At 38.3% G+C, this 53,350-nt stretch overlaps 1 protein-coding gene, 1 long non-coding RNA gene and 1 pseudogene across 3 annotated transcripts; 2 read left to right on the top strand and 1 right to left on the bottom strand.

Annotated features, from left to right (window-relative positions):
• Nucleotides 1-18,213: 18,213 nt before the first annotated feature.
• LOC147491078 (uncharacterized) lies at nt 18,214-19,254 on the bottom strand. The gene has a single exon (XM_086567179.1). It carries the CDS (start codon nt 19,252-19,254, stop codon nt 18,214-18,216), a length of 1,041 nt encoding a protein of 346 aa, XP_086423305.1.
• A 22,832-nt stretch (nt 19,255-42,086) lies between these two features.
• On the top strand, nt 42,087-43,052 carry LOC147491077 (uncharacterized). The gene is made up of 2 exons (XR_015198923.1): nt 42,087-42,199; nt 42,594-43,052. It is a non-coding gene; the product is annotated as an uncharacterized LOC147491077 (long non-coding RNA).
• Nucleotides 43,053-45,808: 2,756 nt separating this feature from the next.
• LOC147491076 (UDP-glycosyltransferase 91C1 pseudogene) lies at nt 45,809-47,603 on the top strand (annotated as a pseudogene). Its single transcript, XR_015199891.1, has one exon. The product of XR_015199891.1 is annotated as a UDP-glycosyltransferase 91C1 pseudogene (transcript).
• The last annotated feature ends 5,747 nt before the right edge of the window (nt 47,604-53,350 follow it).

The raw sequence follows: 53,350 nt of genomic DNA, 5'->3' as shown, positions 1-53,350 counted from the left end.
GTTTTCGCTGCTTGACAACTTGGCCAGTTCTAGGCCCTCAGTAGCTAAAAAGTGGAGATTAATTTTAGGGTCCCACTAACACTCCTATAATCAATTATTCCTAACTCACGTTTTTTGCCATTTTGTATTAACAAATGGGGAATTAGAGTATGTGCGGATACAGAACGTAACCGATTGGATACCTCGTTTAGCAAGTAACTGGATGCGCAACGACTGACGTGAGTATTCGTTATTTTATGTCTCGTACTTTATTTCAATAAACTGTGGCCTTGTGAATTGTGATTAACACAAGGAACTCTTTAGAAGGGCAGGGAGTCGAGTCGGGTATCACCCGAAACCAATGCCGGCCATGAGGCAAAGCCACACAAGCAAGTGTTTTGGGCTCCCATCATTTTGGCAAAGTAAGGGGCTACCACTAGAGTCTATAAAACAGTTTAACACACCTTGAAATATACACTTACTATCAAGAACAATATAATTGTAGGCTTAATTGAAGTTTATGGCTAATGAAAGTATTAAATCTATTTTTTATTTCACAGATTACCACATCAAAAGATGCATAGAATCTTATTTGTTACATAAAACAAAAAAAAATCGACGAAAAGAGGAGAAAACAAATAATAAGGTGAGACAAAAAAATGCGTCAATTTTTGTTTTTGACGTGTGAAAGGACACATACACATAGAGCCACATTTTAATCGTTGGCTTCGGGCCATAAGAAACTCAGGACCGGTACTGACCCGAACCCGAATAGGCCGGTTTTGAGTCCAATTCTATATCTGTTTATATATTCGGATTGGGTTTGGGTTCGATTTCGGATAAATTTTCAAAAAAAAATTCAATATTCAGTGTTACGCAATCGGGTTTTGGGTTTATATTTGGATTTGGGTGAAACATTTGGATTCAATTCAGGTCTGACTAGGATGAAAATAGGTCAGGTTCGGGGGTATGGCCATATCCGACCCATTCCCTACCTTAATGTTTAGTCTTTGACATCAGGTTTTGTATTAGGATTTACCTATAAAAGGCAGTTTTAGGTTTTTGGAAATGAGACTTTTTAATTTATCAATTTATTATCATTATTTATGGGGTTTCTTTTGATTGTTTGTGAGCTAACACACCTTAGTCCTACATTAGTATATCACTTGAGATTAAAATAAGATTCTCTACAGTGGTAAAAAAATTAGACATTAGATATATTTACATAGATATTTTTAGAAATAAAGATTGCAATTATATAAGTGCCTTTATCAGAAATAGAATATATTTATAAATTTCTTTGTTCATTTAATGGTGTATGTAACAAGAAGATAAGATTGAAAACAAAACTTGAGAAAAAAAGACCGTGTAAATGAAAAGAAGAGTTAGATATGTAATGAGAATGAGAGAACAATAGAACATAGAGCTCTAGACAACTCTACAAGACCAAAAAAAACCAAAGTTTGATCCTACGAAAAGAAAGAAGTAAGAAGTATTCAATTATTTTCCCATATCATAACGCCGTATAAATTGGACATAAAAACTCAATTCCATCGCTATTACGTGTTGTAAGGCTAAGATTCTCTACCTACGGTCAAGGTTAGAATTTTGGCTCTTAGAGCATTTGCAATGCAGGTGATAGAGAGGGGGTAGTGATAATTATCACCTACTTGGGTCCAAAACTGCTGTGCAATGCAGGGTGATAATGAAGGTGATAATTATCCCCAGGTTCAAAACGAGGTGAAACCAACCACCGAGTTTATCATCGACTTGTTAACCGGACGGGATGTTGGATTCCGTGCGGATTACAAAACTCACGGACGGAATCCAACATCCCGTCCGGAGTCCTAACGGCTACCAACGGTCAAAAAGTCGAACGGTCAAAAACGGGTCAAAATAAAAACTTTGGTATATATACAACATTTGTTTCATTTCAACTCACACTTCCAACAATCATATATCATATTTCTTCTTCTTTAAAATCAGTTCTTAAAAACCAAATATCAAATGGCATCAACTCAAGCATCTCAAACAAGTGGTAGCACTCAAGCAAAAGCGAGAGCTCACTTTAGCATGTCCGATGATCAAGCTCTATGTCTTGCTTGGATAAAAATTAGTGAAGACTCTATTGTTGGTGCTTTCCAAAATGCAAAAGGATTTTGGAATGGAAGTAACAAACGAAGTTCAATCAAGCATTAAGTTCGGATAGGTCTCGATTCAATTAGCGGAAGGTGGAAATATATTTCAAAAATGATGAACAAATTTGTTGCAATTGTGAATCACGGTGGAGGCTCGACATGCAAGTGGTACAACAATACAAAGCCGGGTAATTACAACGTTGTCAATTTGGAATTTATTGATTATCTTAGTCTTAGTCTAATTATTTCCGTCTTCGCCTAATTATCTTAGTGTATTTATTATTTCTATTTTAGTTTTAGTCTAATTATTATCTTAGTCTAATTATTATTGCAGTTTAATTATCTTAGTCCTAGTGATTATTTTAGTCTAATTACCACCATTTTTTTTTTAGTTGTCCGAGGCAAGGATGACGTACCAACTACAAGAAAAAATCGGCTTTTCACTTGATCATTGTTACGTTATACTCAAGGATAATCCAAAGTGGAGTAACGCTTTTTGAGGCAAGGTCAAGCCGCCCCACAAAGGGAAAAGGTCGCAAAAAATGATGGTGAAGATTCAACTTCTAATTCACCAAGTGTTGGTGGAGTTGAATTGGAGGGTTCTCAAGAAATAGAAGCCCAAAAGAAATGGAGCGTCCTCTTGGATCGAAGAAAGCCAAGTCCAAAAGGAACCAAGAAAAATCATTTGGTATGTTGGAGGGTTACTTTACACGCGTTTAGAGGATACATTTGCACGGGATGCAAATGAAACACAAAAAATGCTTAGAACTTAGGGAAAGGGAACTTGCATATGGTCAAAGAACTGTGATGGCAAGAGAAAAAAATCGGATTCAAGCAGAAAAAATCAGGTTCAATTGGAAAAAAATCGGCTTCAAAAGATGCAATATGAAGCTAAGATTTTAGCGACCGATACAAGTGTCCTCCATCCCGATACAGCTTTTATAATCGAGCAACAACAAGCTGAAATACGTCTTTGAATGGGGAAGGGCTAGAGGTGGTTCTAGCTCTAACTAAGCTTATGTATTTTAATTATCTAGTATTTTATTTTAATTAAAGCACTATGTATTTTAATTAATGCACTATGTATTTTAATTTCAATTGTCTTTTAATTAATGCACTATGTATTTTAATTTCATTGTATTTTTAATTAATGAACTATGTATTTTTATCTAACTGTTTTTTTTAATTAATGCACTATGTATGTTACGTCCAATATAATTATTTTCATAGAAATACAATTACCAATCAAATTAAAATACATTGTAATATAGTTCATTAAAATACAACTGATTAAATACGTTGGAACTACATAGGAAATACATTAGGAAATACATAGGAAATAATGCGTTGGAACTTAATAGTTCACGTTAGGAAATACATAGGAAATACATAGGAAATACGTTGGAACTTAATAGTTCACGTTAGGAAATACATAGGAAATACATTTTCATTTCCATTTTAATTTTAGCCTCCTTCTCCCTCATGCGGATCCGACCAATTTGGATCATAAATTGGTACGGATCTGCTTTGTTTCTTCAATGCCAGGTCCAATTAAAAACATGTTCAACTAAGTCCTTTTGAAGATTAGTATGTGTAACTTCATTTCGATCTTATTTCTTGCTTCAATCATCGATAGACAAAATGAAAACCATCATCTTCTGAAGAGCGCGTTATTGTTGTTTCTTTCCTCGACCTTTCCATAAAAGCTCTCTTGTCATCCCGTACCTTCGTCTAAACTTATGAGGAGGCCACCTACAAGGTGTTGTGAAGTAATCCCTCATTATCTTTTGTTTCTTGAAATCACCACCATCTCTAAACGTGTACTCTGCCGCACGCATCCATCCACGCGTTTATGATCCACATCTTCAATTTCAATGGCTGCTTGAGTCATTAATGCCCCAAAGAGTGGATAATAACGCAACCTCCTCCTCCTCCTTCAGCCTCATCATATCATTATGCTCATCTCTTACTCTTTCCATGTAGTCATCTTATTGAAGTACCCAGATGACGGTGAAACCAGAAGACGAACTATTACTACTAGATCCTCCCCATAACCTTTGGTTATATGTAATTCTTTCTTCTCTAGACATTTTTCCTATTTTTAGCTTGGTTGTGGGGAAGAAGATGGCTATGTTGTTTGTTTGATATAAAAGATAGAAGAGTAAAACGAAATATGAAAGGTAAGGTCACATATGATAAGGTCACATGTGATACTTTGATTTTGGTCCACTTACCAATTGACAACACATTTTATTAGATTTTTGTTCACTCTCCAAGTGACAACACATTGTATCCAAATGTCTATCCATGTACCCTCAATAATTCCAAATGGGCCACCATCCATAATTGCATTGTTTGGAATAGTAAAATGTGCAGTGAGGAGGGCTTAAAACCCGGGACGGGATGTTACATTCCGTCTCGGTCTAAAAAACCTGACGGGATGTTACATTCCGTCTCCGGTATCCCCATACACTATTCTGTCGAAACTGTCGAGAACCAAACCACACGCAAAATGAGTGATATTCCAAACTAAAAATTTCTTTGTTTCAACAATGATGAGGAAATGAGTGAAACAAATGTGAAAGCGAAGCCGAGAAGCGAATGTTCCATTTTTGGAAACATACTGACTTATAAGTTTTAATTTTTTTTTGGCCATAACCTCATTTGTTTTATTGACATATTCATATAAAAACTGCTAATATACTTTGAAAATAATAAAGAAGACAAACAACAATCATGAACAACACCCAAGTCCAACCGTAAACTTCGGTCAAAAAACTAACTTATAATTTCTTAAAAAAATTGGACATAACCTCCTTTGTTTAATGACATATTCATATCCAAAACTCATCAAAGAAAAACCTGCTAATCAAAAATTCATTACAAACAACAATCCCAAACGCCATAAGACAAGTAATGGCGCACAGTTATTACAAAAAGCATAGAAAATATCTACTGAGACCTCCTCCCCCTACGAGAAGGCCCGGTCGAAGAGCTCTCCCCCCTACGTCGTTGTCGCCTCTCTGGTTGAGCTTGAGCTTGAGGTACTCCACTTCCAGCATTCTCCAACTCTTGCACACGTCTCTGAAGCTCCAAAGTTCGATTACGTTCTTCTTGTAAGTACTCAAAACTGCGACGAGAGGACTCCATGAAGGACTCACGCGATGGCATAAGTGAGAGAGAGTAGTTAAGAGACTCGACCTTACTTCATCCCGCTTTTAACAAAACAAATGCAAGTTAGGGGTTATAGTGAATACTAATAATAACAAATCATAAATAAATTCAAATCATACTAACCTCGGCTAATCTTTCGGTATCAGACAAATCTCTGCTACCAACTGCATCTATCGGGTGGAATAGGTATTCTCGTATCTTGCCCCCGAGAAGTAATCATGCTCCAATGCCAAAGGTCATCATCATCAAATATCGTGGAGTTCTTTGCGGCATCTGAATATCATGAAACACCACGGGTCGACCGTGGCAACTCCTAATCTCACAGGGAAATGAATGTCGGCCTCAATGCTCCGAAGTAACCCCTTCAAAATTGGTGCCCCGGTATAACGCACCTAGCAAGAGACCTCGACCAACCCTCTTCCAATATAAGTCATAATTAAGCGTAAAGCCGAAAATGCGTCGTCGGCCACTCATTTGGGTTTGCTCTATAGTGTGAAAAACGGCGGGGAAGAATATCGAGGGTCATCATATCCATAGGTGGTGGGTAAGGTATAACAATCTCTCCGGATACTTGCCAACATCATTCCCCAAAGGTACCATCACGTTGGCCCGACCATATAAGTATCGTTCGCCCGAGAAAAGAAACCTTGCTCATGACACATATATGATAGTCTACGGTACTTCGGTTGTTCTCGGAACATCCGGAATATCCGCGTAAAGGGTCCGAAAGATGAAGGACTTCGGCCAGGGGTTGCCACTCAATTCGACTAGCTCCTAAAAGCTCAATCTGGCGGCGAGTGTTATGAATATTATGTGATAGGTCCCCATACCCCCTCCTCCCTTACGATGAAGCCCCCATGCTTGAATCGTGGAATCAGGTCATGAGTCTCATCCTCTTCCAACCTCTTCAACACGGGGATGCATCACCGCGAAAATGCTTTCGTACCACCAATACCGCTTGTCATCAATAGATAAAATACAATATCAATATATATATAAACATGTCAACATTAATAATTAGATAAATAAATGAAATGAAACAATAACTTAATAAATAAGACTTACGGGGTATAATCCAAACAAAGCCGCCTGAATTGCCTTTAAGCGGGGCTTTAAGTCTCAATACATGAGGTCTAGCCAGCGTAAAGGTATGCTAAGATGGATTGACCCGATCATAATCCCACATCCTCTCTACGTCGAGGCGAATGCCCATCCACCCGATAAATAAATAACTATCGGCATATCCAAATAATACCGCGCACCAACAAAGTAGAAGAGGAAGGCACGTACATACTAAGTGGATCGACTCCTCACAATATGATAGTCTTTTCGGCTTCTCCTTGAGTCTATTCAAATATCTGCGCCGTAAAACCAACTCATATTTATAGCTCCTCCCTTAAAGCTGCTTTCGGTAGATAATCTCAAAACTTCGTCTTGCTCATCATCTTCAACCAAATCAAAACATTCAAAGAAACTTCATCGCCGTAGTAAAACCTCTAAAGTTTCATCAAAGGAACGGCATCTCCATAACCAATTGGGATACCCGTGAGCATTGTGAAATCAAGAGGGTAATCCCAAGCTCACCCCATGGGAAATGAAATGTGTGGGTTGTTGGCCACCACTCAACTATCCCAAACAACAACGCTGATCATTTTGTCCCAAATTACAATTAAAAAACTCCCAAATGGTGTGGCGGATATAATATCGATAATCGTGACAAAATTAGGATCCGTTTTTGATTTCATACAACGCCACCCGCGACCGCAACATTTGAAAGTGCACAACGCTTTCCATAAGTGTACTTCCTACATTCAACAAACCGCAAATACGATAAAATTCAAACTAAAATAAACTAATATAAACTAATACAAATTCAAACTAAAATAATAACGACAAATTCAAACTAAAATAAACTAATATAAACTAATACAAATTCAAACTAAAATAATAATGACAAATTCAAACTAAAATAAACTAATATAAACTAATACAAATTCAAACTAAAATAATCGACAAATTCAAACTAAAATAAACTAATATAAACTAATACAAATTCAAACTAAAATAATCGACAAATTCAAACTAAAATAAACTAATATAAACTAATACAAATTCAAACTAAAATAATACGACAAATTCAAACAACAACAAACTTGATATAAACTAACATAAATAATAATAATTAACTTAAAAAAAAAAAAAACTTACTTGAGATTCCGCCACTTTCGATTTGCTCGTTAATCGGACCGATGTTGACAGCTAATGGTGGGTGGTCCTCGATTTCACAACGCGGTGGAAAATTAAACCCAAGTTCAATTTAGTCCTCCTCCCACATTCTGGCCGTTCTCGACGACGATCCTTTTTTGCCCTTTTTTGAAATTTTGACATTTCAAACCATCGGGAATGCTCTTGATGTGGTGAGGTTGGTGGGGATGGGTTGGGGGATGGAGAAGTCATTATGAATGGAAATTTGTGTTCAAAGGTTGTGAATGGAGGCTACAAAATCGAATTTTGGCTGGAAATGAAGTGAAAATGGAGCCCGCTTCGTCTGTTGGTATTGAGCCATCGGGCGGGGATGTTATCCGCCTCGTTATAAAATATCAGGCGGGATGTTACATTCCGTCTCGTATAAAAAACTCGGTGACGGAATCTAACATCCCGTCCGAGATGTTTTATCACCTTTGCATTGCCGCGAGCTTCACCTTGTTTATCACCGGGTTGGTGATAGAGGGGGTGAAAAGTGAGGAGGTGGCGGTGATAGAGGGGGTGAAAGTTATGACTTGCATTGCAAATGCTCTTACAATCTCTTCTTTTTACTTAATCACTTATTCACTCACCAAACAATAAATCAACATCATGAAAACCCAGAGAAGTACATATATAGTGCAAGTGAGAGAAGGAAACTTCAAACCAACTCTCTTTAATGATGTGGAAAGTTGGTACCGCTCCATTTCGCTTAGCACCTTCAACAAAAGATTCACCTCTGAAAGCACCAACGATTTTCTTCTTGTCTACAAGATTGTTTTTCACAAATCCACAGCTGAATTAACCTTCAACAAGTTGATCGAACTTCTCAAATCTTAAAGAGAAGTTGATTCTATTCTTCCAAACAAGATGCTTAAAGTTAATACAACTAAAACACATCTGTTTCTTGGCCTTACTGGTAAAATATGAAGACCGAGCCGTTAATTCAATATTTCATATTATAGTTCCAATATCATGACAAACAAAATTTTGAATTATACTACTAGTGAAGTGGTTGTTTTTTACTAGTAAATGGATCAACCCAGTTAAGTTCCAGAGAAAAGATAATGGACCAGCTAGTTTATTATTTGAAACCCATAACCTTCTTAAGGCGCCATTTATATCGAAGTTCTGCGGAATTTCCCTTGAAAAGTTGTTATCTGACAAATTTAGCGCTCTCTCTCTCCCCTTTATTTAGTTTAGTATAGTTTAAGTAATTGGGGTTTATAATTATAGCTTCTATAAAACCTCCATTAAAATACCTTCAAGTTATTATTATTATTCAATTCAATTACTTTTCTTTCTATTATGTCTTCGTCTCATTCTTTTATTCATGATAGTCCCATGAATCGAAACTAAACTCCTATTAGCTAGAGAGAGTTTGAATGAAGCTTTGAAAGGACTTGATTTGTTAGTATAGATTTGTTGTTTAGGGTTTCAAGTTTAGGTTTTTCTTGACTTAAGGATAATAAGAATTTAATCTAAACTAGATAATAGTGAGTTTGCCATGAGAATGGGAACAAACTTTCTCTCATACTAATAAGTTTATGACTAGAGATAGTATAAAGTAATTATGGATCATTAAAGGTCTAGATAGTCTTTATATTTTAACCTTGTGTGAGAATATCTAGACTAGGATTTTTGTATGAACATAAATCCTCACCTCTAAGATCCTAAGTCTCTCTCTCTCTCTCTCTCTCTCTCTCTCATTTTTTTTTTTTTCTTTACACTGTTCCTTTTTAATCACCACCCCACCCTTTTCAACCTTTGATCTCCCTCCTATCCTTCGGTCCACCCTTGCACACCTGTCCCGTTAGGGTTCTGCGGCCCCACTTCGGTACCCCCCGTTCCTTCCCCTTTAAGTTGCCTCTTCTTTGACTCTGACCACACTTTTTTCTCACTGCCTCAGATGCGACACTCTGACTGTCCCCTTTTCGAGGTGTCGGTCATGATCCGATTGGCGCGCCTCTCTACTTTCTTACTCTACTTCGGGCCAACTGGCATGCCACCTCAGTGGTCATAAAATAAAGCGTCTACGGATGCCCCTCTCGGGCTTGGCGGATATCACGCAGGTTAAGTGGGCGAGACTTCAACAGTTGGTAGCCTACCGAGTTGTCTTGTCACCAATCAACCATTCAAACCTTTCTGACAACCACGTTACCTCCTGCCTAGACCTTCGTGCCCTTGCCACGCGCCCTTAGGCACGTGCCCTGTGGTGCACGCCCAACTAGCCCTGTCTTTTCAATTCTTGTGATGCCACGTGTTTCCCCCTGAATGGTCCTTTTTGCCACGAGCGTGCTCCCCACGAGCTTTGCCCTTGACTTATCAAATCCCGCCCAAATGCCCTCATTATGCACCCTTCCATCTTCACAACTCTTCATTTTTCTTTTCACACCCTGCCTTCATTTTCTATCACTCCCTTTTTCTTTCGTCTCCTTCCTTGCGTGCACCTTGCTTCTGTCATGCTCCCACCGGTGAAGCTACCCTTGCATCCCGCTTCCGCTCCACTTGGCGACTACTCTCTTTATCCAGGTTTGCGTCTACACCCCTTAGTCTCCTTTTTAGTGTAAGTTCGCTGGTCAAGTTTACATTTCTCTATTTTTTTTGTTTTTTTGTTTTTATCGATCTCTCTTCTTTCGTCCTTCATTCATTCTCCCCTTCGTTAGGTACCCATCATCACTCTTATCCCCCTTCTTCTTTGTCCATTCCACTTTAGTACCATGTCTGGCTTCGATTATGGTGGCTCCTCCGCTTCCAGATCTACCAGATCTGCGTCCTCGACCTCCCGATCAGCCGGCTCTTCTGCCGAATCTGGATCTCCTGGCCCCTCCGCAGACCAACCAGAGTCCCTTTCCAATGACTCAACCCATGCGGCCACTGCCCCGTCAACCTCCGGCAGGTCCTCCACGCTACCTCCCCCTCCATCTCACTATCGCAGACCAAATCTGGCCGTTGTGCAGGCTGCATACGATATATCCCTGAGGACGTGGTCTTAGAACATGTGCCCGGGGTCACTCATTTTCCCCATCTAGTACCACCGCGGCTTGGGTTCTTGGTAGCAACCGTGGGGCAAATAGCGGTTGGTCTCCGCTTCCCCTTGTCTTTGTTAGATGTTGAAGTCTACAACCATTTTAACATTCCGCCGTGTCAAGGCATTGGTAACTTTTGGCGAATCATGTATGCCACCAACCATTACAATCTGGCGAATACCACAGTTAGTGCGGGACATTATTTCCCATTATTTTATCAAGAAAAGCACCAAGTTTGGGAGTGTGCAGTGGGGTATCAATCTTTCTGCATGCGTCCGCGTAAGAAGTCGTTTGTTATCCGCGTCACCACCTCTGACAAGGTTTGGCATCACTATCCCCTATATGTGTCGGGGAACTTCCTTTCCACTGATCTTCCCCCTAAACTGTCCCTGAGGCACTCCCATTTTCTCCGCCGCGGTGAGTGGAGTAGGTTGCTTTGTTTGTTTCATTTGTGGTCCTCACCTTGACATGTCTTTTCCTTTGCTTTTCAGGTTGGAACCCGGATTCTCACTCCCAGATATACACTGGTGTTTTTTCTGAGATTTTCGACAGACTCCGCAACCTAAGGGACAGCCAGTGTGACGTCCTCGGCATTGACCCCGACAAAGGGAGTCCGCTTCTCCGAGACCCTTCCCTAAAGGACATCGGCCCTCTATACCTTTTGCCCCCACCCAAAGAGAGGAAACCCAAACCATCTCCCCCCAAAAGACGGAGAGTAAAGTCCCTAGTCCATCGATCATTCGATTATACCACGAAGATCTCCCATAGCCAAGCCCTCGCCCGGAAGGCCGCTGCCTCTCAGACTTGTAAGCCCTCAGTTGGCTCTTCCTCAATCCCCCCCTGCTACAGTCCCCAGGACTTATTCTTCCATAGATATGATTGGGAAGACGATTTTGCCCCCCCCTGCAGGCACTCCCGACAATATGGATGTTACCAAGCTTAAGCTTTGGGAAAGTGATTCTGATGGTGAGGCGCCCAACAACACAGCGGCTAAGGGCCCTCCTACCAAGAAGGCCAATACCGCCACTCCTAGTGCTCCCGCTCTTACCTCCTCGCCGGCATCACGGCCATCCTCGTCGTCTTGGCAAAAAGAGGTCCCCGTTGGTCCCCACCCGCGGGGCTTCGCGAAATCGGCATCCTGGAGTTCAAGGCCGGAGACCGGCATCATCCTGACTCCGACTCCGCCTTTGGATAACCCGCGGTGGCGGCGTCCCTCTTCTTCGGTTCCCATCTCCCACAGGGATCAAGTTTATGGGGATTACGGCTCCTTAGCGCCCCCAGACGCCGCAATCTACATTGGTTTTGGGAAAGGGTATGCTCCCCATCCTTTTCCTTTCCTTCTTTCTTTGCTTACTTTTTCTAACTTGGCCTTTGTCTTGGTGAGCACGGATGTGGGTTACGTGATTCGCGGTCTAACCAACACCCACGGGCGCATTTGAGTCGGTAAAGTCCGATTCCATTCGGTGGCCGGGGTGGAAGCGAAATATGCTCAAATGGAGAAAGAAAGAGATGGCCGTCGCCATGACCTCAATCAACCAAAGAGTTCTCTAGCGAGAACAAGTCCATAGGGATGTATGTTGGCGTCGCCTCCATTTGGAGAGTCGAGGGAGGAGGCCGATAGGGCCCGCCGCTTTCGGTGACTGGAGTAGTCGTTGAAAGATGCCGCTGGACACTTCAAGGCCCTGGCTGACAAGAAGATCGCCCGAGAAGTGAACCAACAGCTGGAAGTTCTAACTGCCGCCGGACGTCTCCTTCCTGAACGGTCTCCTGCCTTGGCTCCCACCGACTCCGTGGCCATCTCCCCTGCTCTTGAGACGGAAGCCATTGCTACTCCTGGGGTGTCAACATCTCCCATTGATGTGGAAGAATCCACCGATACGGTGGAGGAGGGTGGCCTGCAAGCGGACGCCTCGGGCAAATCAAAATGAAGCATACTTGGATTTCTCTCTCAATGCATTAGCTTAGCATCTTTGCCTGATTTAAAATCGATCTTTGATGTTCTAACTTTTGTTATAACCCCTGTGCGGATTTACGGGTAGTCCCAAAGCACCACGGTGGGCCTCAGTTGCTTGTTTAACACTCGTTTGGTGAAAAATCATTGCAATCAATACATTCATCTTTTGTAATTGTGTTGCCATCCCTCCCTATTTACTTATTGCCTTGTTCCACACTGGCACTTGTGCATGTCATAAGCACCCCTCTGTCGTTCCCATAGAAGGATTGGGGATGTTTGGTTTGCCCCCAAGTTTACTTTGGTGATGTTGGGGGCCGAGGTATGCCCGCCACTTTCGACCCCCAAGTTGGCCGTGGGGATGTTGAGGGCCGTTGAGTATGCCCGGGCCACTCAGCTTGCCCCCAAGTTGCCTAAGGAGAGGTTGAGTATGCCTGGGCCACTCAGCTTGCCCCCAAGTTGATCGTGGAGAGATTGAAGGTCGTTGAGTATGCCCGCCACTTTCGGTGTGCCCCCCCCAGTCGTGGGAGATGTTGAGGGGCCGTTGGTATGCGGGCCACTCGGCTTGCCCCAAGTTGATCGTGGAGATGTTGAGGGGCGGTATGCCCGCCACTCGGCTTGCCCCCAAGTTGATCGTGGAGATGTTGAGGGCGGCTGGTATGCCCGCCACTTTCGGCTTGCCCCCAAGTTGATTGTGGAGGAGATGTTGAGGGGGGCGGTATGCCCGCCACTCGAGCTTGCCCCAAGTTGATCGTGGAGATGTTGAGGGGCGCTAAGTATGCCCGGCCACTCGGCGTGCCCCCCAAGTTGGCGTGGAGATGTTGAGGGCGGCGAGTATGCGCGAGCCACTCGAGGCTTGCCCCCAAGTTGACCGTGGAGAGGTTGAGGGCCGTTTGGTATGCCCTGCCACTCAGTTGCCCCCCAAGTTGGTTTGGAGAGGTTGAGGGCGGCCCGAGTATGCCCGCCACTCAAAGATGCCCCCCCAAGTTGGCCGTGGAGATGTTGAGGGCCGCTGAGTATGCTCGGACCACTCAGCTTGCCCCCAAGTTGACTAAGGAGTTGCTATTGAGTTTGGAACCCCCTGTCCGCCGCCCCTGGCCTAATTCACACATGAACGGATGCACACTTATCAGATGGAGGAAATTTGCTATTGCTTTCATTAACACAGTAGCTAACTAAAAATACCATTACAAGGCTTGAATGAAGCAAATACAATTTTCTTTAATTAAAAACACTAAAGACGAAATTACTCATGGAATTCCTTCAACATCCTGATGTTCCACGGCCGCTTGATGCTATCCTCATGTCGCAACCTATAGGTCCCGTAAATTCCAAAATTTCCACCAAAGTGTATGGTCCCTCCCAGTTAGGTCCTAGCTTCCCGTCTGTCTCTTCCCTGGTGGCTGGGGTCACCCTCCTAAGCACCCGATCTCCAACAATAAACTTCCACGGCTTCACTCGCTTATTATCCTGTCTCTGTAACCTCCGGTGGTACTCTTCCAGTCTAATGCGCGTGGCGTCTCTCCTTTCCTCTGTAAGGTTCATTTTCCTGCCCAAGATTTTCTCATTAACCCCTGCTTCCTCAACCTTGGTTCTAGTTGTTGACGCCATCCGTCATCCACCCGAATTTAAAGCGAATTGAAAAACATTATTTGTCCCCGACTCTTGATCTCCGGGAGGTGTGACGACTCTCAACTTCCAAAACCCATAAACGGTTTAAATATCGCGGATAATTAAAACCAATAAAAAAATTTTAACTTAAACAAAAGTTATCTTCCTTACAAAAATTAACAAATGAAAATACAAATAACCTTATCTCAACCAAAATCTATATCACCTCAAAGGAAAACAAAGCCTATCTTGAAATGCGACACTAACGCAAAACCACAAGCAAAGAACCAATCTTCTTCAACACTAAACTGGTCAAGACTTATCAACTGTGTTCATTTAATGAACACACCCGATAAAGTTAACATGCAAATCGGGTCACATTATAAAAATGTTTGGTGTGAGTAGCTATAAATTAAAATACAACATATAATTATAATGTATATATATACAATCCATCCGTGGCCAGTTAGTTCCTCTACCGAGGCGCCTTAACTTTCAACGACTAATATAACATCCTTAAGTTCAATAATCTAGGCAGGTAGTTCCTCCACTGAGGCACCTTAACTTCCAATAACTAATGCAACATACCATACGCATAATAAAAAGGCATTTAGTTCCTCCACGAGGCGCCTTAGGTTCTAACTAAACTACTAACCAGCAAAACATATACAATAATCTATCTAGAGATATATCATTTACCAATATATTACCATAATTATATTAGTTTAGACTTTCTTTGTGTGTCCCTATAATCACGTCGTATCTATGTCTTACCTAGTTTCCCTGGCTACCACAATCGCTACCCAACTTAATATGTACATCCACATGCCTCCCTACATAATGAACCACTCCGTGCGTAACCACCACGGAAAGATGCGCGACACCGTAAATCCTCACACGGAAGCCATTATGTAAGTAATGCCACTATTCGGCATAAAATATCGCGTCTCTCGTTCTATTTTGCGAACGGAATAATCAAGCCACTATTATTTCACGCTGGGAGGAGGGCCATTCGAATTTTTGAAAACGCCGGAGGGCCAATCACATTACTTTACCCGAAGGCCATTCGGATTAATCAAACGCCCGGGAAGGGGCCAATCATATCACATACCCCGAAGGCCATTCGATTCATCAAAGCGCCCGGAAGGGCCAAATCACATGAGTTGTGGTATCTAGGTTCTAGGATTTTAGATTCGTGTAATTTATTCGGTGTCATACATTAATGACTCATAGTAATTCCACTATATCACGTCTTGAGGTCAATTACCTTATTGCACTAAAGCCACAATATGTAGAAATATCTCAATTATATCTAATAACCACTTTCATTCTTTCACGTACAATATATTATTGCACTAAAAATTTATAATCCCGTGGGAAAATATCCACACATACTATACTTATCTCATAGTAGCATCTCACATATAAAGTAATCTTGGAGTGTTTATACATTTATTTCTCCAAAACTATTGCATTTAATATATATATCCCAACATATTATATAATGTCACAATACCAACGTCAAATCTTAATTAGATAATGACCACCAAATTTATACAAGCTTCCACAAAGATTTTAACATTTGATTTGTCCATACAATTCAACGTAAAATGTAAAGCACAATTAAACAATCCATACCACAATCAAAGCCCCATATATATATATATGTTTCACACACTTCTTCGCGTCGAATCTTAATTCGATAATGACAAACAACGTTATATGATGTTAAAATATTTTATTATTATATTTGTCCATATTCTTAAATATGTGAAAAACGGGAAAAAGTCAACATTCCAAAGTCAAAGGTCAACGGTCAAAATCAAAGTCGACACGTCGTGGTCAAAGTCAAAGCGTGCATGGTCAAAGTCAAACTGTCGTTTCCATGTTAAAGCGGGTTTAGAGTCATCATGGCTAAGGTCAAAGTCGTCGTGGCTTAAGGGCTCATGACTAAGGAAATGGTTCGACCTAACCGCCGGTAGAACCCCAAACCTTAGAACCGAAAAGTCTAAACATTTAAAGACGCAATTAGATCTATTTTAAGTTATATGGACCGGCCCCAAAACTAACTTGGAATTGGTCCAAAGAAAAGCAATTAAAACTGGCCCCCAACAAGAAATAGAACCGGCCCAACTCAAAAGATTTATATCGGCCCAAAACAGAAAATTGGATTTCGGCCCAACCAACTAAACAAGCTAGGCCCCAACCAAAACTAAAATAGAATCGGGCCCAACAACAAATGAACTGGCCCATAGACTAAGCCAAATTGGTCTGGCCCAAACAAATAACTTAAAATCGGGCCCAACAAGAAATAGAAATTGGCCCAAAGAACTTAAACATTTTGGCCCAGCTAACAATAAGGTTTTGACCCAACCAAATTAAACTTGCTAAGGCCCAAGGCCCAATTCGGATTACTGTTCATCTTCTTCACCCATTTCTCTCCTCCACCACCCAAACCGACCACCACACTCCTCCACACGACCACCCCTTTCAAGCCCACGGTTTCGACCCCCATACCAACCCATACAACTTTAACAAAACCCACAAACTCTAATATCAGTAATTCAACACTCTTCTTCAACCTAGATCTAAGGTTTCGACCTCCATTAAAGCTTGTTTCAAGCTCCCCACAGCACCACACACGACCCCCATTTCAAACCATAATCAAACAACCAACAAAATCCATCCAAAACAGTTCGAATTATATTTTACAGGAGGATGATGGGCGAGCCACCATTACTGCCAGTTCAAAGCTTCACCCACACCTACCCAATCAAGTTATACAACTCGACACAACAAGAGTATAACCAAAAAATGAAATACAAACACTTCCAAAACATATACAGGACCACTGTTTGGTTTGGGCGCGAGGGCTCGCGCGCCATTAACGAGCTCAGTTCCAACAGTTCGATAAAACTTGGTAATTAAGAACAACAACCAATATACAATAGGTTTTAACAATACTCCCAGTTTTTAACCCTACGGCAATACGCAGCATAACAACCGGGAATGAGAAGGAAACAAGAGCGGAAATCTTAGACAATACAGTTATCTCTGTATAAACGTAAAATAATAGGAAAGCTAAACTACTCACAATAATGAACAGCTCGACGAATCCTCTTAGCTTAATGAATCGTAGTTTCCCAACGCCCGAAAGAAACAAAACCGAGCTTCAAAGCTGCCTCCCATTTTTAATATTTTTATTCTCCTTAACCCTATTCTTCTGAACAATGTGTTTATATATCTTGGGGTCGACCCAAAGCCCCGGCCCAACACGCACTAAAAAACCAGGGCCACATATCCAAATCCAATCCAAAATAGATTTTTAAATAAATAATTAAATAAATAAATAAATAAATACATATTTTAAATACGGGCGCTATACACCATCATTTCCACGGGGATCATTTGCCTCTACCCCATGGAGGCCATTCTTGACGGGGATTCTCCCGTATGTCGCGGTGTTGTGCGGTATGCCTACAGTACATGGTATAACTCATCTTCCCAACATCCCTTGTGTTCCTCCAACTTTTTCTTTAGGTTATCCATGATCACTTTGTTTGAAGACTCTCATCCCATTCCCCTACGGATTGTAAAGGTCGAAAACCTTGCTTCACTTTGAAGGCTTGGAGGAAGGCTCTCACCTTCCCCCCGTGAACTGGCGGGTTTTGTTGTCGCGATGATGGTGGTGTGCGGTAGTCCGAATCGCATATTATATTCTCCCACAAGAATTTTCTCACTGTTCCTCCTTCACTTTGTTGCGAGCCACCCTCAACCAATTTAAGTGAAAATAGTCGGTCCGGCGCTAGCATAAGCCTCCTTTTCCCCGGCGCCATATCGCGAGGAGGTCCAACGACATCCAAATACCACACAGCGAACGGCCATGGGCTAAAGACCTTGTGCAACGGTTCTGCAGGCGCGTGTATTAGTGGCACAAAGATCTGGCATCTCTTGGCATACTCGGTTGCATCTCTTTTCATGTGGGGCCAAAAGTACCCCTGTGATAGCGGCCGGTGTGGCGATTGTCCTTCTAGCCGAAATGGCTTCCACAATCCCGCCGTGAACCTCACTGACACCTCTTGCACCTTCATGGTCCTGGGCACTTTAGGAGCGGCCCACTGACACTCCGTCGATATAACTCGCCATCCAGCAGAACGTATCTCTGTGACCTCTGTTCCATTCTCCTCCTTTCCCCATTGTCTTCTATTTCTATCCTCGAAAGGTAACCCTTGATGGGTTCCATCCACCCATGCTCTTGCTCCGTAGTCAGGCACACTCCCGTGTCCTCCGTGGTGCTTGGTTTGCTCAACACCCTGACTTCAATAGATCTACCTTCTGTCCTCGGGAGTACGGCGGCAACATACGCCAAGGCGTCGGCATGTCTATTCTCTCCCCTGCCTAGGTGAGCAAAACTGACTTTCTCAAATTCTCCTGCCTTTCTCCGCAATAGTTCTAGATACTTTGCCATCCTAGGGCACCACGCCGTGAATCCTCTATTGACTTGACATATTACCAAATTTGAATCAGAGTATACTGTCAATTCACGCACACTCAAGTCCTTGGCCAAATCCAACCCTGCTATAACTGCCTCATATTCAGACTCGTTGTTCGAAGTCGGGAAACCCAATTTCATTGATAACTCTAGGCGAATATTTTGTGGGGTGACCAGCACCACCCAAATGCCATTACCCGTGTCGGTAGTGGACCCATCTGTGAAGACTCTCCATCCATTTCGCATGTCCCAAGGGTCCAAGGGGTGGTCGTGGTTTTGGTCTGCCTCCGGTTCCATGATCATCTCCTCCCCCCAGGTGGGGTCCTCGGCTGGAAACTCAGCCAGAAATTCCGCTATCGCCTGGGCCTTCTCCACAGTCCTGGCTTGGTACTCAATGTCATATGAATTGAGTAGCACAACCCATTTCAACATTCTCCCTGATTTCTCTACCTTCAGTGCCTGCTTGAGTGGCAAGTTGGTCACCACTACCACCGAATGAGCATCGAAGTAAGATTTCAACTTGAGTGCAAAGAAGATCAGAGCCAAGGCATACTTTTCAATCCTACTATACCTTGTTTCAGCATCCAACATTGTTTTGCTCTGGAAGTACACCGACCTCTCTGCCTTGCCCACCATCCTTATCAACACTGAACTAATTGCACACTCTGACACCCCTAGGTATAAATACAGCTTCTCCCCCTGCCCTGGCCGCGACAGGATTGGGGCCTTGCTAAGATATTCTTTCAATTCCTGAAAAGCCCTTTCACATGCCTCAGTCCACTGGAAGTTAGTCGTCCTCCTTAATAGATATGAACCTATTGAGTGTCGCGACCCTACCATCCAGCCTCTGAACCTCCTTCACATTCTGCGAAGATGGCATTTCCAACAAGGCTCTAATCTGGTCCGGGTTCTCCTCTATGCCGCGATAGGTGACTATATACCCCAGGAACTTTCCGGATGTCACCCTAAATGTACACTTCTCTGGGTTCAACATCAGCTTATGTCTCCGCAGTATAGAGAACGTCTCCTTCAGACCCTCCAAATGCTCCTCTTCAGTCATACTCTTTTCTACCATGTCATCTATATAGATCTCCATCTTCTTTCTGATTTTAGTCTCGAACATCTTTTCCCCCACTCGCTGAAATGTTGCCCCTGCATTCTTTAGTCCAAAAGGCATTTTGGTGTAACAGTACGTTCCTCCTTCCATTATGAACGCTGTCTTTTCTTGGTCCGGGCCGTATATCACCACCTGATTGTAGCCTATGGATGCGTCCATGAATGAAAAGAACTTATACTTCGCTGTTCGGTTTACCAACTCATCTATCCGCGACATCGGGTATCAATCTTTCGGACACTCCTTGTTGACGTTCGTGAAATCCATGCACATTCTTACTTTCCCATTCTTTTTCGGTACCGCTACTACTTTCGACACCCATTCAGTAAACTAGCATTCGCGGATGATTCCAGCATCTTTCAACTTCTTCACCTCCTCTCGAATTCCCTGTGCATACTGGGGCTTCATACTCCTCATTTTCTGTTGGACTAGGCGGGCACCTTCCCGTATATGCAATCTGTGGCATGCGAACTCTGGATCTAACCCCGCTAAGTCCTCGATCGTCCATGCAAATACATCTCTATTCTCAGTTTACAAGGCAACCAATTTCATTTTCCAATCCTTTGACAAACTTGTCCCTACGTTTACAAACTTCTCCTCCTCTGCTACCCCAATGTTCACGACCTTAATCTTGTCCATTGTCTTGCTCCCGACGAGCGGCCTCTTCTCTCTCCAGCGATGCAGAATTGCTATGCCGACTTGTCCCCTCGCCTTGGCGCTTCTTTACTAGGTGCTGTGACTAAGACCTCTCATTTGCCACCGGTGGATGTTACGTACGCGACGATCACCCCTTTTTATCTTGTACATCCCTCCATTTGTCGGGAAGCAGATCACTTGGTAATAAGTAGACGAGACTGCCTTCATCTCATGAATCCATTTTCTTCCCAGGATCGCGTTGTATTGCGAGTTAGTATCCACTACCAGGAATCGGGTGAAAGTGGTCACTGGCCCCGCGACCATCAGCAGTACTAGTTCCCCTAATGGCTCAGTCATGCTGCCGTTGAACCTGAACAAATTGCTCTGAGGGGGCTTCATCTGCTTCCTTTCTATGCCCATTTCTTACATCGCGCTCTGAAATAGCAAATCCATTGAACCCCCACAGTCTATCAGCACCCTTTTCACCATGTAATTCCCCATCGCTATGGTAATCACCAGCGCATCCTCATGAGGCGTGCTCATCGACTCCAGATCTTTTAGAGTGAATTCTATCCTGTCGTTCCCTTTGCCACCTCCTGGAACTGGTCGCGGACTGCTCACAACTTTATTTATCTGCTGCAGACTGGCTGTCCTCCTCACCTTATCTTGGTGGGTGTTCCTTCCCAGCGTTTCTCCACTGAAAATAATATTTATTGTGCCTAGGATTCAGGCTGTGGCAGGAGCCTTTTCGATCGGCTACACTTTCTTGACATGCTCCTTCAGCTGTCCTCTCCCAATCATTCTTTCTACTAACCATTGTAAAGCAAAGCACTCATTGGTAGCATGATTTCTGACCTGATGATACGCACAAAATGGCTTTCCCTCTATCTCCTTAGGCGAGCTACGCGGTTCTTCGTAGTGCCGATGTCCCTTGATCAGCAGCAGGATTTCCTCCAACGGCTTGTTCAGTGGAGTTAAGTCTATTTTGCGGTAAGGCTTTCTTTCCATGTACTCCCTTCGGGCTTGGTCTCTGCCTCTCTCCGCTTTCTGTGTCTCCCCTTTGTAATTTCCTCCATCTCTTGCCGCGGTCCTTTCCCTGTCTCTCCTGTCCTCCGCTCCCACGGCGTGCACTGACTTGTCGGACTTCCTGTGTTCCTTACTAGTCCTCCGCAAAATGTCCTCGTATCTGATGGATTTCTCTACCTTCAGGTACAAAGCATGCAAGGTGGTAACTTCGATCTTAGATACTGATTCATGCACCCGGGTTCCCTGCTTCAATCCATGCTGGAATGCTATGACCGCGGTGCGCTCATCCAAATTGTCCACCCTCAGCGTCTCTTCCTTAAATCTGCACAGGAAGTCTCTGAGTGTCTCAGCGGACTTCTACTTGACATTAAAGAGATCTGCTACATCAACTACCCTCTTCTTCTGATGGATGAAGTGATTCACAAAAGCTTGTTCCAATTCCTCGAACCTCTGTATACTCCGCGACGCCAACCGATAATACCAATCGAAGGCTCCCCCTTTCAGACTAGCAGGGAACATCATGCAATGGAGTTCGTCATACTTTGCCTCTTGCCACAGCGGCATCTGCTGCCTGAAGTGATGCAAATGGTCAGCCGGATCTCTTTTTCCATCGTACCTTTCAAATCGTGGTTGCGTGAACCTCTTGGGTACCTCAGAATTCTAGACCGAGTCAGCCAGTGGATTCTAATTCAGGCTTTCCACCATCTTCTTGGTTGCGTCGTGTTTCTCCTTTTCCACCGCGCTGTTAGCCTCTCTGTCTCTTTTGATCATCGCCTGCACCATTTCCATGGTAATGCCTCCTGCATGGTTTGCCCCAATTGCTTGAGGAAGTTCCTCACTTTGCACTTCCACTTCATTACCCGCAGGTACTGCTGTTTCCGCTCCCCCCTGAGTGTCTTCTCTTTCTCTCCTCTACTCATCATTCTCTTCCCTGAGTCTACCTACCTCCTCCTAAAGCAACCTAGTCGCCTCATCCACCGAATCTTCAACCTCCTCTTCCCTCACCTCTATATTTTCCACACTCACCGTTTCATTTGGAACGGTCTCCTCCCTCCTCGGTCTCCCTTTACCTCGTCCTCTCCCTGTTCCTCTACCTCTTCCTCTCTTAGCTGGAGCCATGTTATGCAATTTTTCCCTTCTTTTCAAGTCGTGGACCTACCTTGTCCCCACAGACGGCGCCAAATGTATGAACAGAAATCCTCACCTCTAAGATCCTAAGTCTTGGTTCTCTCTCTCTCTCTCTCTCTCTTTTCTTTTCTTTTTTCTCTTTCTTTTTTCTTTATACTGTTCCTTTTTATATCACCACCCCTCCCTTTTCAACCTTTGATCTCCCTCCTATCCTTCGGTCCACCCTTGCACACCTGTCCTCTTTAGGGTTCTGCGTCCCCGCTTCGGTACCCCCCGTTCCTTCCCCTTTAAGTTGTGTCTTCTTTGACTCTAACCGCACTTTTCTCACCTGCCTCTGTACGGCCTGTCCCCTTTCAGGGTGCCGCGGTCACAATCTGGTGCTTCGCGCCTCTACTTTCTTACTCTACTTCGGGCCAGCTGACATGCCACCTCGATGGTCGTAAAATAAGCCGATACAATTTTCTATACAAATCTATGTTGGCATGTTAAAAAATTAAAAGTGGATTTCAATCTCTCTATATTCTTCTCCATATTTTATTCAAGTCATATTCAATTGCTTTAATTAAATTAGTATAAGTAAAATTCATATATTTAGTTTCGTAGTATAAATTCACATCCATAAATATTGCTTTCACAACTGTTTTCTTGCGTTTGATTAGTTGAATTCGTTTAAGTCTAGAGAGTTAAAAGTGGAACGATTCCGTATTCTATATATTGCATGAACAGATATATGAGATCAGTAGGAAATAAATAATTGATAACGTAAGAATAAGTTAGAGACCTAAATTATTCTAATAAACTGTAAAAAACAATACTAGATTTCTCTAACTTATTCTTACGTTATCAATTATTTATTTCCTACTCTCACATATATATATTCAAACAATATATAGAGTACGGAATCGTTCTATCTTAACTCTCTAGCTAGATTTAAACGAATTCAACTAATCAAACACAAGGAAACAGTTGTGAGAGCAATATTTATGGATGTGAATTTATACTACGAAACTAAATATATCCATTTAACTTATACTAATTTAATTAAAGCAATTGAATATGACTTGAATAAAATATGGAGAAGAATAGAGAGAGATTGAAATCTAATTTTTAATTTCTTAACATGCTAGCATAGATTTGTATAGAAAACCCTAGTCTAGATATTCCCACACAAGGTTAAAATATAAAGACTAGACGTTTAATGATCTCTAATTACTTTGTACTATCTTTAGTCATAAACTAATTAGCATGAGAGAAAGCTTATTCTCATTCTCATGGCAAACTCACTATTATCTAGTTTAGGTTAAACTCGTATTATCTCTAAGTCAAGAAAAACCTAAACTTGAAACCCTAAACAAAAAATCTATACTAACAAATCAAGTTCTCTCAAAGCTTCATTCAACCTCCCTCTAATGGGAGTTTAGCTTAGATTCATGGGACTATCATGAACAAAGGAATTAAAAGAATACATAATAGAAAGAGAAGTAATTGAATTCAATAATAATAATAACTTCAATGTATTTTAATGGAGGTTTTATAAGGGCTACAATTATAAACCCTAATTACTTAAACTATTATACTAAACTAAAAAAAGGGGAGAGAGAGCTAAATTATTCTAACTAATGGGAGGAAGTGATCTAAATTATTCTAACTAATAGGAGGGAAAGAAAATAGAGTTTTTCTTTCATCCTCTTTATATAGGAGATGGTTAGGTTTACAATTTCATGTATGGGCTTTGGAGCTGTGTTTTGGGCCACTAAATCAAGCCCAAAACCAAATTACTTAAGTCCAAAAATCTTTGTGGGAATTTACTGTAACACCCTTTTTGTCCATGTTTACTGCTCTGATTGGGCCAAGGTTTGGACCATTATAAAGCTCTTTCCGAGCCGGTTGTTTTGACATATAATAGGCCCAATTCCGATGTCTGAGTCCAAAGATACGGCCTGCGGAAGTTCTGTTGACTTTTCTGCTCTTTTTCTACCCGCGTTGACTTTGACTTTTCAGCTTTGACTAGGCTTTAAAAATGTTTTTTCTCCTTGAAACTTGGGATTTAATCATATAATTTCTCTAGCAAGCAATTTGACTCCTTTCTCTTACAAAAGTGACGTATTTCTTCACATAATTTATTCCAAGACCTGAAATACACAAAAATACGTAAACATTACTAACTCTTATTTATTATAAACATAATTGGCCTAAATATAATACTATTAAGGGGTTGAAACTATAGTTTTGGGCTATTATCAAACCACCCCCAAACAGCATTTTGCTTGTCCTCAAGCAAATATGTGAAATTAAAATAAGTGACAAAAAATGTATTCCTAACTACTCTTGTTTCGCTGAGTGTGACTGCATTGACCATATGCAATAAGGCCTTAAACCACTAAGAATTCCCTAGTGGACGAGTTATAGCCTCGTGAGAGTTTTCTAGAAAATGTACTCACAAACTTCATTTATACTATAACGACTAAGAAATAAAAGTAATTGTCCCATAATTTATCTAAGATATCTATACATCTAACTAGCATTTAAACAAGGATCATCAATCTAACTCCTAAATTAATACATGCATAATAATCAAATCATCTTAAGATAAACAACTATATAATGAACTATGCTATGAAATGCAGTGGCAGGTCCTTTTCTGAAACTTTTGGGTAGTATGCCTAAGTAGGTTCTTACAAGGAATGTGTCAAGACACATAACACTCTGATTTTTCCACTCAAGTTTGCTAACTCCAGTGTGCAGTACGTGGGCACACGTTTCCTCACAATCTCAATGACAATCCAAAGAAGCCGAGGTCGATCAAACACATCTACCACTTACTATCACACCAACCTATTCCTAATTGAGCTAGAGGTCTTTATTAGGTGATACGGGGCGTAAGTGTTGGTTAAAGAATGAAGGAAGTGGATATTCAAAAAAACAATACTATGAAAATAGGGTCTTTATATTACGTAATTAGAGAAAACCTTGTTCTTATTTTACTTCTACACTTTGTTTCCATCCTTAGCCCCTTTGTTTTGGCTTTTGACTCATTTTTATTATATTTTTGGAGTTTTAATTTTTTTTTTCTTTGGATGAAAACTTTCTTTTCTTTTTCTTTTGAATCAACTAACTATTTTTTTTTACACATGTTTTTCTTTTCTCTTTTATTCACTCATCCTATTTCTCAGACTTATCCAGATAGGCAGGCTGATTTTATTTTTTATTTTGTTTTATTGGGTAAAGGATTTGTGGTTTGTGAAAAGGCTAATGAAAGGCGCAGTGGGGCGACTAGCGGATAATAAATTTCATATAGGTGTGAATTTCTGGCTATATCGATCCAAAGAGGGCCTAAATTCTTGCTTAGGATATGATATGGTGATCAAGTAAGTGGATGTGTGATTTCTCTACTCGGATTTAACTACTCCCTTGTGTCATCACTCAGATATTATTTTATATGGGCTTTTTGGCTAGATGCTCACAGGATATGTATTAAGTATTCTAACCTAGGTTTCAGAAAAATACTGCCAAGTACAATCATAGATGCTCATGAAAAAATGTAATGACTATTACATACCTATATATTAATCTAAGTTTCAAAAATTAAATCATAATTCAAGTACTACGTGAGATTTCTAGACTAATATCATCATGGAGAAGGGAACAATACCATTATCACTAAGTGCATAGCATAAACTATATTTTTGATATATATATTTTTTAAAAAATTTATAAGGGAACAACCTAATATGTGCTTAAACATTTACAACGTGTTTCTATACCACCAAACATAATCATGTTTTGTCCCCAAAGTATGGAATGAAAATAAAGGATAGAGAGTACCATAGAAATGTACTTGTAAATGGGAATACCTGAAAAAGAAGGCTAATATATACTAATATAAAGAAATAAAAACATACACAACTCCTATATGAGTTCCTCCCATTATGGGGATAACATGAAATAATAAATAGTGTTTGGGACATAAGCGGACTCTAACAGAAATAAAATAATACCATATGTTCACAAATCAAGCATGTGGTTCCTATCGGATTAGCTTCCAAAATTCCATGAAATAGTGAAATTTCCCGAAATTAAGGTACCTAATTACACTATGCGTCCCAATAAAATCAACAAGGCCTATGAATTCTATATTTCGATATTTATACATGCAATTTTAATACGTGAACGTACAATGTGCTAAAATTGAATATACCACCCCCAAACAATTTGGGAGAGGGGTGTTCATGAAATAATTCAATAGCACAATTAAATTATGTAACTAACTAATTTTTATGATTTTTAACATTTTATATAGAAAAATGCATAATTTACATCTTAAAAGTGCATAATTTTTGCAAATGTTTCTATCCCACCCCAAAACAATCAAACAATTTGTCCTCAAAGTGTAAAGAGACAAGGAAAGAATTTACCATAGAAGCATGGAAAAAATTGGCTGCACCTGTAACAGCAATATTATAAAGATAATATGATAACATGAAGCACAAATAAACGGTTACGTACTAACTAACATAGACTCTACTGGAGTAAACATGATAGGTAAAGGGTGACAAAAAGATTTGAAATGAAATACCAAAATACGCCACCCCCAAACAAAATTTGAAAACTCTTTTTAAGTTTGAAAATTTTTGTGGCCTATACTCTAGAAAGGTGGTATTGTACAAAAACTTGGGTATTATAAAGTCAGATATTTGAGACTTTATCTAATATATATGTACAATGTTCTTACTATATATCAACAACCAAAAAAATTGTGGGTCTTTCCATAAATAATTAACATGGAATGCAACCCCAAACAAAATCAAGCACCAAGGCTTCCTACGATGCAACTTAGTGGAATGAGAGCGAGATCTGATGGACCGAGAACCTAATCGAGCGTATACTCTCTTTTTTAAACGAAAGGGTGTCCAAGTGAATGATCGTGAGAAAATGAATGGTTGTGAAAAATACTTGGAATGTGGATAAGTGTTAGAAGGAAAGGGTGGGAAGAATGATTGGATTTTATGAGGGATTAACTCAGGTGGATGGTGGTCGGGTGGTGCTCTAGGTAGTGCTTGAGAGGGTGGATCATCACAGGCTCTTAGAAACTCATAGAATTCCTCATCTAGCTTGGTCGCATCCACATAATTATAGTATTCATCTGCATCTTTGAGAAAGTCATCAATTTTATCTAAGGAGTCGAAATTGTGTTCTTTGTCTTCTTCTATAAGAGGGGTATCTACTAGTATAGGGACGAAAGCATCGGCCGCACTAATGTGAGATACAAAACTCTCAATAGACTTCACTTCTCTTTATATAGGCAAACCTAGTTGTCCCTGCTTTAGTCTAAACATGTTACCCTCCACAGAAAGAATTCCAAAGGAAAGAGTCATTGAGCCACCCCAACAATTGATTTGGGTATTAGCAATTGCCAAGAAAGGACGCCCTAAGATGATGAGAATGGAATCATGAGCAACTTCTGTGTCGAGAATAACAAAGTCGGATGGATAGTAAAAGTCTTTAACTTTAACGAGAATGTTTTCAACCATGCCCTTGGGGTACTTAATAGAACGATCGGCTAACTGCAAAGTCATTTTGATTGGTTTAAGTTCATGGAGACCTAGCTATTTATATAAATAAAATGGGAGTGAGTTAACACTCGCCTTGGGTTCTAATAAAGCAGTTGTTATGAAGGTATCTCCTAAGGTGCATTGTACAGTAGGACGACCAGGGTCCTTGTACTCAACAACTCCGTTATGTTCAGATAAAGAGGGATATTGTTAAGTTAAGAAGGCTTCGTTGGGTATGTTGGTTTTCCTATTCTTGGTGCACAACTCTTTTAGAAACTTAGCGTGTCCAGGTAGACTTTTTATAGCATCTATAAAAGGTAGGTTTATAGTCAAATTTTTAAACACTTCCCTAATCTCATCAAAATTCTCATCCTTTTTAGACCTGACTAGTCTCTGCGGGGATCACGATTGGTTTATCTATATATTTAGCATAAAGGTCAACAGTATTATTAGTCTTTGCTTTATCTTTAGTCGTTTTCCATCTAGGTGTCCATATTGTAACCTCTACAGGTATAGGATCATCAATTTCTATGGTGGTATTTAGTAAGGTTGTACCTTTTGGTTGTGGTTGAATTTGGAACTTCTACGGTTGTAGAGTCTTGATTTCTATGGCAAAGATGTCGGTATGGTTTCATTTTCAGCTTCCATTTGCGGGTGATCTGCAGGCATAGTCACTTTGTTATCAACTACTCTACCTGAATGAAGGGTAGTGACTGTCTGTATTTCCCCTGGGGTTTTATTACCATTACATTTAATATTGTTTACTTCGAAGGCGGTGTTTGTTGATGTAGGATTAGGCACTGCTTGACTTGGAAACACGCCTGTTTGATTATTATTTTGGTTAAGGGACATGTCAATAACCTTTTGGCACAAAGACTACATCATTTGCATTGTTTGTTGTAGCATGTTAGAGTTTTTATCATGCTGATCTTTCATCAAGTTGGAGTTTTGTTGCATAATTTGATTTTGTTTTTCCAACAAGGTCACTACTACTTCGTTTGTAGATGGTTTGACTGGAATTAAGGCTTGTTGAGCATTCATGTCTGGATGTTGATAGTTCTGGGTCATGGGCACTAAACCTCACATTACAGTCACCTAAGTTTCCTTGTCCTTGATGCGGAATAAACTGGTTGAAATTTGTAGTGGGCCTAACGTTTTGATTATTAAAACCTGGAGGTGTAGCTTGTTGTTGTGGATTATAATTAGTGTTTTTGCCTCCATTGTGTGTTAGGGTTGTTATTAAAAGCGCAGAAAATAGCTGTGGTGGTGGTTGTTCATAGACAAGAGGACAATAGAAGTCAGAATGTTCAAGACTAAAACAGATATTACAATGAGTAGAGTTTATGTTCATGACAGAAGTGGGTTTCTTTTGAACAGAGATGGCATCTACCTTTTTAGTAAGGGCATCGATAAGAGTTTTAAGCTCGGCGCAGGGCACCACTTCATCATAGAATTATTTTCAACATAGGATTTAAGAAAGTAATCCGATTACTTCTCCTTGTCATTGTTAGAAACAAATACATCGATCATGTCTCGACCAACATCAGCACCACAGGAGGAATCAGGACATCTCAGCTTCAAGCATATAGGCCCCTTTTTAACCGATGTGCTAATGTAGTATTTCCAGCATGACCCACAAAAGGGATGACCACAAGCAGTTGCATGTATACCACTGCTAGTATAGTTTTCCAAACAAATCCCACAAGTCACTTTCTCAGGATCTTGATACTGAACTATATGTTTCTCTAATAATCCAACTTTCTTGCATACTTTTTCTTGATCACCGAACCAAGCATCGATGACCTTGTTATAATCCCAATTATAGTGGAGGAGTAGAATGGTAGCCCAAACTATTGATATAGAAAGCACATTAGAAAGCCTTGTGATATTGTCATCTTGACGTTGTTGTATATCATCTGTCAGTACCCTCCACTCTCAAACACTCGTGGCAGACCACATGTCTAGACTACAATAATCAGATCGTGCATACGACCTAAGGTCAGGTCATCCAAACGACCTAGGAAACGTAACCGCTGCAAGCTAGTCAACAACATCATTAATGAGAGATCATTACTTCGTAACGGAAGGAGCAAAAGCAATCATCAAGACAGCGCAAAAATGGGGATCTACGCCTATAAAAGGAGGCGTCTTCTCCATTCTCAAGGGAGGCCAATTCTCTATCTTCTCGATCAGCTATCTCCATCTCCCATCCAATCAACCAATCAAAAGCTCAAACTATGTCAGACTTGATTCGAGTTCACTAAAGAACTCAATATGTAGCCAGCTCACCATAACCAAGTTCAATCAAACAAATACTACCTTTACATTGGCGTCGTTTGCCGGTTCGTCTTCTTGAGAAAAAGTATTCAAACCATTTTCTCAAGCCCACAAAACTTGGTAAAACCACCATGGAAGGATAGCTCAAAGCTTTAGCCGATCAAATGAAAACTCTCTAAGATTCTTTTACGGCAAGCACGCCATTGAAGTTTCCATGACGCTGGTGTGGATTATCAATGGCGGCAAGCGAAAAGTCAGCATTCTAAGAGATAAGTCTACATTCAACTATCTTTCATTTATACTAATATTTAATCTTTGGATTAGTTTGGATAATCTGTGCACACTTCTATGTTGCAAGATATACTTCTTACTTACAGATCACTTGCAGTCGATCCAGTACCAACCTGAGGGTTGCAACTACCACCATGTCACACGTTCCTTTACGGCAAATCGGTGACAATACAGAACCAGGAATCCAACTTACAAGTCGCTCCTTACCAGGTCAACTAAGGTGTTGGTTCAACCAATCTCAAACAGAAATTTCAGAGAATGTTAATTTATTGACCTATATTAATGAGGAGAAGCACACACCAACACAACTCATCACAGAGCTATATTAAAACCTCGGCCATATCTCATGCAAAGATCTCCACTAGGTCGTCCATCATCCTTCCATCAGCTAGGTCATCATTAGTCACGTCGTCCTCCGCCAGTTCATCCTCCTCCAGGTCGTCCTCAGCCAGGTCATCAATCAGATCAGCGCATCATCAAGTCAGGTCATCCTCAGATCAGGTCATCCTCAGATCAACTCATCCTCAAGTTAGGTCATCCTCAAGTCAGGTCATCCTCAGACCAGCTCATCCTCAAGTCAGGTCATCCTCAGATCAAGTCATCCTTAGATCAGCTCATCCTCAAGTCAGGTCATCCTCAGATCAGCTCATCCTTTGATTAGGTTGTCCTCAACTTAGGTCATTCTCAGATTAGCTCATCCTCTTATCAGGTCGTCCTCAGCTCAGGTCATCCTCAGGTCAGGTCGTCCTTAGATCAAGTCATCCTCAAGTCAGGTCAGAGCAGGTCTACAACCTAGAAGAAGCAACCAATATTCCAACTATCAGTTCAACTCGAACACCATCACTACCGATTCGGTTTAACATACCGCGTTGTTGTCATCGGTTCTTGGAGCTTGAGCGAACATCAATATTCCGTGTCGTCCCGGACTAACCACACCATGGCTTCGTGGTCGATGATGTCAATCAATCTAAACAAAAAGCTTCTTCGCCATGGAGTTATACCACACACAAAAAGGTTGCCATCATATCTATCATCAATTGAAATAACAAATCAAGGGGAAGTAATACTTTGTCGATCAAGGAATCAACAATTCCAAACCGAGAAGCATCTAAGTATTCCTGAATCAGATATAACAATTCAAAGCACGCAGTTCCCTCCTCGACGGTTCGATATACTACAAACCCGTTGAGTAAAACCGAATTGCAAAATGGAAGCTCACTCCCTTGCGGTTTATTGCAAGCTAATCAAGCTGGGGGGCTAGCCATAGCCATTTCTGAACTAGGACAAGTTATTGCCATCTAAACATGTTAATCAAGCTCCAACACTATGGCTAAACAACTTTAACACCCACAAAGGGCTGCTTCTACTACGAACTGGGGGCTAGCTAGCTACAACCATCTCTGACCTGGTCGCTCAAAGCTCCAAAACTGGGCCTAGCAACATACAGTCAATTCAAGACTAATAACCATAGTAACACCCCCAAAAGGCTAGCTATCAACCATAGTGACTCCCCCAAAAGGCTAACTATCAACAAAAACGCCCCCAAAAGGCGTACAAATCAACTTAACACCAACACCATGGATAAACTTGATTCAACTGTAATTACCACTCAAAGGTTAATTATCAGTCAAATCCAATCCACGGTACCCTCAAAAGGACCACAAATCAACTTAAGGCCTCTGATAGGTTTAAGCTTGATTCAACTGTAATTACCACTCAAAGGCTAATTATCAGTCAAATCCAATCCACGGTACCCCCAAAAGGACCACAAATCAACTTAAGGCCTCTGATAGGGTTAAGCTTGATTCAACTGTAATTACCACTCAAATGCTAATTATCAGTCAAATCTAATCTACGAACTACGATCTACGCACTATGAGCTACGACATACGATTTAATATCTACACACTACGAGCTACGATTTGCACACTATGACGTAGGACCTACCACATCAACTCACAACAAAGCTCTAAGTAACAAACGACATCCAGCCTACAAACACAGAAAATTCAATTCGCAACAATCTCAATTTTCAACCAAGTAAGACACGCGGTCTCCTTTATTATCTTTCTTTACACCACTATTTTACAAACAGTGATATAAAGAAAGGAGGTTATGTCAGTACCCTCCACTCTCAAACACTCATGGCAGACCACGTGTCCAGACTACAAGCAGGTCGTGCATCCGACCTAAGGTCAGGTCGTCCAAACGACCTAGGTAAATTGCACAAATTCTTTGAATATTTAATTCCATCGTCTAGAACTTGTCAATCAACAAAAATCTAAAAAACTGCAAAATAATCAATAAAATATGATTAGAATAGTGGTATGTGAGGTATTGATCCACATCTTGAAGTGAATAAATGGGGGAGAAATGATTTCATAAACCAATAGCTAACTTGGTGATTAATATTAAAACAATTGTTGAAGATTTCTAATTTCTTATCTAAACTAAAAATAAAAGTAACTTGTAAGGAAATAATGACTAACTAAAGCAATTAATTTTCAAAGATCAATTTATCAAATGGTAGAAAGTTACTAACTCACCAACAAGTCTTGTATTTCATTTTTATACCTCTTGTTAAATTTCTCCGAAACTTCACTAAATCTTAAACGTTAGTTCTAGAAGTAGTGGAAAATATAACTTGAAGAACATAATAAAATATCTCAATATTAAATTCAATCCTCTATTCTCTTTGACTCCAAATGAGGAATTTTTAGGCATTCAATGTCCACAGTAAGAAGTACAAAAAATCTCAAAAATTCCTTAATAACTAATAAAGTTGAGTCTAAAAGATTTTTAACAAAAAGAATAAACTAACAATGGAAAATACCCCGTATTTTTCACGGTGATAGAAACCATGCACATTTAGCCTTAGTGCAAAAATCAATTAAAAAGAGATATCATTGGATTTCATCAAAAACACATATAGTGGAGATTCTAACAAAAAGGACAAAAACAAAATAACTAGAATTTTATGGAGAGCTTTCACTTTCCACCATGGGGTGGAAGCTTATCCCCCATGCTATTAATTAACATGAAAGAATATTAAAGACAAGAGATAGAGTGAACATTAAAACCGCCTTTATTGCTTTGATGTTGATCTTCGGAAAATTACACATTCAAGAGCACTCTTTCTCACTAATTAAATGAATTAAAACTACAAAACAAAATTTCTACTACTTGGATACTAGAATGGATGTTGAATGAGTGTAGAATGAGTGTAGAATGGTTCTCTCCTCAATGCCAATTATCTTCTCTATTTATAGCTTCCACCAACAAGATCTTTGTGCATATAATATCTTCACACAAAATAGAAATAATCTTTGGGATATAGGAAGAAAATATAAGATAAAAGAATTTAGGAAATGAAATACGGAAGAGATATTATCAAGGTATGAGGAAGGAAGGAAATATACATTGGAAATCAAATAAAGGATAAAATGGAATAATATGGTTTTGAATTAGGAATGGAGTGATTGACAAGAATATGGTGAGGATATAGGAGAATATATATGGTGACTAGGATAGTAGAATATAAGGTATTATGGAATGATTTGATATAATGAAATCTAAGGAATAAGTAATTAATGGAAATTGGGATATTTAATGTGGTAAAAATGGTAAAAATATATGGTGATAGTTGCAAGAAAAAATTATTGATTTGGGTACTGAACTATAGTGGATTTTACAAAATGGATACTGTATTATTTTTTTTGCAAAATAGGGTACCGTAGGTTTGAAATATTGCTAAAATGGGTACCGTCTATGTATATTGTGAAGTATGTATACGTATTTAATGATTTGGCAGACATAATGCGTACACATGACAACTAAGTCTCCACGTAAGTAGCGCATGTACCAAAACAAAGGCCTAAGTCAAAAAATTAACTAAAGCCCACTGATAACAAATCAAACCAGCCCAGACTTTATAACACTCAAACCGGCCCAACCCAACTAACTTTTAACCCGATCCAAATCAGATAAAACCGGATGCACCTTTCTAATTTGTTGTGGTGAGCACGGTATCTCATCACCTTCATCTCCCCCCAACAGCACAAAACCTCCATCGATCAGCCACCATCCAACACCAATCTATATCCACCCCAATCCCATCGATTTTAATCCAAATAAAAAACCTTATAACTTTAATTAAACCAAAATCAATAAATCAAACTTTTCCCAAATTCTCCATCGATGCCATTGATGACGCCTTAAGCTTTAATAGCAACAAACCATTTGTTAATTTGTCATTGATGACGGGAGCTGCTAGCTTCATTGCATCCCATGTTGATAACAAGCTGATCAGGGCTATCCCAATTACAAGATTGTCGTCCTCAACAAACTTGATTATTGTTCAATTTGAAGAATTTACTTCCATCGCGATCTTAAGCCCAACTTTAAATTTGTCAATGGAGACATTGGTAGTGTCTTTGATCTTGTCAACTTTCTTCTCATTCTTGAAGTCGATAGACACGATTATGCACTTTGCAGGAATTGCAGCTCATTCATGTAGATAACTCCTTTGGTAACAGTTTTGAATTTACTTAAGAACAATATCTATGGAACCCATGTTCTTCTAGAAGCCTCAAAAGTCAATCGGTCGATTCAGAGGTTCATCCATGTGAGCATTGATGAGGTTTATGGGGAAACTGATGAAGATGTTGTTGTGGGAAACCATGAGGCTTCACAATTTATCCCAACAAACCCTTACTCTGCAACTAAAGCTGGAGCAGAGATGCTTGTTATGGCATATGGGAGGTCATATGGGTTACCTGTCCTTAGATATATATTATAGTCATACCCTCTTGGCTCTATTTTTCAAGGCTTTATAGAGTCTCCAACTTTTTCTAAACTCTAATACTAATTACGAAAAATAAAAAAATAAAATCCAAATCTATTTTTTGGAGCACTTTAGAGACTCCAATTTTTTCTAAACTCTATTACTAATTATAAAAAAGTAGAATATAAATAAATAAACAATCTCATCTAGAGTTTCACAGAATGTCCAACTTTTTCTAAAATATATAGCTAATTAAGGAAAAAAAAACTAAATTGCAAAAAATAATATTTTCAACCAAAAACGATTTTCCTAAAATCCTTACGTCACAAAGAATAGTTTCCACACTAATCTCAGACGAAGTTTAACATAACAAAGTTTCTTTCTAGAAAATGATAATGAAACAATAAAAGAACAAAGGAAAAAATGAATTGAGTTGCTTGAACATTTACTTTATGCATTTGTTAACCACACATGTAACTGGAAAAAAGGAAAAAAAAAAAAAAAAAAAACTAATCATAAAATAAGTAATAGTGTACACCAAAAACAAATAAAATTGTATTGTATGCAATATATATATGGGCATAACAAATAAAGTTGAATCAATTTGAGGTGTAAAATTTAGTCATAGTTAAGGATTTCAAAAACCACATGCCACAATAATTACGATATATTCTAATTAAATTTATGAATTTTATAATTTCCAATTTTAGCGGAATAACGAGATGCAGTTAAAACGGACGTTGGCTTAAATAAATTATATAACTATTGATTTAGTTAAAATAGACGTTGGGCTTAAATAAATTATATACCAAACCAAATCAAACCAAAACAAATTACATGTGGAAAATTAAATTATATAAAAAATAACATCACAAAATATATAATAGCAATTGGAAAAAAAAAAAAACCCCAATAATGACAAATATTTTCAAAAATATATAATACTGCATGAAACTAACGTCAAAGAACAATTACCGAAAAACATAAAACTAGATGCAAATGCATCAACCTAACCTCAAATAATATTTAACAGGAAATCGGAAATTGGATGCACATGCAAACATTAAACTAATAAACTAATCTTAAAAATTAATTAATGGACAATCAGAATATTGATACAACTGCATTAAACTAACCTCAAAAAATAATTAACGGAAAATCAAAATTTGGATGCAAATACATCAAACTAACACCAACAAATAATTGTCGGAAAATCGGAAACTAGATGCAAATGCATTGAACTAACCCTCAGAGATTAAATTACCGGGAAATCGGAAATTGGATGCAACTGTATTGAACTAACCTAAAAATAATAACTAAATTGCAAAAAGCAATATTTTCAACCAAAAACGATTTTCCTAAAACCCTTACGCCACAAAGAATAGTTTCCACACTAATCTCAGGTGAAGTTTAACATAACAAAGTTTCTTTCTAGAAAATGATAATGAAACTACGAAAGAACAAATGAAAAAAATGAATTGAGTTGCTTGAACATTTACTTTATGCATTTGTTAACCACACATGTGGACTGGGAAAAAGAAAAAAAAAGTAAACTAATCATAAAATAAGTAATAGTGTACACCAAAAACAAATAAAATTGTATTGTATGCACTATATATATGGGTCTAACAAATAAAGTTGAATCAATTTGAGGTGTAAAATTTAGTCATAGTTAAGGATTTCAAAAACCACAGGCCACAATAATTACGACATATTCTAATTAAATTTATTGATTTTATAATTTCCAATTTTAGCGGAATAACGAGATTCAGTTAAAACGGACGTTGACTTAAATAAATTATATAACTATTGATTTAGTTAAAGTAGACGTTGGGCTTAAATAAATTATATACCAAACCAAACCAAAACAAATTACATATGGAAAATTAAATTATACAAAAAAGAACATCACAAAATATATAATAGCAACTGGAAAAAAAACCCCCCAATAATAACAAATATTTTCAAATATATATAATACTGCATGAAACTAACGTCAAAGAACAATTAATGAGAAATAGAAAACTAGATGCAAATACATCGAACTAATCTCAAATAATATTTAACGGGAAATCGGAAATTGGATGCACATGCAAGCATTAAACTAATCTTAAAAATTAATTAATGGACAATTAGAATATTGATACAACTGCATTAAACTAACCTCAAATAATAAATAACGGAAAATCAAAACTTGAATGCACATACATCAAACTAACACCAACAAATAATTATCGGAAAATCGGAAACTGGATGCAAATGCATTGAACTAACCCTCAAAGATTAAATTACCGGGAAATCGAAAACTGGATGCAACTGTATTGAACTAACCTAAAAAAATAACTATAAATTGGAAACAGGATGCAAATGCGTGAAACTAATCTTTACAAATAATTAACGGGAAATCGGAAACTGGATGCAATTACACTAAACTAATTTCAAAAAATAAATTTGATGCAAATGCATTGAACTAACCTCAAGAAATAATTAACGGAAAATCAGGAATTGGATGCAAATTCATTGAACTAACCTCAAACAATAATTAACGGAAAATCAGAAACTAGATGCAAATACAACATCATCGAATAATAAACGAAAATCGAAACCGGCCGATGCAAATGTATTAAACTAATCTAAAAAATGATTAACGGAAAATCGAAACTAGATGCAAATGCATTTAATCGAGCTCGAAGAATAATTAGCATAAATTAGAAATTGGATGCAAATGCATTAAACTACAAAAAAAGAATAATTAACAAAAAATCGAAACTAGATGCAACTACATTGAATTAACCTCAAAAATAAATAACAAAAAATCAGAAATTGGATGCAAATGCATTGAACTAACCTCAAAATATAGTTGTGTTATATGTTGTGGGAATGTCTCGATAAGTATAGTTTTGCATTTAAAAGCGGTGTTTATATAATATTTTTTTTTTCAGATAATTGGGAACACCTTGCTATTCAAGTAGCTTCAATATGAACTTTATCTTATTAGACAATTTCATAAAACTTCAATCAAACTTCTATTATTAAACAACAAATGAAGTTGAAGGGTTTTATCAATGGCGAGTTATTTTTTAATAGAGAGTACGAGGTTTTCATGTTATAAGAAATTTGGATGAGTGAGCAATATAATATCCTCGTATATAATAGTTATGCATATACAAATTGAATATATTTTTCAGAATAATTAATATGACAGGACCCATTCGTAGATAATCTTTGAAGATCCCACATAGTGAGTCAGGTATATAATTTAAAGAATAATTAACGAAATATTGAAAACTGGATAATGTTTGATGATCCAATATAATAAATTAAGCATAATTTATTTTTATGTCATGTTTGCAAGGACACTACATATGGATAAGTAGAAAGTTGGTATTACACACCACATTGGATAATTAAAAGAAAATTGAAAACTGGATTCAAATACATTGAACTGAGCTCAAAGAGTAATTAACGGGAAATTAAAAACTTTATGCAAATGCAATAAAGTAAACTCAAAAAGTAATTAATTAGAAATCGGCAACTGGATGCAACTGTACTAAACTAACGTCAGAGAATAACTAACGAGAAATTAGAAATTGGATGCAAATACTTGAAAAATATTTAACAATAAATCAGAAACGGTATGCAAAAATGCATCAAACAAACCTCAAATAATAATTAACGATGAATCAGAAACTGGATGCAAATGCATTGAACTAACCTCAAAATATAATTAACAGGAAATCAAAAACCAAATACAACTGCATTGAACTAACCTCATAGAATAATTGACGGGAAATCAGAAACTACATGCAAATACATTAAAATAACCTCAAAGAATAGTTAACGGGAAATAAAAAATCGGATGAAATTACATCGAACTAATTAAAATCTCAAAGCATAAATAATCATAAATCATAAACTAGATGCATATGTATTGAACTAACCTTAAAAAGTTATTAATGAAAAATCGAAAATTGTATGCAAATATAATGAACTAATCTAAAGACTAATTAACGAATATAGAAACATAAAAAAATGGATGCAAATGCACTGAACTAACCTCAATGAATAATTAACGGGAAATCATAAATTTGATGTAACTGCATTGAACAAACCTCAAAAAATAATTAACGGGAAATCGAAAACTTGCTGCAAATGTATTAAACTAACCTCGAAAAATAATTAATGGAAAATCAGAAATTGGATGCAACTGCATTGAACTAACCTCAAAGAATAATTAACGTAAAATAGAAAACTAGATGTAACTGCATTAAACTAAAATCATATATTAACTAACAGGCCAGGAAATCAGAAATTGGATGCAATATCTTTGATGAATATTTAACGGAAAATCAGAAACTGGATGCAAATGCATTAAAATAACCTTAAAGAATAGTTAACTAGAAATCGAAAACCGGATGTAACTACATCGAACTACCCTCAAAGCATAAATAACCAGAAATTGATTGGAAACTAGATGCGAACTAACTTCGAAAAGTAATTAACGGGAAATCAGAAACTGAATGCAGATGTATTAAACTAACCTCAAATAGTAATTAACGGAAAATTGGAACTTTAATGCAAATGCAATTAACTAATCTCAAAGAGTCATTAACGAAACATTGAAAACTAGATGGAACTGCACTGAATTAATTTTAATGAATAACTAACGGAAAATTGTAAACTTGGTGCAACTGCACTAAACTAACCTCAAATAATAATTAACGGGAAATCAAAAACTTGATACAACTACATTGAATTAACCTCAAAGAATAATTAATGGAAAATCGGAAACTAGATCCAACTACATTCATTGAACTAGCCTCAAAGAATAATTAACGTAAAATTAGAAATTTGATGCAAATGCATTGAAATAACCTCGAAATATAGTTGTATTATATAGGGAGAATATAATATCTCGACATGTATAGTTTTGCATTTTAAGTAGTGCTTATTATAATTATTTTATTATGATTGAGAATGTCTTGCTATTTAAGTAGCTTCAATATCATCTTCGCCACATTGAGCATTCTCACAAAATTTCAATCAAACTTCTATTATTAAACATAACAACCAAAATAGATCGACGGGTTTTACTAAGATTTGGTGCTTTCGTTTGATAGAGAGTGGTGCAAAAAATTTAAACAAGTGATTAATATAATTTTCATATCTCATAGCTATGAATAGTTGCTAATATTTTTTAAAATAATTTAATATAACGACACCCGTTCGTAGGACGGGTTCGAAAGCTAGTTATAACAACAAGAGGAAACAATGCGCTACTTACGTGGAGACTTAGTTTCCATGTCTACACATTATGTTGCCAAATCATAAAAAACGTATGCCAAATCATCAAATACGTAGACATACTTCACAGACGGTACCCTATTTAGCAATATTTCAAATCTATGGTATCTTATTTTATAAAAATAATAATACAGTACCCATTTTGTAAAATTCACTATAGTTCAGTACCCAAATCAATAATTTTTTCTAGTTGTAATTATCCTTTCTTGATTTCCTTCCATAATTATCAATTCTCTAACATTTCCTTCCATTCTTGATAGCATAATTTATTCTATGAGCTCTCACTTATTGATTCTATAAATAAATGATTATCTTTGACTTATGGGCTCGGGTTTTGATTGGGCTTTGACCAATATTAATTTTGTTTCCTTTATTGCCCTCGCTTTATTGTTGAAATTACGTGTTTGTCTTCCATCATAAATGAAACAATAAAAGTCAAGAAAGTAGGACCCAATCATTAATGTTTTGGACACTTGGTAACTTTGTTGCTTCTAATGTGGCAATATGATTGGCCCATTTAAGGGCTTAAGATTTTTTGTATTTTTTTAAGATAAATATGCATTTTTTTCATACGTATTTAGTTTGAAGAAATAGCTTTTTCTATTAAATTGTTGAGATATTTAATTTCTTAATGCTATGCTTAATTCAACGCTCATCGAGCATATAGAAATGCTAGTATATATAAATCATTAGTCAAGTATTCAACAAGTGCACTGGTTGTTTAACATGGTATGTGCGAAAAGAAAATATCTTAAGAGGATTCCCAATGCAAGTCAGTATTGAGGAAAATTGAGAATTTTCACCGTTTTTTATCAAAAAATCCTTGCCCAATGCAAGGGTGACAAAGTCGGTCACTTGTCACTAAGTCAAAACGAGAGTAGCAGTTGCTACCGAGATAGTTGCTGAGTTGTGAGCTTCGGACAGAACCTTTTATTCCGGCTCGTGTGTTTTTTTTATATTTTTTCAGTTTCTTTTTTTGGACTCCCGCGTTTTTTTTTTTTTTTTTTTTTTTTTTCTATATGGGATGTTTCATTTCGTCCGCCCGTTTTTTCGATTTTTACATTCAGACGGAATCAAACATTACGTCCGAGATTCAAAGTCACCTCTGCATTTGGGCACCCTCACTTTGTTTTTCACCCAAAACGGTAGCAAAGAGGAAAAATTGAGCCTATTTGGAGGTGAAAAATACTAACTTGCATTGAAAATGCTCTAACTACTTTAAAAATTCCGACTCCCACCTACAGTATTGCAATAGTATTTTAATATTTTTTTAAGTGACTCTGGGCCATTTTTTCCAGATCATTTTACTCCTACTATCTGCGTATGTTAGACGACTTTACTCCTGATTTATGCCCGCAAAAGATTTCTATACTCTTTCCCCCCATCTTATTTTCTCATTTCACATTTTCACTTTAGAAATTCCACTGTTCCTCTAATTCCGATTATCGGCTCCTCACCAAATCGTCTCCGGTATCTCTTAACTTTGAAATTGTTTTGCTCTCCATTAGAAATTTTTATTTTCTGTGTTGGGCTTCTATTGTTTTTTGTTTAAACGGACAAATTTCACCCAATCTTTTTCCAACAATTTCAGTTTGCCCAGAAATTTCGATTATCGGATCCGTCATTTCAATCTTTCTCGTTTAATTTTTATCTTGCTTGAAAACAACAGACAGTTTTCGTTTTGTTATGGGTATTATGTTTTGGGTTTATGTTGTTCTTTGTTTATTGTGGTTTGTTTTATAGAGTTCGAAGGTGTTAGGTTTTAAGACACTAATAATTTGTGTAATGAAGGGATTCCTTTATTTGTTTTCTTTTTATGCTTTGGTTAGAAAGCTCAAACTCTAAAACAGTTATGGATTTACAGATCTGAAGAAGTCTAAGGAGATGACGACATGTACAATACAGAAAAGAGGAAGAAGGGAATTAATATGGTGGTCTATCTTTCTAACATAGGCTTTTAACATTAACTAGATTTACTCACGTGGAATGCACAAAGGCTTACTTTGATCCGTCTCATAGTCGATTTTTTTCGTTTTTTATTTTTTATTTTATTTTTTGTTTTGTTATTATTATTTTTTTGGCTACCACTGTCATAGACTCATAGTTGAGTTGCCCGACACAAATTCACAATGTTTACAAGGCCAAACACATTTCTTCTGGGCAGAAGCCAACTGAATTTGTACATATCACTCGAGATTACAAAGGCCGTCAGACTGTAGATAATTGAGAGCTAAGGCAAAACGGAGCTACAAAATATATGGGTTTTATTTGTAATAAGTCTAATTTTTCTTGATTTTTGAAATACAAGGTTACTTACAAAACTTGCTGAAATTCAGTCCCTCATCCTTACAAATTCCACCCATTATGGAAAAAAAAATTCACCCATTCTATCCAATTATCTCGAGTCGAGCAAACTAATACTTGTTTAGGAAAGTAGGTGTGAATTATCTATCAGTTTTTATGTTTTGGGTTTTATTTAATTTTAACAGAGAGTGACTGTCAAGGACAAAGCGAGTTAAATAATTTTTCCCAAACCCCAAGTTTTTTTCATAATCACTCTCAAGGACCGGATAGATGAAAGGTCAAGTATACCCTTGACGCGAAATAAAAAACAGGTCGGATAGATGAAAGATCAAGTATACCTCTATACCCTGACCCAGTGTATATAGTATGAACATCATATATTGTTCATATACAAAACATGTGAGCTCATTGTTCATACCTATTGGAGTATGAACACTCGTTGTTCATACCTCATTGTTCATACCTATTGTAGAGTATGAACAAAGCGTGTTCATCCCTATTGGAGTTGTGAATACTCATTGTTCATAGCTCATGACTATGAATAATCATTGTTTATAGTCCAATTGTAGTATGAACAAATAATATTCATAGCTCATGTGTTCATAGTACAGTATGGACTATGAATACTCAATGAGTGTTCATAGCTACCGAACTATGAACAATCATTGTTCATAGTCCAATTGTGATATGAACAAAGAATGTTCATAGCTCATGACTATGAACAATCATTGTTCATAGTCCAATTGTGGTATAAACAAAGAATATTCATAGCTCATGACTATGAACAATGATTGTTCATAGAACAGTATGGACTATGAACATTCTTTGTTCATAGCTCATAGTTATGAACAATGAGTGTTCATAGCTACCGAACTATGAACAATCACTATTCATAATCCAATTGTGATATGAACAAATAATGTTTATAGCTCATGACTATGAACAATCATTGTTCATAGTCCAATTGTGGTATGAACAAAGAATATTCATAGCTCATGACTATGAACATTGATTGTTCATAGTACAGTATGGACTATGAACACTCATTGTTCATAGCTACTGAACTATGAACAATTACTGTTCATAGTCCAATTGTGATATGAATAAAGAATGTTCATAGCTAATGACTATGAACAATCATTATTTATAGTCCAATTGTGGTATAAACAAAGAACATTTATAGCTCATGGCTATGAACATTGATTGTTCATAGTACAGTATGGACTATGAACGAACACTCATTGTTCATAGCTCATAGCTATTGGACTATGAACAATCATCGTTCACACCGAACAATCATTGTTCTATAGTAGTGGACTATACCTATTGGACTATGAACAATCATTGTTCACACTGAACAATCTTTAATTTGTTGATTGTTCATAACCTTAGTGAAGAAAATATTGGGAAGACCGGAGGGTATGTAATGCATATAAAATTAACACCATTAGAGCCATAAGCAAAGCAATTATATATAATTAGTCTGGTGCCGCCATCTCTAGCTTTGTTTGATAATTAATCATTGATATTTTAACATACAAGCTTTTCATAATGACACCATGTAAGCTTAAGATCATATATAAATATAAGTAATGGAACCCAAAGTGAAGTTTGAGTCCTCTTTGATTTATCGTGTTTCTATGGATGAATGAATTACGAGTGACTAGTTAAACTTTGGTGTCGACACTTTCGCTTGTAAGCTTCCATAACACAATCCAATGAATCGGGAGCTCGATTAGTTCTTCTTCGCAAAGGAAGTGTTATTATCGCCTAAAAAAGGGTCCGGTTTAGAGAAGGGGTTTTGGACTTTTGGGTTTTCTCTCTTGTAGTTTTGTTTTATTCACATAAGGGTAAAAGGGAAATAAAATAGAAAATTAAAAACTGGGCCAACTTATTTTGTACTTGGGAGTGATTTTAATTCAAACCCCGGTTCGTGGGCTATTTAAACGTAGAAATTGGGCCTTGAGTCTAATTTCTTGTAATTTTAATTAGAAATTAAAAACAATTTTGTTTTTTTACAGTTTTCTAGCCCTTCCTTCATCTGTAGAGGTTTACCCCCAAAGATCACACCACATTCAAGTCAACTCAATCTTTTTTTGGTCAATGTATGTAAAAACTTCATTGCCCTTTGTCCTTTTAATAGTTTTCTAGTTTTACCCTCCCCACGTAACTTAAAGCCAATTAGTTTTACCCCACTAGTCTTTTCATCTGTGGTTTACCCCCAAGACTACAACAACACATCCAAGTCAACCGAGTTTGACCGTAGAATGTTTTTGGTCAAGATAAAACGAAAAGACTTTAAATGCCCTTTTTGGGTATAATTATATAAATACTTTCATGACTTTGGCAAATACAAAATTAGAATTCAAATCATCTAGGACACATGTCATGATCTTGTGAACTCTATCCGACGGCTGTCACCAATCATTATCAAATGACATCCACACCCTTAACATTATGAAATTACATAATTAACCTCATGGCTATTAAAAGCCACATGTATATTAGGAGAAAACCAACCGTGTAAGGGCAATGAAGTTCTTTTATGTGGTAGTGGTGTATGCTAGTAGTGATGGTGTATGGGAGATGGTGTATGGAGGGGGCCGCGGTAAAACTAGAAAACTGTTTTTTTTTTATAGTTATTTAGTCTTAGATATCAATGACTCCTGTGAAACGAGGACCATTTTTAAATCTTCAATAGTCTGTCAGATGACTCAGATCACTTAATAATTGCCATTATTGCCATTACTCCCATCCCCCCCCCCCCCCCCCAACCACTTTTCATCGATACAAATTTTAGCTTACTGAAAAAACAAAATTGCTCAAGTATTAATAAATGAGTTTGACCGACAAGGTTGCAAATGCACCATTTTCTCTTCATGAGCTCTTCAATGGCAGAACACAAAACAAACCTTCACATTGCTGTGTTTCCATGGCTAGCTTTTGGTCACATTCTACCATTTTTCCAACTCTCTAAATCCTTAGCTCAAAGGGGTCATTACATTTCATTCATTTCAACTCCAAGAAATCTCCAAAGACTCCCTACAATCCCACCAAATCTATCTGCTTTCGTAAATTTAACTCCCCTCCCTATACCTCCCAATTCAAACTTACCGCCAAATGCGGAAGCCACTAGTGATATCTCTCCTGATCAAACCCCATTCCTATTTGAGGCTTTAGATTCTCTACAAGAATCATTAACCAAGTTTCTTGAACAATCACGGCCTGATTGGCTTATTTATGATTTTGCTACCGCTTGGCTACCACCTATTGCAGCTGAACTCGGTATACCATGTGTTTATTTTAACATATTTAATGCATCAACAGTGGCCTTTTTTGGATCTGTATCTGAGATGACGAGAGAAGATGGAGGGTCAAGATTGAATCCTGAAGACTTTTTGGTCCCTCCTAAGTGGATATCATTTCCTTCTAATTTAGCTCTTCCTTTTTATGAAGCACCAAAAGGTGATGAGTACAAGGACCCAATATACCGGACAGGATCTGCTATTCAAGGTTGTGAGTTTATGGCTGTAAGAAGTTGTATTGAATTTGAAAGTGAGTGGTTGAGTTTACTTGAAAATGAACTTTACTTAAAACCAGTTGTTGCTGTTGGTTTGCTTCCTCCATCTAGGATCCAAAATAGCCACGTAGAAGATGAGAGGTGGGTTCCAATAAAAGAATGGTTAGATAAACAACGAGAAAGATCTGTTGTTTACATTGCCTTTGGGAGTGAGTCAACTTTGACGCAAACACAGTTGACTGAATTGGCTCATGGGTTGGAATTATCCGAGTTACCTTTCTTTTGGGTAATAAGAAAGCCAACTAGTGGTGATTTAGTAGAAGATGAGTTATCGAAGTTATTACCAATCGGATTTGAAGACCGTGTAGAGGGTAGGGGGTTTGTTACCATGGACTGGGTTCCTCAACTAAGTATTTTAGCTCACCCATCTGTTGGTGGTTTCTTGACTCACAGTGGTTGGAGTTCAATTATCGAAGGACTTGGATTTGGACTAAATTTGATTCTCTTGCCATTATCACCACCACAAGCATTGAATACAAGGTTGCTGGAGTCGAAAACGATTGGATTGGCAATACCAAGGGATGAACAGGATGGATCGTTTACAAGAGATTCGGTTGCTGAGTCAGTGAGAGTTGTCATGGTTGCTGAGGAAGGTGAGATGTTTAGAAGGAAAGTGAAGGAGATGACAGAGATCTTTGGGGATAGGAAGCTGCATGATCGATACATGGACGAGTTTGATCGGTACCTTTCAGAGTACAAATCTAAATCCCAGGCTGATTCAAGTGCTGACCTTGTAATCTCAGACACTAAATACCCAAAAGTATAAATATCAACTATAACTGGTACTGTTCTGTAAAGTTGATTGCGGAATCTTCAGACAATGCTAAATGTCTCAAATTTATGTGGCATCGTCTATGTAGGTACAAATCAACAAATGGTGTTGTTGATATGTAACTTTTGGATGTTAAAATGTATCATTTACATGCGGGTGTTCTGATATATGTTGTTAAAAATTATTTTTTTATTTGATTTTGATTTTGAATTTTCTTTCTACATTGATGGTGTTATGAACTAATTTCTTAACCTAATTCTTCCTCTCCTTTTTCTTGGCAGTTCTCTCTCTCAGTTTTTTTCCTCCCCTTCTATTAGGTTTTCTCTTCTCTCTTATACTCGGTCCTCCGCTCTCTACGTTTAACTCTTGATAACCTTTGATCTTGCTTTCATCCATCCACTGTGCTACTCCCACGTGTCTTCTATTACGTGGCACATACAGATCCACCGCTATACTTGGTCCTCCGCTCTCTACACTTAACTCTTGATCTTGCTTTCATCCATCCACTGTGCTACTCCCACGTGTTCTCTACTACGTGGTACACACAGATCCACCGCCTAGCCAATTATTCGATATCCTCCGCTCTATGGTTTTTGCATACTCCTCCTCTTTGGATTTCGTCCTAATACCCCATTCATTCCTTCGGACCTACAAAGCCCATTAGGTTCTCCGGACCTATGAAGCCCATTAGGTTCAAACTAAACCGTACCAGTTGCCCCCTCTTGGAGTTGTAGACTATAAGTCCGCGGTGTAGGAACAGATGTGGTACGGAGGAATCTATGCTTGATTTTATTCCTCTTGACCGACTTTATGATTTTCCTTTAAAGGACATGAGCTTATCATTTATGTTTTCTAGATGAGACTCCATATCGCAAAAAGAAGAAATGCTTAATGATCATCATCTCTAAGAAAGCTAGTCTCGCATCGCAAAGCAATGATGAAGTATTTCAACTAAAATTAGTGAACTTTAATAATCCCTATTTACAGTACCCCCCGATACCTTTTGAGGTAAGTCTTCGCACCATGGCGGAATCAGCTGCCAATGGAGTTATGGACGACTTCACAGTAGTTATTTGAAATGCAGAGTATTCAACGCGGTATAGCCAATGGAGCCCAATAAGGCTGGTGTTGGGGTGATAGTCTGCACACCAGTCCAGTAGTACTACTACTAGTGTATAAAAACTATTTCATTTTGGCGTATGGATTCGACTATTCTACTATTGCTTAAATTGAAATCATCAACATCTCATTCATTCCTCCAGACCTATGAAGCCCATTAGGCTCAAACTAGACTGTAATAACGGTTGCCCCTCCTGTCACGCGGACTACAAGTCTGCGGTGCCAAGAACTCCTCCCCTATGGTCTATTGTGGTTTGAATATTACACTTATCTCAAATTACCAATTCCACATGTCATCATTGATACCTGAGCCAATGTATAACATATGTCAGATCATTGTTCCTGTGGGTTAAACCCTTGTCCCCCTAAGTCCTCCAAGATTTCCATAAAGAAGGTCAAAAAGAAAATAGGTCCCCCAGTTCCTCGTTTGAAAGCTAGACCGTCTCATTCTTCTCACTCACACTCTTTTACTCCTACTCGCGTTAGCTCTAACCACCAACTTCCCTTCAATTAGTGACTGGGAAGGCCGGAAGGATCCTCCAGACCTCACATGAAGTTTCCCACAGCTCCAAAGCTGTTTCCCGATCATGATTCCTCTGATGATGACGCGCATGATATCCATGTCTCAAATGACCGCCAAAAGAATCTCAGGTCCGCGGACCGCCATGCCCCCAGTTCCACTGTGTCTGCGGTTCCCACTACTCCTCCAAAGGCATCTGCTGAAGAACGTGGGAAAGTGAAGGTGAGAGCTGAGAAAGAAAAGGAACTCCACCACTGCTTTCTGGGGGAAATTTCCAAACTCCAAACTCCGTATCAACGTGAAGCCCTAGAATATGTGAAGCAGATTAAGAAAGGCCGAAAGGTGGCTCATTTAGGCAAAACCTAATCCATTCTCAAAATTGCTATGGGAGAAACGTCCTTGGAAACTATTCACCATGTTGTCCCCGAAGATTAGCCACTTACCCTTTTAATTGAGCCGGATTCTCCTATGGCCGGTAATCAAGAGGAAGTTGCTGCAGATTCAATTCTCTTGATGTTACCGAAAAATCCATCGAGGAAGAATCAAATCCCGCGGCTGTGGACAATACTCCAGCTGCGGAGTAATCTTACTACTATGGCGCTTTCACCACTTCTGGTTTAAGACTTGTTGTTTATTTTTGTTTGTTCCGCATATCAGCCCCTAGTGGATTTCCTGGTATCTGATAAGCACCAAAAACTGTATTATAAAAACCTGTAGAGACATAACATTTCGGTCAATTTTGTGCTTAATAATCATGAAATAATCGCGTCTTAGATTGCTTTTGCGGTTGGAGCAACTAATGTAAAAATTATGATAAAGCCGAAGATTTAAGCACGGAATAGGGAGTATACACATGCATTCGATCAAGCCCATGTGAAGCCCAACAAATTCGGACTAAAGCCCAAAGACTCAAATAGTACGAGAATCCAAATAAACGGATTATGTGCGCGTAAGCATCAAACTTCCGCTCATATCTCTTGAACCCGGGACTCAGAATCGGCGACGAGTGAGCTCCGGACGATCGATCAAGGATGAACTCTACAAATATGGCGGGAAGTTGTAAAATGCCAAAAGACCGGACTGCCACATGGATTGATCGTGACGCGGACCCACTAGGCGGCCCATAAGATTTGATGAGTCATCATGCAAGTCAAGACAAAGGTGCAAATAATTGGTGCAAATTTGACACCTTGCATGAAGTTAATGAGTTAGTTGGATTTAGGTGATGATTATCTAAAAAATGAAAGGTGTCAAATGGGGGTTAGTTGTGGATAAGTGAAAAATAAATGAGAGGAGAGTGTTTCACGTGGGAAAGAGAAAAAGGCTCTCTTATGTAAAGGGGCTGATTTTTTTGGAGTTGGAAGCTTTTACTTCCTTGACTTTTACTTTTCATTTACATCCATGTCTTTAATTTTGTTTTTTTAGTTCTTAGTTTTTAGAGAAAAGTTTGTAACTTGTCAAGGGGGGAACTCTCTCTAGTTTTTAATAAATTCTTCTTCATTTAGGTAAACAGGTTGTAGTTTTCTTGTTTCATTCTCTTTCTTTTTCATTTCACATATCTTCTTGTAGTTTAATTCAATCCTAGGATCATGAGCTAAAACTCTCCCAAGGGGAGGGTTAATGATGCTCATGTGAGGATCATGCTACAAAATTAGGATTCCAAAATCACTACTTAAAATACTTAGGTTCTATTTTTCATCCTCGTCCCAAAATGACGAGATTGACAATTATCCTGATCAATTGTTTTAAAAGTAGAACTAGGAGTTGGAATGATATTTCGTAGATGAAATATCATTTAAATTCTACATGCTAGCATGATATGTTTAGAGATAGGTATATTATGTTAGGGATTTGAGATGGTAGTGACCGTTTTCTAAAAGACTTGTAGCTAGGCCTTGCATGAGTAGGATTAATCCTTCCCTATCTCTCTCTCTCTCTTTTCATTTAACTATAAACAAACTTACAAATTTTAGATAACTTGTGTAAAAAAATCTATCTATAAAATCCTTCTCACTTAGTTCTCCAAAGTGTAGATTCCAAATAGATCATTTAAATTCTTGTCTTAGAAGTTGGAACGAAATCCCTACTCGAACTAGATTGACATTCTCAAAAAAAAAAAAAAATAGTGAGTAAGGAATTATTGAGTTTTAAGCACGAGTAAGTCAACTTCTAAAAACACCGAAAAGTGCTAAGATCAAATGGCGCCATTCTAAAGACCCAAGGACTGTGGTTGCAACCTGGAATTGCTCCAAGGGGAAACCCCCACGCCATCCTTTCATATATTTCTTTTTTTTTATGTTTTCTTCGCTTTTTAAATTTCCGCAGTTTTGCTAATTGATAAACATTCGGTTTTGGTTGAACCGACAGTTTCCAAATGCTAGGACACGAAACTAGGCTACAACAATCACTAAGCTTTCTTCGTGGAAACATTTGGTCATTGTGCACGTTTCTTTTATTTGGTGGACTTGCGGGGAAGCTTGCGGAGTTCCAAATTTTAAATATTTTTGCATGCTTCACATGTATGTAGTTATTATGTTGTAGTTAATGGACTATATTTTATGTATTAGGTTAGTAATATGCATGAATCATGTGAATCGCTTTGTGAATATATATATATGCGGTTAACTCGGGTCATGAATTACATATTAATGTATATATACATAAAAATAGAACTGCTCACGCATGGTTATCTATATATATATATCTAAGTCACATGTTTAGCATATATATTACCGAGTGAGTGATTATTTGCATGTTAGCATCTATAACTTAGGAGTTATACATAGTAATTAGGATGTGTTTTGGTATTTTGGCCATAACTTTGGCTACGGTTCTCTGAATCACGCGTGTGAGCTCAATTCGGAAAGATCTCGACGGCGCGCACGCTGTCTCCACCAGCTTTGCTCGGTGGAGGTCATTTTCGAGGTCAAAATCAACTGTTTTCCCCTCCAAAATCATCATTTTAGAAAATGGTGTTGTTTAATAAGTCGATTTTGTCATGAAAGAGGAGAACATTCCAACGAGGGTTAAAATCTAAGTTGGGTAAGTTGTTTCTAAACCCTAAGGGGTGAAGCTGCTCTCTATATGACATTTGCAATCTCAATGAGTATTGACGAAATTGAATTATTATGCAATACAAAAGTCGTATTTTAGTCTAGGCCGGGTAAAATATGTTGTCTGTTTAGTTTACGTTTTCACATTTTAGTATATATATGCGTACGTATAATATTTTCACATGCTACCATATCTAAATACGTATGAGTAATTCAAATTTGCCTCAGAATCGTAGATATACGACTCGCTAATATCGATTTACAAATTAGCGCATATATATCATGACATTCTTGATGTATATTTGCCTGTACGTATGGAAATATTTATCGATGATACAACCTTGCCTATTCGTATAGCTATACGTATGAGTAGAGTATCTTCACATGCTACTGCATCTAGTATAGTATGAGTAGATCGTATTTGTATGTTTGTATTTTCACCCTTCCATAAATCGTAAAAAAAAAAAAAAAAAAAAAGACCTTGCATAAATTTTAATTCCATATCTCTTAATCATATTCCAACGGTTCCAACGTCTAGGAAACTTGACAGATTGAGGTTACTTAATTAGAACCGTGCTTGCACGGAAAGCCTCCCTCATATCTCTTTGTGACACTGGCTGTTGGTTTATGTACACGTATTCCTAGTTTCAATCGCTTCGTTAGCGACAATTTAGGCCTACGTTGTTCAACTCTAATGATTAAACATAATTATAAAATTCAAGTAATAATAAGTTCCTTCACAATTAGATCTAAGTTTATGCTTGCATGAGATTAAGGTCCGGTTCTACTAAAGAATTTGAACATACTTATCGTAGAGAAAATACGATAAGCAATTGCGTAAGTTCTCACCTCCACAAAGTTCTTCATCTATTAATCAACAAGATTCCTTGTCACATTTTCCGTCATTCATTATGGTCGACGAAAATCCAAAGAAATTGAGAAGCCCCTTCGGACTATATCTGACCTTTACAGAAAGGACCTTCTTCCCATCAAACTTGAGGACATTGTCGGTGATTTTCGAATTCATAAACGCTTTTAGTTTGTTACCTATGTATCATGGTTTGGATCATGAAAAACCGTATAATCATCTTAAGTAGGCTACAACAAGTAGCCACAACATTTCACCATCCAAAGTCTCTAAGGAACAATTCTTGCTTCTACCGTTTCCATTCACTTTAGCGGATAAAGCGTCAATTTGGCTAGCAAGACAACAGCCACAATCCATAGACACATGGAATAAACTTGTTCAAGCTTTCATGCTTCAATTTTACAC

This window comes from Coptis chinensis, chromosome 6, assembly GCF_015680905.1.
Source record: "Coptis chinensis isolate HL-2020 chromosome 6, ASM1568090v1, whole genome shotgun sequence".
NCBI lineage: Eukaryota > Viridiplantae > Streptophyta > Magnoliopsida > Ranunculales > Ranunculaceae > Coptis > Coptis chinensis.
Note: the sequence above shows the minus strand (reverse complement) of the source record. Positions and strands in the feature narration are given on the sequence as shown.

What these genes read in the sequence shown, in the direction of transcription:
- LOC147491078 (XM_086567179.1), bottom strand. Translation starts at nt 19,254, where the DNA reads ATGGTGGGCAAGGCAGAGAGGTCGGTGTACTTCCAGAGCAAAACAATG.